At 36.9% G+C, this 72,089-nt stretch overlaps 3 protein-coding genes across 4 annotated transcripts; 1 reads left to right on the top strand and 2 right to left on the bottom strand.

Annotated features, from left to right (window-relative positions):
• Positions 1 to 328: 328 nt before the first annotated feature.
• On the bottom strand, positions 329 to 856 carry LOC127103012 (secreted RxLR effector protein 161-like). Its single transcript, XM_051040315.1, has one exon. It carries the CDS (start codon positions 854 to 856, stop codon positions 329 to 331), a length of 528 nt encoding a protein of 175 aa, XP_050896272.1.
• Positions 857 to 24,004: 23,148 nt separating this feature from the next.
• Positions 24,005 to 33,231, top strand: LOC127130375 (sorbitol dehydrogenase). 2 transcript variants are annotated; one of them, XM_051059404.1, is made up of 6 exons: positions 24,005 to 24,397; positions 25,598 to 25,665; positions 31,387 to 31,623; positions 31,960 to 32,250; positions 32,342 to 32,529; positions 32,874 to 33,231. In XM_051059404.1, exons 1-6 carry the CDS (start codon positions 24,286 to 24,288, stop codon positions 33,064 to 33,066), a joined length of 1,089 nt encoding a protein of 362 aa, XP_050915361.1. In that variant the 5' UTR covers positions 24,005 to 24,285; the 3' UTR covers positions 33,067 to 33,231. The 2 variants fall into 2 exon arrangements, with proteins under 2 accessions (XP_050915361.1, XP_050915355.1); XM_051059398.1 differs by lacking the exons at positions 31,387 to 31,623; positions 31,960 to 32,250; positions 32,342 to 32,529; positions 32,874 to 33,231 and adding an exon at positions 26,004 to 31,380 and having other exon boundaries at positions 24,319 to 24,397.
• A 4,182-nt stretch (positions 33,232 to 37,413) lies between these two features.
• Positions 37,414 to 43,018, bottom strand: LOC127130367 (zinc finger CCCH domain-containing protein 48). The gene is made up of 9 exons (XM_051059391.1): positions 42,201 to 43,018; positions 41,439 to 41,534; positions 40,814 to 40,903; positions 40,563 to 40,664; positions 39,477 to 39,623; positions 39,227 to 39,346; positions 39,093 to 39,152; positions 38,168 to 38,265; positions 37,414 to 37,927 (listed from the first exon to the last, which is right to left on the bottom strand). The coding sequence occupies exons 1-9, from the start codon at positions 42,639 to 42,641 to the stop codon at positions 37,771 to 37,773; spliced, it is 1,311 nt and encodes a 436-aa protein (XP_050915348.1). The 5' UTR covers positions 42,642 to 43,018; the 3' UTR covers positions 37,414 to 37,770.
• Positions 43,019 to 72,089: the final 29,071 nt, after the last annotated feature.

Genomic DNA, 72,089 nt, shown 5'->3' with positions numbered 1-72,089 from the left:
TCTTGCATCTGTCGAAGATTTCTTTTGATAGTGGTTTTGTGAAAATGTCTGCTGCTTGGTCCTTACTTGCTACATGCTTCAATTCGACATTTCCTTCCTTCACGTGTTCTCGAATAAAGTGGAAGCGAACGTCAATGTGTTTGCTCCTTTCATGGTTTACTGGATTCTTTGCTAACTCAATTACTGACCTGTTGTCACTTTGTATTATTGTTGCACCTTTCTGTTCTAGCTCCATTTTACTCATCAATCTTCTGAGCCATATTGCATGACAAACGCACCAGGATGCTGCTACATATTCTGCTTCACATGTTGAAAGTGTTACTATCGGCTACTTTTTAGAAAGCCAAGTAAATGCAGTATTTCCCATGAAAAACACATATCCAGAAGTGCTTTTTCGATCGTCCATGTCTCCGCACCAATCACTGTCAGAGTAACCAACCAACTTGTATTTGTCTGAATTCGAGTAAAACATCCCAAGTGACACTGTTCCTTGGATGTACCTCAGAATTCGCTTCAATGCTTTCCAATGTGTGTAAACTGGCTCCTCCATGAATCGACTTACAATGCCTACACTTAATGAGATATCTGGTCTTGTACATGTGAGATAGCGAAGACTTCCTACCAAACATCGATATTTTCCTGCTTCGACACGTTCTCCTCCATCAAATTTCGACAATTTTGTTCCTGGTTCCATTGGCGTCGAAGCCGGATTACAGCTTTCCATCTTATATCTTTTCAAGATTTCTTTTGCATATTTTTCTTGTGAGATGAAGATTCCTGTTTCTTCTTGTCGAACCTCCAGACCAAGAAAGAATCTCATCAGGCCTAAGTCTGTCATCTCGAATTCACGTGTCATTGTGCTTTTGAATTCTTCTATCATCTGATCATTACTGCCCAAAAAAATAAGATCATCGACATGGAGAGCAACAAGTAATACATTCCTTCCATTTTTCTTCACATAGAGGGCATGTTCATACGGACATTGCTCGAACCCGTTCTCCTTGAAATATGTGTCGATACGTGGGTTTCATGCCCGCGGTGCTTGCTTCAGCCCATATAACGCTTTCTTCAATTTCAGTACCTTCTTCTCTTCTCCAGCTTTCATGTACCCGAGTGGTTGTTCAACATAGACTTCTTCTTCTAGTACACCATTCAGAAAAGCTGTTTTGACATCCATTTGAAATATTGGCCATTTGAATTGAGCAGCTTGAGATATGAGTAATCGAATTGTCTCCATTCTTGCAACAGGTGCAAATACTTCGTCATAATAAACTCCTGCTTTCTGTTTGTATCCCTTCGCAACAAGTCTCGCTTTGTATCGTTCTATTTCTCCTTGAGCGTTCATCTTTTTCTTGAATACCCACTTTACACCAATGGGTTGACTAGCTTTTGGCAATTCAACTAGCTCCCAAGTCTTGTTGTGGATAATCGCCCTCATCTCTTCGTCCATGGCACTTTTCCACTTCTTGTCTCATACTGCTTCTTCAAAACTGATGTTTTCAGCATCTGCCAAGAGACATACAAGGTGCACTTCACTTGTCAAATCATACAGATCTTGCAAACTTCGCATTTTGGGTTGTGTAGGTTCATCTTTATTGTCAGAATCTTCAAGTTTTGTTGAAATGTTTGGTGGTACAACGACAAATGATTCTTCAACTTCGATGATAGCTTCTGTCGAACTGTTCCAGTCCCACTTACTTGCTTCGTTTATTCGAACGTCTCTACTCACTATCACCTTCTTTCTTATGGGATCAAATAACTTGTACCCTTTTGTTTTCTCATCATACCCAATGAGTATGTCTTTCTGACTTTTGTCTTCAAGTTTCGTTCTTCGTTGATCTGGTACGTGTGCATAAGCCACACTTCCAAATACTTTGAGATGAGAAAATGTTGGCTTCTGTCCGCTCCACGCTTCTTGTGGTGTTTTATCTTCTAACTTCGAATGTGGATATCGATTCTGAACATAAATGGCACATTTTACAGCTTCTGCCCAAAATTCCTTTGGCATGTTCTTGCTTTTAAGCATTGCACGAACCATGTCAAGGACTGTTCGATTCTTCCTTTCAGCCACCCCATTTTGTTGAGGTGAGTATGTTGCAGTTAGAAATCTCCTTATACCCTGCTCTTCACAATACTTCATAAAGGCTGTCGAAGTATACTCACCACCTCTATCAGATCGAACTGCTTTAATGTGTCTGTCGGTTTCCTTCTCCACCATTACTTTGAACCTTTTGAACACCTTGAATGCTTCAGACTTTTCTTTCAAGAAATAAATCCATGTCTTCCGTGAGTAATCGTCGATAAAGGAAATAAAATACCTTTTGCTACTGAAAGATTCTGGCGTGATTGGCCCACATATGTCGGTGTGAATCAAATCAAGGATATGCTTAACTTGATATTCTGCCTTCTTTTGAAATGAAGTTCTTGTTTGTTTGCTAAGCACACATTCTTCACAGAACTTTCCTTCATAATCCATATCTGGTAGTCCATGCACCATGTTCCTTTTCGCCAACCTTTTTAAACCAGCGTGATGTAGATGACCAAAACGTAGATGCCATAGTGACGCTTTGTCTTCGACATTTACTTGTAAACATTTTTCTCGAACGTTTATCAGATTCAGTTTGTACATTCGATTTCTCTCCATTTCGACACGAGCAATCAGATGTCCCAGCTTGTCCTTCAAATGCAGTATTCGTTCTTTCATAAGTATCGAATAACCTTTTTCTGTAAGTTGTCCCAAACTCAAGATGTTGGTTTTAAGATTTGGTACATAATAAACATCTTGAATTGATCCAATCAACCCATCCTTCTGCAAGTAACGGATCGTTCCCTTGCCTTCGACCTTCACTTTCGATGCATCTCCGAAAGACACATTGCCATCTTCAATCTTTCTCATTTCTTTAAACAAGTGTTTGTGACCACACATATGGTTACTTGCTCCTAAGTCAAGATACCAAACATTGTCATTTGTGTTGATCTCATTTTGAGCCATCAAGAGAAAACCTTCATTTGCTTCAGCTTCCAAAGTTAGATTGGTTGTTTCTTCTACCTTCTTTTCGATTCGACAATCTTTTGCAAGATGTCCCACTTTATCACAGTTATAGCATTTGAATGAGTTACAATCCTTCGCATAATGACCATACTTGCCACACTTGTAGCATTCAAAGTTGGAATGGTTCGACCTACCACCTCTTTGACCACGTCCTCTGCCACGCCAATTTTGCTGACTCGACTGTCCTCTCTCGAAGTTGTTGCCTCTACCACTTCGACCACTGTCACGTCCTCCACGACCACGTCCTCTTCCTCGAAAATTTTGAGAAAAGAGTACCTTTTCGTCTTTGATTTGCTCCTTGGTTTGATTTGCGTCCTCTACTCCTTCTTCCTTCTTTTTCATCTTACGTTGTTCGTGTGCTTCGAGGGAACCAGCGAGCTCTTCGACTGAGAGAGTCGAAAGGTCCTTTGACTCTTCTATTGCACACACAATATTCTCAAATTTATCTGTTAAAGATCTCAAAATATTTTCAACAACTCGTGCATCAGTTACTGTTTCGCCATTTTTGGTGAGTTGGTTCACCACCTTTTGTACACGCGTGATGTAGTCAAATACATTTTCTGACTCCTTCATCTGCATCATCTCCAATTCTCCACGAAGAGTTTGGAGTCGAACTTGCTTTACTTGATCTGCTCCTTTGAACACTTTCTCTAGCGTGTCCCACGCTTCTTTCGACGTAGTCGAACCGGCAATCTTTTCGAAGCCTGATTCATCAACAGCCCTAAACAGCATGTATAGTGCCGTTTTATCCTTCGATCGCGTCTCTTTCAATGCCTTGTTTTGAGCTGTCGTATATCCCTCAGTATCTGTTGGTTCTTCAAACCCATCTTTGGTCACCTCCCACGCGTCTAGAGATCCGAGAAGAGCTTTCATTTGGATACTCCAGTTTTCGTAATTTAACTTCGTTAGCCGTGGCAACGGCATTTGATTCATCATGTTTGCCATTAGCTCTGATGCCAATTTGTGATAAGATGACAAATCTATTGTAACTTCTGTATTTCATTAGAGTACGTTCTTGGTCTTTATACAGACTCAGAAACTTAGGAAACCTAATAATAAGTAAATACTATTAATTTGGCCACTGTCTCTTGACCTTCCAAATCTCTCCATTTAACTTATTAATAAAACCCATTAACTATAACATTAAAGTTTATTCAACAGTTATATAGGCTAATTCTTCAGGGTTTTATGCTTTGGATATACCTCTCCATTTTACTTCTAAACAATGGCATATGCCTGAAGGTGAAGGTCCTAGATATGATATATAGTCTGACCTTTCCATTAAGATTCTTTCTTTATTTTCATGTTCAGATTTTGGAACAAGAATTCTTTCTTTCAAAGTAATAGATTCATTCTCTCTTTAGATATGATAAAAAAAATACACTGATTTTGTTCACAGCTTTTGTTTTCCACTTCTTTAAAGGACAAAAGAATCTGAAATGAGAGGATGGACAAACATAATGCTTTCTGACTTTTGGCTATTTTGAATAGACCAATTAATGAGTATATATCAAAAGTGGGCTAAAGAAAAACAACTGTTTTGGATATCCATGGCATAACCCTCAAGCATATGCCAATGTTTCATAATTTGTTTATTCTATCAACTTTGCTATAAAGTTTTCGAAAGTTTAACACAAACCAATGGGAATTCAACGCATAAACGAACACTTATTCAATTTTAGAAGTCCATGATAACCAAAGCAACAACAGGGCACCTCACTCTTGGCAGGCAAAGAGTTTGTATATAACTTGCTAATTAAAGAGAGTTTCTTTGGGTCCACTTTAGCTTCATCTCTATTTAGACTTGAAAATAAACTAAATATTTAGTGAATAAATTTACATGTTTACTTTTTTTTAATCAATTTTTATATGTTTATTTATAAATATATGACATATATATTAAAAAGTACATGTTAGAATTTTTGACCGAGAAATTGGCTTTATTTTTGAAATGACATTTTTATAAGGATAGATATATTATTAGATATTTTAATTTTATGAGAATATATAAGTAGTTATTAGGTTAACATGTTTTTGTATTTTTTAATTTTATAATTAAAAAATAACTGCAAGAAAAATAGAAATATTGCTTTATAAGTTTTATGTAAATATTTAAGTAATAACTATGTGATTTTGACTTTGAAAAAGTGGAATTAAATTTTAGAAGATGTCGTATAGGAATAATATGAGTGACGTGCCAAAAATGATTGAATGTGACAAATATATTGAGAGTTTGTTTTAATATATACAATAGATAATATATTATGTGTCAATCGAAATTACTAAAGTAGAAGATTAATAGAAATGCAAAGTCTCATCAAAAATAAGGTTGATAAGTATGAAACAATTAAATATGACGTAGTTGAATTTTTTCAAGTTTTTCCGGTGTTTATCATGGTCGACAAGACTTTAGTCTTTTTCAAAATGCATTAAAATTTGATAATTAGGAATTATTGTAATGTTTCATGTCGATAATGTCACTAACTAAATAGGACAGACACTACATACCAAAATTTAAAAAAAGATGTGTGTGCGTGTAGGAATATGATAAATAAAACATGTTGCAATCGGGGTGCTATGACCACCTACAAAGGGGATTCAAGTAATACATGCCTAAATATTCGAGCATTCCTAAATTGTAGCTAATATAACTAGTTTTATTTATAAACATTTGACTGTGAACTAATTTCAAAATACACAATAAATAAATTTGACAAACCAAGTCAGACAGTACGATTAGAACCACTGAAAAACTCCATTAATAAAATCAAGACTATGATTGGCGTAATGGGAGCATCTGATGGTAAATGATACAAATAATCTTGATAATCTTCAATATGGACATGTACATATGATACCCAGAGCAGCACTTTCCTGGTTTTTCTTCAGCAGTTGCAGCCTTTTTCTTGACAGTTTTCATCAGTTCCTGCATGATATGTAGTGATTCCAACTGCTAGCCTCCAGACTTATAAAAACGAATGGGGTATCAGTTGAAAGGAGGGAAATCTTTATTTGCACTAAATTTACGTTAAAATTATGCACTTAAAATTCTATGCAAGTTCAATTTTCTTCATTTCATGCTGCTGATTTTTCCTGTTGCTACTATATCTCTACTAATGTATTTTGATCAAAGTCTCGGAGCATAATTAATTTCAATTTTGTTTACTATCATTTCCAAGTTTTATTTATCTACCTTTTTATCATGAATTACATGAATGTTTATGTTACTTTATTAAATATATCTAAGTAGTTTTCTAGTCGAGTCTAAGACATGAGGATCGTCATACCAAAGGATCTCGTGCGAATCATGTAAGTGTCAATTAAAACGAGAACGATACATGTATTTTGTAATTTATGTTTTCAAAAGAAAAGATATTTGCTACGAAAATAGAAACATTGAGATACCATTTATGCACCGAAAGGGAGAAAATGGTAACCGACTGGTAACCGACGTAGGAGTTCAAAAGATAGGTTATGATATTTGCGAAAGCAATTCAAAATTTATCGAGAGAATACATAAGCTTATTTTTTCTATTTTTTATTTTTAAAAAGAAGAAAAGAAGACTCGCTAGGAAAGTAGGAGTGCCGAGATACTATTTATGCACCGAAATAGTGTAAATGATATTCAACTTAGGAATTCAAATTTTTGAGATTGTGAAAGCGCCTCTAATTTAATCAAGATACTTCTAATTTGTAAAATATTTTTAAATTTAAATTTTATACTGCAAAAGTCGATACTTGGTGGGTTTAAAGTCCCGTAACACGTTGACGAAGTGGGTGTTACCACTAATTTAGTATTTTCTACAAAAATGCAATCCTAGTTATGATTAATGCAACATTTTGTATAAGTAAAGTCGATAGTTAAATCATTGTTTCAACCTCTTGTTTTAATATTGAGTAATATCCGGTTTTTTTTTCTTTTTTCGCGCAAGAAGCTAATTTTTGCGTAGCCTTAGATACACATAGAAGCAATAGAGAATGATACTTGTTATTTGGTCTCGATGGATACGATAACTCTTTATACTACTCGATACAATCGTATACTTGCAGCATATCACATGTTAATCTATCTCTTTATGTAAACACTATGCAAGCTAACAACATGCCATACGATGGACGACAAGCCATCGACTTAGTAGCAGGAATTCAAATACAAGTTGTTGATTATTCGATTTATAAGCCTTGATGAAATAATCCACCTACATCGGGTAATGCCATAATAAACTTGTTATGAATTAATGTATCAGTTCAATCTATGGAGTGTTTGATCAGATCAAGATCAGTCGTCGGTTATATTGGTGAACAACCGTAGAATACAAATACAATTTACCAATGTAATAAATCACTGGCATTTGATACTCCCGCAAATTTTTTAACAAGATGAATAAATAGAAGAAATGAAGGTATCCCCCTCCCCAAGTTTAGTTTCAACAATGTTTTCAAAATTATAGATAATTTGACAAGTGTACCAAATTGTCGTCGAGTAATAATTGTTAGAATTAATTCATATTTTGATAAATTTGTAGACAAAGTTTGTTAAAGGGTATTTTAGTATTTCCCTAAAGTTCCACTTGTATTTAAGTAAGTGAGTGGTGAGAACAAATTGTCCTTTTATTCCTTTTTGCAGTGTGTGTGTGTGTGCGCATTTTTGTGTGCAACCATTTTTATAACCATTTCAAGAATAGTGGAAGTTTATTATTATTCTCTTTTCTCTCTCTTGTTAATTGTTCATCTTTATCACCTTGTGCACCAACGATTGGTATTTAGAGCTCCGGTTCAGATCCACAGGGAAACACCACGGGGAACACGAGTGAAACGGTGAGGCGTTGTATGATTGATTTCTGTTTGGAGAATTCGTGTTGAATTTTTGTTCAGAATCACATATCTTGATTTTGCGGGATTGAGAAACACTGTGTTTAGGTGAGATCTAAGTGTATTGCACAAGGTTAAAAATGAACAGAAACGGTAATCTGAGTACCAAGCTTCCAGTGTTCGATGGCAAGAACTGGAATCGTTGGATGATTCAGATGCGTGTGTTGTTTGGAGCTCAAGATTTTCTTGATCTCATCAACGATGGTTACGTTGAGGTTGTACTTCTAGAAAATGCAAAATATGCACAGAGAAATACACGGCGTAATCTGAGGAAGAAGGATCAAAAGGAGTTGTTCTACATCCATTAGTGTGTGGCTGTGAACGTGTTTGAGAAAATCGTTGACTCGACGACAGTGAAAGTTGCGTGGGACACACTAGTACGGTGCTACGGTGGTGATGCATTAGTGAAGAAGGTGAAGCTTCGGTCTCTACGTAAGAAGTATGAGAAACTCAACATGAAGAACAATGAGAAGGTACATGACTACATCTCCAGAGTAATTCTGATCACAAATGAGATGAAGTCTTATGGAGAAACTCTTTATGAGGAAAGTATCATTAAGAAGGTACTTAGATCTCTTACTCCTCAATTTGATTACATCATTGTAGCAATTGAACATTCTAAGGATCTGAGCACCATAAGAATAGAATAGCTACAAAACAGTCTAGAGGCACAAGAGTTGCGTCTGATTGAAAGAACCTCTGAGAGTGAGGTAGAGCAGGATCTGAAAGATTCTTTTGTCAAGAAAGACCAGAAGCAGTCTTGGTCAGAAGCCAAGAAAAGACATGGTAGGTCTCAAAAGTCAAAAACTTCAACTTTTGGAAGTTAGAAGGGAAAGGAGAAGTATGACAAGAGAAAAGTTCAATGTTACAGTTGTAAGAAGTTTGGTCACTTCGCTGCAGATTGTTGGTCAAATAAGGAGAGAAAATTAGAAGAAGAAAATATAGCTAGAAGTTATGATGATGAACATGTGTTATTAATGGATTTTGATTCTGATAGTGTGTCTCTAGAAGACTGGTGGTATATGGACATGAAGGAGAATTGCGGTCCAAAACGCAGCGGAAATTAAAATTTTCTCCTTTAGAGATCCTTACGAATGGTCATGATCAGTGATAGAATATTTACCTCTTATGACGATTGAAACCTTTGGTGCAGATCTCTTGTGACGATCAAAACCTTTGATGCAGATCCACGAAGCGATCACGAACGTTGAACGATGACAACGTCTCTACTCAGTCCACACGAACGGGTTCCTTCAATCTCAGTGCTAGCTGGTACGAATGAAGGCTTTGAGTGAGAGAGAGAGAGAGTGAGAGAAAACGAAAATAATGCAACCGCAATGAATGCTTCTGCACAAGGGTTCTATTTATAGAACCACTTGTGTGGGCTTCAAGCTAAAAAGGCCACTTAAGTGTATTTTGGCCCATATCTTATAATATGCCCAAAATCACTTAAGCCCATGGTACCTTACCATATTTCGTATTCTACTCAAGTACACCGTACCTTACGATGTTCTATAATTCACTTAAGGGCACCGTACCTTACGGTATTCCTTAGTTACTCTATCTCTCATCAATCCGTCCTTTGTGTGTGACCCTGTAGGTTTTCGTGACGTTGGCAATTATATTAAATCACGCATTTAACATAATAAACAGTGAGCGGTATCTAGCAACACATCACTGCTACCCAAGACACGAAAATGTCATGTGATCTGACAATTCCTTCTGTGATAATACTTATGTGTATAATTACCCTTTTGCCTTTATGTCTATATTGAACACAAGGCATAGACCGTGTCATCCTTGTCCTGTTCAATATTGGGCCCATAGACATTTATCCTGTTATGCAGGATGGGCAAATTCCATCTAGGTCACTCATGTCCCTCAGCATGCTTCGTGGAGTACCCATCAACAGTCTTTATGGTTATCCAGTTACGGAGAACGTTGGATCAGCAATAAAGCACTCGACTCTACATCTAGGGTCCATAGTGGTTTCAGGTCGAAGAGTGGTATATACCATTATCACCATGAGAATAACTTATGACACTTTTCATAACTTTCTATATAGTATTCTCATAGCGGGTCAATCCGGTATAAATATTACTCTTAATATTCATACCTATGTTTAAGACTTGATAACTCCTTATCCATGATCCATGAGATGTGATCATCAGTCTATATACATAATAGTCTTAATGCTTTAATGTCATCCCACTTCACAATAAAGCTCGACTACGGATACTTTAAGAATAGTGTCCTTATGTTTAATGTGTTCTCATGATTAAGTCACACTTAATACATTAAACGGACTAGCTATTCTAGGGACTTTATTAAACAAACGTAATAAAGAAAAAGCCTTTTATTATTAATAAATAATTCGATACAAGTATCCAAAGTATTGGCCTCTAGGGCTTACACCAACAGGACACTGGTTGTTCAAACCATCTTACTAGAAATAAGAAATGGCTAGTTGATTTTGACTCTGGGAAGAGGACCAAGATCAGATGTGTTGATGATAAGTATTTGAATGCTGAAGGAATGAGGAATGTTAGAGTGATTCTGAATAATGGCAAATCTGCGTTAATTCAAAACATTTGGTATATTCCTGGCATGAAGAGTAATTTGGTAAGTGTAGGTCAATTAATTGAAAAAGGTTTTTCAGTTACCATGAAGAGCAATCTTTTGAAGTTGTATGACTATAATCAGAAGTTGACTATGGAGTCAGAATAGGGATGGAATAGAACATTCAAGGTGAATGTTGAAATGCGGACTCTGAATGTCTTAGTGCAACAAGTGTTGTGAAAGAAAGTGAGTTGTGGCACAAAAGATTTGGTCATTTGAACTTCATAAGCTTAGGGCATATGAATTCAAAGAAACTGGTACGTGGAATTCCTGCAATTAAGAAACCAGAAAAGTCATGCAATGTGTGCATGATAGGGAAGCAACCAAGACTGCCATTTACATCAGAAGTAGCTCCAAGAGCAAAGCATGCTTTGGGAGTAGTGTATTCTTATGTGTGTGGACCATTTCCAGAACCTTCACTAGAAGGGAATAAATACTTTGTGTCATTTGTGGATGAATTCACAAGGATGACATGGGTATCCCTTATAAAGTTCAAACACGATGTGTTTGCTGAATTTAAGAAATTCATAATCAAGGCTGAGAAACAGAATGGTCAGTCTCTAAAGATTCTCAGAACTGATGATGGAGGTGAGCATAACTCTGCAGAGTTCAAGAAGTTCTATGAGGAGAATGGAATTGAGCATGAAGTGGCTGCTTCATATACTCCTCAATACAATGGTCTTGTTGAAAGGAGAAACTGAACTTTGCTTGATATGACAAGGAGTGTGCTGAAGGAAAAGAAGCTTCATAACACTTTGTGGGGAGAAGTTATTGCCACTGCAGCATATGTGCTCAACAGGTGTCCAACCAAGAAGCTGAAGGAAATTGTTCCTTTTGAGAGGTGGACTAGAGATAAGCAAAGTGTGAGTCATTTCAGAGTATTTGGTTTTGTCTGTTATAAACACATTTCAGATACTACTAAAAAGAAGTTGGATAATATAAGCAAGGTGATGTTACTGGTGGGATATCACAGTACAGATGCTTATAAGCTTTATTGTCCATTCACTAATAAGGTTGAAGTCAGCAAAGATGTTATTGTGAAAGAGTCGGAAGTATGGGATTGGAGAAAGTCTCAATCCAACTCCAATGTATAGTTAACTTCTGAAGATATTGATTCTGATTCTGGAGATGAGTCAGAGCCTAAAAATGATTCTGAGAGTAAGTCAAAATTAGAAGGCGAGATTGATTCTAAGGAAGAATCTGATTCTAATCTAGATTCTGATGGTGATTCAGATTCTGGTGGTAGTCCAGGTTCTGGGAATATTCCAGATTCTGAAGGTGGTCATGCTTCTGAAGTCAGTATTCTGGAGTTCTAGCATCTGATATTGTTCCAGAATCAAAAGGTTCTGAACAAGTTCAGAGGCCACAAAGAATCAGAAACATTCCGAGAAAGTTTGTAGAGTTTGACATGCTGCAAGATACTGAAATAGATTCTGAAGGGGAAATTATTTAGTGTACCATGTTAGTAGATTCTGAACATGTGAGTACGGAAGAAGCTCACAAGAAGAAAGTATGGCTGAAGACCATGAAAGAAGAACTTGATGCCATAGAGAGAAACAAAACTTGGAAGCTGACAAAACTTCCAAAGAATAAGAAAGTTATCAGCGTGAGATGGGTTTATAAGGTGAAGCTAAAGCCAGATGGATCAATTGACAAACACAAAGCAAGGTTAGTTGTGAGAGGTTTTCTGCAGAAACCTGGGTTAGATTACTTTGAAGTGTTTGCGCTTGTAGCAAGACATGAAACAATCAGGTTGGTGATTGCGATAGCTGCTAACAGGAATTGGCCTCTGATGCATTTAGATGTAAAATATGCATTTCTGAATGGTTCATTAGAAGAAGAGGTTTATGTGTCACAACCTCTTGGATTTGAGAAAAAGAATCAAGAAGGGATGGTGTACAGATTACACAAAGCCTTGTATGGACTGAAACAAGCACCTGGAGCTTGGAATTTGAAAATTGATTCATTTTTCAAGAAATAGGGATTTCAGAAATGTGAGAAGGAGTGTGATGTCTAGGTTCATCATACTGCTGAAGGTAATATGATTCTGGTGTGTTTGTATGTTGATGACATATTGCTAACAGGAAGTTATGAACATGAGATAGCTAAGCTCAAGAAGGAGCTGATGAATGAGTTTGAGATGCCTGATCTAGGAAACATGGTTTATTTTCTAGGGATGAAAATTATATACTTTGAGAAAGACATAATTTTACATCAGCTGAAATATGAACTTGAGCTTCTGAAGAGGTTTAAGCTGCTCAATTGTGAAGTTGTTATCACACCTGTTGATACAAATCATAAATTGGATTCTGATTCTGATGGTGATGATGTAGATGCGACAACATTCAAGCAGTTGGTAGGGTCTCTGAGGTATTTGTGTAATACCATACCTGATATTTGATATGCAGTTGGAATGATGAGTAGGTTTATGAGTAAACCGAAGTGGTCTCATTACCAAGCTGTTGTCAGAATTCTGAGGTATATAAAGGGAACTCTGAAGTATGGAGTTTTGTTCCCTTCTGGTGCTAAAACTGGCTTAGAACTTTTGAGTTACTCAGATTCTGATTAGTGTGGAGACAAAGTTGATAGAAGAAGTACTTATGGATACTTGTTTAAGTTTCTGAGAAGTCATATATCTCTTGTGTTCCAAGAAGAAACCAATGATTGCTTTGTCAACCTGTGAAGCAGAATATATTGCAGGTGTTGTAACTGCATGTAAAGTTGTGTGGCTTCTGAACTTACTGCAGGATCTGTAGATCAAGGTAAACAAGCCTCTGAAGCTGATGATTGATAATAAGTCTGCAATCAATCTTGCCAAGAACCCAGTGATGCATGGGAGAAGAAAACATATTGAGACTAAGTATCACTTTCTGAGAAATCAGGTTCATAATGAAGTGCTAGAAGTTGTGCACTATAGCGCCCATAAGCAGTTGACAGATGTTCTGACAAAGACGATCAACTTCTTTGCTTGAGGGATGTAATTTGTGTTGTTAGTTTTGGTTAAGCTGAATATGAATTAAGGGATGATATTAGAATTAATTCATATTTTGAGAAATTTGTAGACAAAGTTTGTTAGATGATATTTTAGTATTTCCCTAAAGTCCCACTTATATTTAAGCAAGTGAGTGGTGAGAATAAATTGTACCTTTATTCCTTTTTGCAATGTGTGTGCATTTTTGTGTGTAACCATTTTTGTAACCATTTCAAGAATAGTGGAAGTTTGTTATTATTTTCTCTTCTCTCTCTTGTTCATTATTCATGTTTATCACCTTATGCACCAACAATAATCTATAAGCTCTCATCCATAATAATTATTTTCGTTTATAAACTCTATAATTAAGAATTACTTAAGTATTATAAATGGAGATAGTGTGTTTAGCATATATTGTTAGTTATGGAAGGAAAATAATTTTTTTTGAATAAAATCAATAATAAAATAGAATTATATCATTTGAATCCCCTCATATATATATATATATATATATATATATATATATATATATATATATATATATATATATATATATATATATATATATATCATTTGAATCCTCTCATATAGAATTATATCATTGATAATCGTGGTCTAATCTTTATAATTACTCATCTAGAAATACAACAATCTAGAAAAATAGGTTAAGACTAATGTCTTGTCTCAAAACCCTATTCTATAACACAAGTCTCTAATGGCTTAGGCGGATTAATCTTATCGAAAGATTTAATGAATGCTTAATTTTATATATTACAATAGATGATTCAATATATCTAAATCGCATTCATATGGGATGTTCTAATTTATGAACTAGACAATTAAAAAATTATATAGGTAAACATATATTGTTTTTTTTAGAATGAAAAATTGAATAAAATAAATAATAAAAATATTATTAGATCATTTGAGTCCCCCCTTATATCACTACTTGGTAATCCCGATATAATTTCTATAATTATTCATCTAAAATCACGATATATTGGCAAATTATTCTAAGAACAATGTCATTCGGACTTTACATAGACAATACACTCAACATGTATTGTCTTGGAATTGACCATCGATGCAAAGGTCATTCGGACTTTTATGAATCTATGTAAGTATCTTTTATTGGGCTCCAAGATAAACATTTTATTTTTGTATAAACTTGCAGGATGGATTACCACAACATGTGATATGAGCTTTGTGGCACTAGCTGTATCGTTGCAATCTTCTCTCCTACTTCTATCGCCATTACTTCTTTGAGTGTATGAGACACCTACAAAAGATACTCAGATATCTGAGTTAGCCTGTATGCTAGTAGGTAACAAATGAATAAACCAATGAGTGCACACTTGGGGAGAGTATATATATATATATATATATATATATATATATATATATATATATATATATTAAGTGAGACGACTTTGAAGATCATTAATAGATAAGTGCAAACTCGTTAACGTATTTAATTCAAAGGTTGGTGGTGAAATATATCTAATTTGAATATAATTTATGTAGTTTAAAACTGTGTGGGCACCTTAATATTTCTAAATAGCGAGTTAAAATTAATCAATGTGTTGGTATGCAAGGATAATCTCAAGAATTTTTTTTGTAAATATCCAGAATTTTAAAAAAAATTTCAAAATTAACCCATTTTTCAAAAAAATTACAGAAATGGCCAATTTTTGCCATTTTTTACCCTTAGGCGCCACCCTAGTTGGCGCCTACCCTTAAAGGGTAGGGCAAGTCGCCACTAGGAGTGGCGCCTATGCCCAAACCCTTTTTTTTTTTTTTTTTAAATGTTTTATTAATTTTATTTTTTAATTTTTTTTTTTAAATATTAGATATTTGATAAATATATTTTTTTTTATAAATTATATTAATTTATATTAATACTTATATATAAATAAAATTATTACAAGATATATATATATATTAATTTATATATATATTAATTTATATATATATATATATATATATATATATATATATATATATATATATATATATATATATATATATATATATATATATATATATATATATATATATATTAATTTAATTTATAAACAATTAATATTATACACATTTATCCTAATATATATAAATATTTATTTACAAGATATATATATATATATATATATATATATATATATATTAATTTATATATATATTAAATTATATATATATTAATTTAATTTATAAGTAAATAATATTATTTATAAATTAATTTATATATGTATAAAGATATGATAGACAATATTTTTAAAGATAAAGATAAAGATATAAAGATAATAAACAGAAAATATTTTTATTTAAATAATAGATAAGACAAATATTACAAAGATATGATTAATTACATATGATGCGGTCCCTTGTACGATCCGCACGGGGGAGGTCTAGTTACTCGCCTAGACGGTTCACGTGGTGGTGGTGCTTCCCTATTACCACCCCTTGCCCTAACGCGCCCCCTTGCCGCTTGCTGTTGTGGTTGGGTCGAAGTCCCTTCAGTGCTGTAGGAAAGACGGGTCCCCTCTGCGCCCTCGAAGCTTTGTCTCGGTGGGACAAACTGACTACTGTTGGGTGCGCCCTCGAAATGTGGTCTTTGGTAGTTTAGGGTTGAATCGGGTTGGCCAAAGTGCAATGTTTGTTGGGGTGTGTAGTAGTCATGTTGGTAGTCCTCTTGTAGACCCGTGTCGGGGCTAGGTGGAGGACTGGAAGAGCTTGGGAAATTGTCGTGTTGGAAGTGTTGGGATTGGTGGAAGTAGGGGGATTGATATTGTGGTAGGTGTTGGGACTGTTGATGGTGGTGGGAATGTTGAGTTTGTTGTTGGTAGTCTTCATGGTATTGGGATTGAGTTTGTGGTATGTATTGTTGATTTTGTTGGGGGGTGGACATGTGTTGTGGTTGTTGTTGTTGGTAATATGGTGGTGGTGGTTGTTGTTGGTAATAAGGTGGTGGTGGTTGTTGTTGGTAAAATGGTTGTGGTGGTTGTTGTTGGTAATAAGGTGGTGGTTGTTGTTGTTGGGAATACTGTGGTGGTTGTTGTTGTTGGAAATATGGCTGTTGCATACGGGGATCGTCCAAATAGAACGGGTCAGACACAATCATTTCTGGATTGGTATTTGCTCTATACCATTCCACATATTCGCGTGTCGGCTTCATTTCGTTGGGCGCCACCGGAAATTGTAGAACATAGTGGGCACGGTCTTTCCACATTTTTCGAAACTCCTTAGCAAATTCCTTCCAATTTTGGGCATACCACTGGTGGCTGACTTTTTTTAGATGCCAAGGTTCCATAGACATTGGGGGGCCTGGGATTTCTTGATGCATTCCGAATTGAAGCTTGACACGGTCACTTTGGTGCATCTCCACAGTGGTGAACCGCATTATGGCCGTTTTTGCTGTCCAAACAGCTGCATCTTCGGGGTTGGGTTGATGTTCCAATCCCAAATATGGCCTCCAAATAAACTGCAAAGAAAAAAGTAAATATGTTATTTATCGAGAATGCATGACATTAATAAATCAGTTAGAAGTTGAGTGATTTAGTGGTAATACATCCTGTGCTCGGAGACGATCCAACAGTTGACGATAAAATATAATTTTATTTTTGGGGGTAAGACTGTAATCCAGTCCGGTTGTAATGAACCTAAAAAAAAAGATAAATAATATTAGTTACAAATATGTATAGAATAAATATATACAAAATGAAATAAGATCATAAATTTACCTAGTTGCGTAGGGGTAGGAGTAGTCATTAGGATTTTCTGGGGCTAGCCTCGGCAATCTCCACCACCCCCATGTTTGAAGCAAAAAAGCACATCCGGAAAATGTACAGTGCTCATTTTGTGCATTTTTACACAAAGAGCTATATAGGAATGCTAATACTGCAGAACCCCAACTATATGTGCTTATTCTATCAATGTCCCCGAGCAAACTCAAGTACATAAAATTTATGCTATTTCCCGTCCCTTCGGGAAATAGCAAGTTCCCAAACAATAGCATAATGTAAACCCAGGTTTTTATGACTTTTTCTTGTTCGGAGGATTCCTCAGTCAAAGTTATGGAGTTGTGGTACAATTGTAGGCTAGATAATTTAATACCCTGACCCCTTGCTTTGGCAGACCCCTCACCCTCGACCAGATCTACCCCCAACATCTGAACACATATTTGGTTAGGCTGTTGAACATTTCCGGTGACAGGCTTACCATCTATTCTAAGACCTAAAAGCATGTACACGTCCTCTAATGTGACGGTACATTCACCTGTTGGTAGGTGAAAGGTGTGTGTCTCAGGTCTCCAACGTTCACACAGAGCCAAAATGAATTTGGCATCAATGGTGGCATTTACGACATGCATTACATGACCGAAACCCGCACGCTCTATGTAAGGTACGCACCATGGGTCTGGATAAGGCATTGGGTGTGAACGTTGACGAAATTTCTTGGGATCCTTTAAAAACAAACAATATAAAAAATTATTATATTGGACTTTTAAAAAACTAACTACAAACATACGAAAGAGGCAATGTTCAAGAAAAACTTACGAATGAGGCAATGTTTGCCCTAGTTCCTCTGTGTTCTTGGCCCATGGTAAGAAGCGACATGACTGCAATGTAGGAAGAAGCTTGGTGGATGAGAAGTTTCGCCTGAGTTCTCTGAATAAAAGTGTTAGTGGTAGATGAAAACTTGCAAGAATGACCCTCTATTTATAGTCTTTTTCAAGTAAACTGAATATGCAAAAATGTGACAAGTGTAAGGGATGCGTGGTAGTGTTGGCATGCATTGGTGGAATCTGATGATGCAGAAACGTGACAAGTGTGAGGCATGCGTGGGAATCTTGCAGAATAGGTGCAGACTACGTGGCAGTGTTGGCATGCATAGGTGCAGACTAGGTGGGAGTTGTCTTGTCTTGGGGAAGACTTGGTGGAATCTGATGACGCAGAAACGTGACAAGTGTGAGGCATGCATGGGAATCTTGCAGAATAGGTGCAGACTACGTGGCAGTGTTGGCATGCATAGGTGCAGACTAGGTGGGAGTTGTCTTGTCTTGGGGAAGACTTGGTGGAATCTGATGACGCAGAAACGTGACAAGTGTGAGGCATGCGTGGGAATCTTGCAGAATAGGTGTCACACTGTACAGGTCAGATGAGAAGTTAAGTGTCACAGAGATAGTAGAATCCAATTTTAGCTTTGATATCCCCCAATAATTTATTTAACGGTTGAAATTTGACTTTCAAATATTTATTATTGTCGTGTACGCGTGCACTTTCAAATATTTATCAAAAAGAAAAACAAATAATTATATTGTAATTAAATTATTTTATGTTTTATTACAACTTTAAATTGAATACTTCATTTAGTTACGCCATACTAATTGGCGTATATGTGTTATAAAAGTAGAAAAAGTCCAAAACACCTGCATGGGATAGGTTGGAATGCATTAGTACAGACTAGGTGGGAGTGTTGCATTCAAGGGTGTGACACGTGTAAGGCATGCGTGGGAATCTCTGAGACTTGGTGGTGAAAAGTTCAGGCTAGGTGGGAGTTGTCTTGTCTTGGGGAAGACTTGGTGGAATCTGATGATGCAAAGGTGTGACAAGTGTAAGGCATGCGTGGGAATCTTGCAGAATAGGTGCAGACTAGTTGGTAGTGTTGGCATGCATTGGTGCAGACTAGGTGGGAGTTGTCTTGTCTTGGGGAAGACTTGGTGGAATCTGATGATGCAAAGGTGTGACACGTGGAAGGCATGCATGGGAATCTTGCAGAATAGGTGCAGACTAGGTGGTAGTGTTGGCATGCATTGGTGCAGACTAGGTGGTTATGGGTAATCGATCTTAAAATTCACCAAAAGTTTATTTGATTGGAATGAAAAAAATAAAATAAAACAATAACTGATATCAATATTTTGGTGTCTAAATATATTTCTCGAACACATTTACATTAGCATAATTTGTTACTATGATGCATAATAGAACAAAGCCACAAGCAGAAGCTGTCCATACGAATTGGTGTCTAAATATATTTCCCGAAAGTTCCATCAGCATGGAAGGATTCACATGACCCTGTGCTGGAAATGGTACGAATTGGTGGTGAAGACTTGATGGGGAACAGGCATGCATGGGAATCTCTGAGACTAGGTTCAGGCTATAGGTGGATAGGTTGGCATGCATTAGTACAGACTAGGTGGGAGTGTTGCATTCAAGGGTCTGACACGTGTAAGGCATGCGTGGGAATCTCTGAGACTTGGTGGTGAAGACTTGATGGGGAACAGGCATGCGTGGGAATCTCTGAGACTTGGTGGTGAAGACTTGATGGGGAACAGGCATGCATGGGAATCTCTGAGACTAGGTTCAGGCTATAGGTGGATAGGTTGGCATGCATTAGTACAGACTAGGTGGGAGTGTTGCATTCAAGGGTGTGACACGTGTAAGGCATGCGTGGGAATCTCTGAGGTATTCACAATATCTTCACAGCAATCTTCACACACATATCTTCACAGCAATCTTCAGTAAGATTCTTGCAGTATAAATATTCACACACATTTTCAAAGGGATTCACAATATCTTCACAGCAATCTTCACAACACCTTGACAATATCTTCACAAAACCTTCACAAAACCTTCACAAAACCTTCACAAAACCTTCACAAAACCTTCACAATGTCTTCACAAAACATGTCATCTTCTTCACAATACAAAGTCAAAGCTCACGTCAACGGTGAGACTTATGAATGTGATATGTCTGGCTTCCTATTTAGAAACACCGAATGCACTCGGTTTTGTCTAAATAGAGGAGCTGACTTCTCTTATCTGAAAAGGAAGATTGAGTCCAAACTAAGACAACCCGTGTCCCAAATTTTTTATCAACAACCTTTTTTTTCAGAAAACAACTCTGTCAAGTTTTATAAGTCATTGATTCAAAATGACATGGAGACACAATACATGCTTCGTAACCATGAGTACTCTGGTTACGACTACATAGTGTTGTACATTGTGTTGGAACAACCTCAACCAACTCAGAATATTCAATCACAGGTTATTGATCCTGTGATTGATGACGAACAAGATGCTGAGCACCACGTTGAAGACGATGTGGTTGATGATGCTGAAGACGTGGTTGATGACTTGGTGAACCGTCATTCTGAAGACGAAGACCAACCTCAAATACCTATAGCGCAACGCTACTCTCCTCCTGCGCACTTCACAACACTTAACTTGGGCGAGGATGAGCCCTCATCAGATATGTTCTACAACCCATATATGAGGTCTGATGAGGACTTAAAGAAGGGTGACCAATTTCGGACCAAGGAAGAGTGTCTGTTAGCAATAAAGAACTGGCACTTGAAAAATTGTGTTGACTTCGATGTTATCAAATCAAATCCGGAAAGATACGTTATTGTATGCAAAAATCCGGAGTGTGGATATAGGTTGATGGCATCGTACAAGAAGAAGCATAACGCGTGGGTGATAGGGTCAATATCTCAAGCTCACATTTGCGTCAACACCAACATGGCACAGGATCATCGCAAACTTAGCCATGACATGATCTGCCATTCCATATTACCTCTAGTTGAGGCTGACCCGTCACTGAAGGTCAAAACAATTATCTCCCATTGTGTGGCTGTTTTCAAATATACACCGTCATACAGAAAGGCTTGGTTAGCAAAAACCAAGGCAATTGAACTGGTGTACGGTAACTGGGAGGAATCATACAAACAACTACCACGCTACCTGGCTGCACTACGATTGTATTCACCTGGGACGGTTACTATAATGGAGACCTTGCCTGCACAATCCCCTGACGGAACTCGTCTAGAAGGTAATGGAATTTTCCATAGACTTTTCTGGGCATTCCGTCCATGCATCATCGGGTTCACATTCTGCAAACCACTTGTTCAAGTCGATGGAACTTGGCTGTATGGGAAATACAAAGGATCGTTACTGATGGCGGTCGCACAAGATGGCAATTCAAATATTTTCCCAATAGCCTTTGCATTGGTGGAAGGAGAAACGGCAGCTGGTTGGAGTTTCTTCCTTAAGAATCTTCGAACGCACGTGACTCCACAAGCTGGCATCTGCATTATTTCTGACAGGCACGCCTCAATAGACAGTGCATACAATAATCCAGCAAATGGCTGGCATGACCCCCCGTCTACCCATGTCTACTGCATCAGGCATATTGCACAAAATTTTATGCGGGAGTTCAAGGATAACTTTTTGAAGCAACATTTGATAAACGCGGGGTACGCATTAAACCAGCCTGGATTCCAATATTATCGCCGGGAAATAGTGTTGGCAAATTCTGATGCAGGGAGGTGGATTGATAATATCGACAGAGCGAAGTGGACTAGATCGTACGACGATGGGGTGAGGTGGGGCCACATGACAACAAATCTTGTGGAATCAATGAACGGCGTGTTTAAGGGCATACGTAACCTCCCGGTAACCGCATTGGTGAGTGCGACCTATTTTCGGATGGCAACGTTGTTCGTAACAAGGGGCAGGCGCTGGAATGAAGTGTTGCAGACGAGTCAAGTTTATAGTGAAGCCTGCATGAAGTTTATGAGGCAGGAATCTGCCAAAGCCAGCAGCCATCGGGTTACGGAGTTCGACCGCCATGGCCACACTTTCAGTGTCAAGGAAACAATTGACCACAACCAAGGGCTGCCCAGACAAGAGTATAGGGTCCTAATACCAGACCGTTGGTGCGACTGTGGTCAATTTCAGGCGTATCGTATGCCTTGTTCCCATGTCATTGCAGCGTGTTCACACAGCCACTTCGATGCATTATCGCTAGTGTCTCCAATCTACAAAGTTGCAACATTGCTCAATGTATACGACAATCCCTTTCCGGTGGTAGCATTGGAGGCGTATTGGCCAGAGTATGACGGGGAAATTGTTTGGCACAACGAATCGATGCGGCGGAATAAAAGTGGTCGCCCAAATAGCAGGCGCATTAGAACTGAAATGGACGTCGCAGAGAAAATGCAGAGGAAGTGTAGCATATGTAGACAACTAGGGCATAATAAGAACAAATGTCCATATCGTGGATCTAGTTCCACAACTTAGTTTTCACTTTCATAAATCTGTGTACCAAAATCATTTTAAATTAAAGTTTACTTTTTATTCCAAATAGAAGATGACACTTGAACAACAAACACAAACATCTAACATTACAACACCAATTACTAAAACAAAAACAAATACTGGAACAAAAACAAGTACTAAAACAAGAACAAGTACTAGAACAATAACAAATACAACAACAACATGACAAACAACCATTAAAATCTAAGAAATTACAACAGTTAACACTATGTCGTCTGATCCATGCATCATTTGGATGCAATCAATGTCGCTTTCAACTTCAACCCACCAGCGTATCGTTTCTCCAGTTTCAAATGAGAACCTTGTTCTAAGCCTCTGAATCCTTCTGATGACTTCACCAGGTTGGTAATCTCCCTCTAACCAAGACATCAAGGACCTTTTTAGTTGGTCCAACGAACGGATGTTCCAAAATTTCATCTCCATTGGGGGTTTCAAAGGCGAGAAAATAACATGCCCATCCCTTTTTAAGATTACTGGTTCAGGATCCGGGCGCCTTGATGATGTTCGCTGCCATGACGACGGTCTTGGGGATGCCATGAACTCAACTTGATACAGAAGGTGGTAGGAAACAGTGTTGAAGAAAATGCAAGGAAATAACACTTTATTTATAGGAAAAGATCTGGGTTGTACACCAGTCTACCTAACCCTAATTCTCCCAAAAATTTATAAATAATATTATTTACTTATAAATTAAATTAATATATATATAATATTATATATATATATATATATATATATATATATATATATATATATAATATATATATATATATATATATTGTAAATAAATATTTATATATATTAATTAAATGTGTATAATATTAATTGTTTATAAATTAAATTAATATATATATATATATATATATATATATATATATATATAAATTAATATATATATATAAATTATATATATATCTTGTAATAATTTTATTTATATATAAGTGTTAATATAAATTAATATAATTTATAAAAAAAATATATTTATCAAATATCTAATATTTAAAAAAAAAAATAAAAAAAAAATTAATAAAACATTTAAAAAAAAAAAAAAAAAAAAAAAGGGATTGGGCATAGGCGCCACCCCTAGTGGCGACTTGCCCTACCCATTAAGGGTAGGCGCCAACTAGGGTGGCGCCTATGTACACAATTAGGGCAAATTTTGCCCATTTGTGTAATTTTTTTGAAAAAATGGTTAATTTTGAAAATTTTTTTAAAATTTTGGATATTTAAAAAAAAAAATCCTAATCTCAAAGATGAAATAACGCGTTGTGTCTATGTAATACATAGGTCCACATCTCAAAAAGTGGCTCTAAGTTTTGCTATAAATCTTGCTATTAAACTTGTTTTTGATTTTTTAATAAATTAAATTGAAGATGGTGATTAAAAACAAATATCAACATTAATGATATATTGGGAAAAATGAAAATATATCAACCTGTGTCTAAAAACCCATTAGCAACACTAGCCGAAAGTGATGGAAAAGATAAGTACAAATAAATATTATGGATGAGAAATCAACCAAATAAAGAAAAAGGATTATGGATGACAAGTGAGAACAACCCAATATTTTATATCACACACAAAACCTCGTGTATTTGATATTTACGTTAAAAATTAGATTTTGAATTTGAGTTTTCAGAGAGTGATTAAGAAAAATGGGTAAAGGGGGAATGTCAATTGATGATCATGTTGAACAACAGAATATGGCTGCCTGGCTTGTTGGTATAAACTCTCTCAAGATTCAACCTTTCAACCTTCCAACTCTTGGTACTCATCTAAATTTCATTTTTACTATTATTATTTTTCTTGTTGTTTATACTACTGATTAAGATCATTTTTAAAGTTAGGGATTTGGGTATTTTGTAGATGAAAAATTTGAAAGCAAATCAGAACTTTGGATGGATGTGTAAATTGGATTCAAAATTCAAACTTGAAACTTGGCATGCTATGGATTTAGTTTATAGTTTAAGATTAGGGATTTGGATTATTCTGTAGTTGAAAAATGATGATTTTTACAGGAAAAGCAAATCAGAGAGAGCTATGGATTGATTAATAAATTAGATTCAAAATTCAATCTTGAAATGTGGGCATGGTTCATATTAAGTTCATTGTTAAAGTTTTGGGATTAGGATTCTATGTAGTTGGAAAATGACAAAAATTACACAGTTAAGCAACTTGGAACTTTGGATCGATTATAAAATTGGATTCGAAGTTCAAATTTGCAATGCAAGCATGGTTTAGTTTTAGTTAATTGTTAGAGATTTGGAATTTGGTTTTTTTTTAGTCGAAAGGTGGCAATGTTTGCACAGTCAAGCAATACCAGACTTTGTCTCATTAATAAATTGGATTCAAAATTGAAATATGGCGTGTTTTTGATTACTTGATTGTGGCAACATTGTTGTTAATCCAAGGTTGTCAAGATCGGGATCTTGCATAAGATCAGGAGGGGATAGTAAGATCATGAAACATAAGATAGTTACTAAGATCGGAAGATCCTACCCAGTTATTTTTATAAGATCGAGAAGGGGGTAGCAAGATCGTAAAACATAGATCGTAACAAAAAATAGTAAGATATTACTAAAACAAAAAATAATACTATATATTTTAAGTTTTCTTTTACATGATATTTTGGTAGCCAGGTGTGTTCTAGGAAAAATAACCTCTGTCGAACTATAATCGTTGTGTCTCGGCATCTTTACATCCTTCTGGGCTTGTAATGATGGTGGCCGAAAAACGGTAGATCGTGACCAGTTAAGATCGCACGTAATCAATGGTTTTACGATTTTTTCACAATTTGGCTACAACACATGATTCTACTTAAGATCGGGATCGTTGAGGGTCGGTGAGATTGCAAAATCGTAAGATTTTAAGATCTAGATCGAGATCTTGACGACCTTGTGTTAATCGATTTCATAGAGTTCAAGTCTCATTGCTAAATTTGGCTTACTTCATTTTGCATGTTTGAAGGACCTCATGATGTCAGAATTAGAATGAAAGCTGTTGGAATCTGTGGGAGTGATGTTCACTACCTCAAGGTAGGTAATACTATTATTGTTACATGTGATTACAATATTAAATACGTTTGAAAAAGATACACTTAGGGTGTGTTTGGTAAACCATTTGGAGGCAATTTCTCGCGTACCTATGCAAAGAAAACGTGAACAAGTAAGAAGCTCCAATTTGGAGCATTGGCCAGATGCGTGTATTTTTGCCTCTTGGATGCGGAAACAAACAGAGGCTAAGTTCCAATTTGGAGCTTTGATGAGTTTGAAAATCTTTATTTGCAAGTGATTTCCTACATAATTTTCCGCACTTATCTTTGTTTTTTCTAGTAAAAAGTTCCAATTTTTATTGATTATTTTACTACTCTCAGACTGATAGAAACAGGGTGCAGAATGTGGGCTTTGATTATGGGCCTAAGCCAAGGGTGTGGAAGGTTTATAAGAGGAAAAAGACAAAAGGAAAGGGGAATGATGACGTGGTTAAGAATGTATGAGTGGCATGAGAAAAAGGTTATATAAGGAGTGAGTGGAGGCAGAGATGGGTAGCCAAGAATTCTGTTATGATTTTGTGGGGTCACCTCTAGGTGATTTGGGCAGAGGCATACGTGCTTCTTAGGACTGGTATTCCACTACCAGTTTGTTGCATCTTTTCTCTTTCCCTAATACATGTAATTGTGAATCCTTCATTGAATACAATTGCATTGCTGTTATCCTTTCTCTTCTTTTTCTTTCTCAAAATCATATTAACTGTTATATTATCCTATCAATTGGTCTGACCTACCGGATCAAATCACACTGCCAACGAAGGTTGTAGATGCCAAGGAAACCTAAGATGGGCGATCGGATTGACGCTTTGGAGGCACAGGTAGGGAATGTAACGACGACGCTGCAAGAGCTTGCGCTACAAATGCAGAACCACGCTCAACAAATGCAACAACAGAGCCTGATTCTGACGGAGCTGAGTAAGCAGTTGGGAAAAAAGGTAGTGACTCAGGAGGAGAACTCTGAGGGTAACTCATCACAGAGTGAGTCTCGCCTTGCAGGGAAGAAGGTGAAGCTTCCGCTGTTTGAAGGTGACGACCCGGTGGCGTGGATCACACGTGCTGAGATCTATTTCGATGTGCAAAACACATCTGATGATATGCGTGTGAAATTAGCGCGTTTAAGCATGGAAGGGGCAACCATCCATTGGTTCAACCTTTTGAAGGAAACAGAAGATGAGTTATCATGGGAGAAGTTGAAACGGGCGCTTATCGCACGATACGGAGGAAGAAGGTTGGAGAATCCGTTTGAAGAATTGTCTACTCTTAGACAGAAGGGAAGTGTGGAAGAGTTCGTGGAAGCATTCGAGTTGTTGTCGTCGCAGGTGGGAAGACTCCCGGAAGAACAATACCTGGGATATTTCATGAGTGGTCTGAAACCGCAGATTAGGAGGAGAGTTCGAACCTTGAATCCTCAAAATCGTATGCAGATGATGAGGATTGCGAAAGACGTGGAAGACGAATTGAAGGAGGAAGATGACGATGACGAGCGTCGTAGTGGAAAGAAAGGGGGGTATGAACGTTTGGGCCGAAATGATTGGGTTGGGTCATTAAAAAATAAAAAAGGGCCCAATTACCTAAACCACTCCTTAACAGCGGGTGGGTCAAACCCGGGGCAGAAAACGGGTTCCAGCGGATCTAATGCAAATCACACTTCGTCATTCGCATCAACAGCTCGCAAGAGTGAGAACGACCACCGTTCTGGGTCGTCGGAGAGATGGAAGGGTGTACGAAGCTTGCACAACGATGAGATGGCGGAAAGAAGGGCAAAGGGGTTATGCTTCAAGTGTGGAGGTAAGTATCATCCTACCCAACACAAGTGCCCTGAGCGAACCTTGCGGGTTCTGATCTTGGGTGAGGGAGAAGAGATGAACGAGGAAGGGGAAATCGTGACGATGGAAGAGGTGGCAAAGGAAAGTGAAGAGGAAATCGAAGTTGAATGTAAGTTGATGGGAGTTCTGGGGAGTATGGGGGAGCACCATACTATGAAGGTTGAAGGTAAAATTGAGAACGTAGATTTGTTGGTGTTGATTGATAGTGGGGCAAGTCATAATTTCATTTCACCTAAAGTAACTACTGCTTTAGGGCTTAATGTCACTCCTGTAACTGCAAAAAATATTAAGTTGGGTGATGGTCACATGGTCATAACAAAAGGGGTGTGCAAAGGGGTTAGTATGAAGATGGGAGAGATAGAGATTATTATTGATGCTTTGGTGTTGGAGTTAGGGGGGTTGGACATGGTGTTAGGTGTTTCTTGGCTGAGTACTTTAGGGAAAGTGGTAATGGATTGGAAAACATTGACGATGCAATTTTTCCATGGAAATCAGTTGGTAAAGCTTCAAGGGCAGGGAAATAGGAATATGAGGCAGTGGTATCTGAACACTTTCCTAGAAGACATTCACAACAGGGCAGGAACAGATTGGTGGTGGTCACAGTTTCAGGCGATAGAAGCAGAGGATTCTGCAGTCTCACATGGAGTGAATGATGTATTGAAGGAGTTTCCTGAGGTGTTTACAGATCAGATTCGACTACCTCCTGAGAGGACACAGGTGCATCGGATTCAATTGTATCCGGAGCATGGTCCTATCAATGTTAGGCCATATAAATATCCTCATCATCAGAAAGAAGAGATTGAGAAGCAAGTGGGTGAATTGTTGGAGGCAGGAATCATCAGACCAAGCATGAGCGCTTATTCTAGCCCCGTGATATTGGTCAAAAAGAAAGACAAGAGCTGGAGGATGTGTGTGGATTATAGGGCTCTCAACAAAGCTACAGTACCAGATAAGTATCCCATTCCCATAGTAGACGAGTTGTTAGATGAGCTGTACGGGGCTACTATGTTTTCCAAGATCGATTTAAAATCGGGGTATCACCAAATTAGGGTACTTGAGAGTGACGTTCCGAAAACAGCTTTTAGAACTCACAATGGTCACTATGAGTACTTAGTCATGCCCTTTGGACTGATGAATGCCCCGGCTACCTTCCAAGCCACCATGAATGATCTTTTTAGACCATATTTGAGAAAATTTGTTTTGGTTTTCTTCGATGACATCCTAATATATAGCAAGGACATTAAAGAACACCAACAACATTTGAAGCTGGTATTATCGAGCCTAGCAGCCCATTGCTTTGTGGCAAATCAATCAAAGTGCAAGTTTGGCTGTACTCATATTGACTACCTTGGACATATAATTTCAGGAGAAGGAGTTGCCGTAGATCCGGAGAAGGTGAGGTGTATCCTTGATTGGCCTGAACCAAAAAATGTGAAGGGAGTGCGCGGATTTTTAGGTCTCACGGGATACTACCGAAAATTCGTCAAGGACTATGGCAAGATAGCAAAACCCCTCACGGAATTGACTAAGAAGGACAATTTTAATTGGGGAATGGAGGCCACTAAGGCTTTCAATGACCTGAAGAGAATTATGACATCTCCTCCTGTCTTGATGCTTCCTAATTTTGAGTTACCTTTTGAAGTGGAGTGTGATGCTGCGGGCAGAGGTATAGGGGCTGTTTTAATGCAGCAGAGACAACCTGTAGCTTTCTTCAGCAAGGCATTATCTGAGGGCAATTTGGTAAAATCGGTATATGAAAAGGAATTGATGGCCTTAGTCTTATGCATTCAACATTGGAGACATTACTTGTTGGGCAGGGAGTTTGTAGTTTATACAGATCACAAGAGCCTGAAGCATTTTCTACAGCAGAGAATCTCCTCTCCTGATCAACAATGTTGGCTTGCCAAATTGTTGGGCTATCAATTTGAAGTTAGATACAAACCAGGGACGGAAAATAGGGCAGCAGATGCCTTATCCAGATGCTATGATGAGGGAGAATTTAACACCATCATTTCTTATCCTATGTGGGCCGAAAGGCAGAAATTGTTGGAGGAGATAGCCAATGATCCATATATTCAAAGATTGATAACCGAAGTACGAGAGAAACCAGATGGCAGACCTGGGTTTTATGAGAAACAGGGAGTTTTATTGTATCATGGGAGGTTGGTGATTTCACCAACATCACCTTCAATACCTTGGTTGCTGGAAGAATTCCACAATACCCCAGTTGGAGGACATTCAGGTTTTCTGAGAACATACAGGAGGCTGGCTGATACTTTATATTGGGTAGGGATGCAGAAAAGTGTAAGAGATTATGTGAGGTCATGTGATGTGTGTCAGAGACAGAAGTACAGTGCTACTACTCCTGGAGGACTGTTACAACCACTGCCCGTACCTAATGCAGTTTGGGAGGATCTTTCTTTAGACTTCATCACTGGTTTGCCTAAGTCTAAAGGATATGAAGCTGTGTTGGTGGTGGTGGACAGATTGTCCAAATACAGCCATTTTATTTTGCTAAAACACCCTTACACTGCAAAATCCATAGCTGAGTTATTCGTCAAAGAGGTGGTGAGATTACATGGAATTCCGAATTCCCTAATCAGTGACAGAGACCCTATTTTTATTAGCCATTTTTGGATGGAACTATTTAAAATGCAAGGAACCAAACTTAAGATGAGTTCATCGTACCATCCCGAAACCGACGGTCAGACGGAAGTAGTCAATAGGTGTTTGGAGAGTTACTTGAGGTGTTTTGCTTCTGACCATCCCAAGACGTGGTCGTATTGGATACCGTGGGCTGAATTTTGGTACAACACAACTTATCATATCTCTATTGGGAAGTCCCCTTTTGAGGTGGTGTATGGGAGGCAGCCACCTACTCTACTGAAGTTCTTAACTAATGAAACGAAAGTAGCTGCTGTGGCACTTGAGTTAAGAGAGAGAGATGAAGCCTTGAAGCAACTCAAGCTGCATCTGTTGAAAGCTCAGGAGCAGATGGCAAGGTATGCCAACAAAAGAAGAAGAGATTTATGTTTTGACGTTGGAGAGTGGGTTTTCTTAAAACTCAGGCCTCATAGGCAGCAATCGGTAGTGAAAAGAATTAATCAGAAATTGGCTGCTAGATTCTATGGCCCTTTTCAGGTGGAAGAGAAAATTGGAGAAGTCGCATACAAGTTGAAACTTCCAGCCGAGTCAAAAATCCATCCTGTGTTCCATGTATCTTTAATCAAAAGAGCAGTAGGAAACTATGAGGTACAAGGAGAACTGCCTAGAGAATTGGAGATAAATGAGGCTGCTGATGCGTATCCAGATAAGATTGTGGGTTCTAGAACTGTTTTGCAAGGCGATACTGAAGTGCAGCAGAGCTTGGTCCAATGGAAGAACCGGTCCATTGATGATGTGACATGGGAAGACAATGAACTTCTAATTGGGCAATTTCCTGAATTCTACCTTGAGGACAAGGCTGTTTCTAAGGAGGTGGGAGTTGATAGAAACAGGGTGCAGAATGTGGGCTTTGATTATGGGCCTAAGCCAAGGGTGTGGAAGGTTTATAAGAGGAAAAAGACAAAAGGAAAGGGGAATGATGACGTGGTTAAGAATGTATGAGTGGCATGAGAAAAAGGTTATATAAGGAGTGAGTGGAGGCAGAGATGGGTAGCCAAGAATTCTGTTATGATTTTGTGGGGTCACCTCTAGGTGATTTGGGCAGAGGCATACGTGCTTCTTAGGGCTGGTATTCCACTACCAGTTTGTTGCATCTTTTCTCTTTCCCTAATACATGTAATTGTGAATCCTTCATTGAATACAATTGCATTGCTGTTATCCTTTCTCTTCTTTTTCTTTCTCAAAATCATATTAACTGTTATATTATCCTATCACAGACAATGAGATGTGCAGATTTTATTGTTAAAGAACCAATGGTTATTGGTCATGAGTGTGCTGGGATCATAGAAGAAGTTGGTAGTGAGGTCAAGACTTTGGTGTCTGGTGACCGTGTCGCGATTGAGCCTGGGATCAGTTGTTGGCGTTGCAACCATTGTAAACTTGGTCGATATAATCTATGCCCTGATATGAAGTTTTTTGCTACTCCACCGGTTCATGGTTCCCTTGCTAATCAGGTTTGTTGAAAGAATTCATAATTTCCCAAAGTACAGTTCTTTGTCTTGTCCAATTAGAACTGCAAATATTCTAAAAATAAGAATTTTAGTTGTCGAATAGTGGCTATAGCGTAACGGAATTTGAACAAATTGCTATTGTTCTTCGATACACTATTTAGTACAATATTTTGTCAAATAGCAGGTGTAGTCGTGCTATTGGACTCTAGGACAGTAGAATTTGAACAATGACAATATGTAGACAAAACCGTATTGCCCCCATGAACTTGTTGTGATACATGCACTAGATCGATCATCTCAAATGAAACCCGTGTTTGAGTTACAATTTTCTCTTTTCAGATAGTTCATCCAGCAGACCTATGTTTTAAACTACCAGACAATGTGAGCTTGGAGGAAGGGGCAATGTGTGAACCCTTAAGTGTCGGCGTTCATGCTTGTAGGCGAGCTAATATCGGACCGGAAACAAATGTGTTGATTATGGGAGCAGGACCTATCGGACTTGTTACAATGCTTTCGGCTCGTGCTTTCGGGGCACCTAGGATTATCGTCGTGGATGTGGATGACCATCGTTTATCTGTTGCAAAAAGTCTTGGCGCAGACGATATTGTTAAAGTTTCAACAAACATTCAGGTATATTGAATCAGAAGTTTCAACAAACAGGTTTAAATTTCTATTTTAATAAACACTTTTATAACTAAGTTTTGAATGCACTGCTTTACAGGATGTAGGTGAAGAAGTTAAGCAAATACATAATGTTATGGGAGCTGGTATAGATGTTACCTTTGATTGTGCTGGTTTTAACAAAACCATGACTACCGCATTGACTGCTACTCAACCAGGAGGCAAAGTTTGTCTCGTCGGAATGGGTCATTCTGAAATGACCGTGCCACTCACACCAGCTGCTGCAAGGTACTCACACCTAACTCCCAAGTGGGACCTAAAAGATACGCTTAAATATACTTTTGATCTCGTTGTTTTTAACTAATTCATGATTTTTGTTAGCATTGCTTCATTATATGCTTAACCGTGAGATTTGGGAACAAAAAAATGCATAAGGTGTGTTTCAAAGAAAGCAACAATTTTTTTTGAAACACTTGTCTGAGTTTTTTGAGGCGTGTTGTGTTGTATGAGTAGTGTTATACGGGTGTCGGAAACCGATTAAAAGTGTCGATGCAAAGAAATAAAATCATTTTTTTGGGACACATGACTTTTTTCGACACTTATCTGACTTTTTCTTTGTTCTTGCAATACAGGGAAGTTGATGTTGTTGGCATTTTCCGCTATAAGAATACATGGCCTCTTTGCCTCGAATTTCTAAGGAGTGGCAAAATTGATGTAAAACCACTTATAACTCATAGGTTTGGATTCTCGCAAAAGGAAGTGGAAGAAGCCTTTGAAACAAGTGCTCGTGGCGGTAATGCTATTAAGGTCATGTTCAATCTTTAGATACTATTTAGAAATAGAATTTGCAAACTCTCTTACTTTGAACAAAAGTTTGTTTATACTTTCTTGTTCATGCCATTGTTCAATGTGTATGTATAATCTGGATTGTGAATAAATTGGCTTCAATAAGTAAGGACAGAAAAGCCTTGAAGAAACTTAAATTTCTTATCCTCTCTCTGATTTAGAGTTGTCATGTATGTGTTATGTGCTTAAACTTTTCATCCTCTTTGTTGAGAGAGAGATATCTTTGATTGAAAAATCTTTTCAAACTTGTATCTAGTCCAGAAGTGAAAAACTGAGAATTCCTCAAAGGCTAAACATAGTATAGTAAAGTTTGACTAAAATATACTATGATATACTTTTTCTTAAAGTAAAAAAAGTTAAAATGTAGCATTGAAAAATAAAAAGCTTGTAGGTCAAAACCCAAGAAAATAATGATAATACAAACTAAAACTAAAATGGTTAGTCTCCTGTTAAGGCCACTCAATTGATAGTGGACATCAGATGCAGATGCGCAGAGGTTAAGGCAGTTTAATTGATAGTTGTACAAGAACATCAGATAGGGATGCGGTTTGAATCCGTAGCTTCTCATTTATTCTCTTTTAAAAGGATAAAATTTCAATCAGGACTATTTGACTCATAAAACTAAAATGATTGATCAATTGTCTCATTAAAAAGTTTATCATGGAAAATTTAGGGGAATAAAAATTTAATGAAGGGAAAAGTCGTGCATTTTAACTATAAGAAATAGTCATTTCTTAAATCTAAACATAAGAAGATGAAACCTATTAAGATTGTAAACTTTAAAACCTTCATTAGATACTTGCTTTTACCAAGTGAAATTAGAACCATTTATACCAAAGGAGAGTCGAGGGGGTTCAAAATAAAATCAATCTAATAGAAAATTGGAAATCAAATTAAACTAAATTGAATATTGAAAAAAAATTATATTTGGTTCGGATGTGTGAGTTATATTTTTAAAAGAATATGTGGTTTGTATTTTGTAAACCGAATCAAACTAAATCAAATTATATTATATTACGATTCAAATTTCACTTAACTAACATCCAACTCAAACATAAACCTATTAATTATGCCTTAGCCTTATGAATACAAACAATTTTCTCTCCCTTATATTTAGGATTTCAATCTTAGTTTTCTAAAATTTATTTTAGTAGGATCGGTCCTTCTTCTTTAGATACTTTTTACCTACTCTTCTCTAATCTCTATTCTCTTATATTCTTTCTTTTTTATCTTTTCATTTTTCTGCTAATGTCATCTCTTCTAATTTCGTTTTTATCGCACCTCTTATTCTCTAATGACTCTATTTTTTTTTCATTTTAATGTTTTTGATATTGTTTTATGTTTATTATTTCACTTTTGTTTAATATGATTTATATATATTAAATTAAAAGTTATTGTTCAAATATGATAAATTTTATTGTTATTTAGTAATGTAAGAATGATTAGATACAAAGTTATGTTATCATCTATGTCTATATGTGTATATATGACTCAATAATTATTATTTTTTTGTAAGAAATCGAACCAACCGAACCGAACCGTATTAGTTGGTTTGATTTGGTTCGGTTTAATTTTTTAAAATCAATCGAACTAAATCAAACTGTACATTTTTTTCTACTGCGGTTCAAATAACTTTTAGCGTCAAAACTGCTGAAACCGCGCCGAAAAAATCGTTAAAAGTGTTTACCTTTCTTATACCTATGAGAAATTTCAAAATAAGCTCTAAACACTTTAGTAATGAGAATTAGATTCTAACTAAAGTAACTTTCAACCTTTCTCATAAGGCAGTTTAATGGCTAGCATAGCACCAACCAACTTTGTATGAAGTGTTCAAATATTGCCTAAAGCCTCCACATTAGTAGTATTCCTGAAAATTCCACCACATAACTCATGTCTCTGACTCCCTCTTTCAATGACATCGCTGTTACATTTAACCCCCCAAAAAAAATTGGGAAGATGTCAATTAACTTAAATGATTTGAATAGCTCTAGTTGAATGAGATTTTTGGAATGATTATGTTCATATTCAATTATAATTTTTTTAATTTCTTTAAGTCATATATTATCCTTATAAATTTAAAAAGAAATTTATTAAACAAATTATAAACATAATGTTTAAAATTTTCAATAAATTTATATCGCATTTGCGCAACAAATGGATCATATTCTAGTTTTTACTATTGTTGCGTGGATTAAAATTTAGTTATTTATATGGATTTCTTAATACATCTTCTATATTTCTCAGCCACACGCGAAAATTCTAAAATGTTCTCAGATTTCGGAGATGTTTCTTCGGACGTACCTAATTCTGATCGAACGTTAAAATATTTTGGAGATACATCTACGAAATAATATCGGAGATACATCTCCATAACGGCGGCAATGCAGACATGGAAACCAAAAAAGATATTGCATTAATCATTATTTTCAGTCAACTATCATGTTTTACACTATATCTAAACTATCAATCATCCAATTTCTACTCATTTACTAACTTGTACATCAATTTCTACTCATTTACACAAAAACTCAAAAACTATTCAAAACAACTATTTTTCATTTTACTTTAGTGTTGGATGATATTTCTGATGTTGATTGAAGTTCATTTGACCTTGGTTGCTTGATTTTAGACTTGTTGATGAGAATAAATTTGAGAGTCTTTGAAGTGTTTTTTTGAGAAATGTGAGAATAAATTGCATGATTTAAGCTCCAAATCATTTGATGCATCTCCAAAATATTTTAACGTTATCTTAGACTTGGGTGCGTCTGAAGATGTATCTCCGAAATCTATAAACATTATAATATTTTTGTATAGTGACTAAGAGATATATAAAATACATTAAGAAATTCCATTTATATTATACAACAACTTATTCACCAGATGTATGAGCTTTTTTAATCTAGCTCAAAGTTGTGATATCTTTATTTTTAGCATACAAAATTTTGTATGTTTTGGTATTGAACAAAATATTTGAAAATAATAATAATAAAAAAGAGGAACTGAAACCCACAAAAGTTGAAAACTTTTTAAAGAATGAAATTAAGATTGAATAAAAGGAGAATCAAAACCTTTTGTATCGCGTGAGAAAATTAGAATGTTAGATTAACAAAAAGAGTAATGATATTCTTTCATTAATATTCTACACCAATACTTACACCAAACACTGATCACCATATTTATACGGTAAATAGTGTTTTTTAATAAAATAATATTAAAATTTATTTTAAATAAAAAATATTTATAAAAAATATTTGTTTAAAATTAATTTTGTTACAAAAATATAATATTTTTTAATAAAACTAATTTTATTATTGTATTAACCACACAAAAATATGTTATTAAACCATATATTTTTCTAATAATTTATTAACCAACTTGACTATTTCATTAACCAATAAAATACATAATGTTGATCAAATTCTGACATTAATTTATAATATTGACCTATTTCATTTTATTATTTATAGTTTTTTAATTTTTAAAATTCATTAATCAAACTATAAATTAATTTCATAACTTGGTTAATATTATATATTTTATTGATTAATGAAATTATGAAGTTGATTAATAAATTATCAGGAAAATAGATGATTAATAATATATATTTTTGTGGTTAATATAATAATAAAATTGGCTAATAAAAATATTATATTTTTGTTACAAAAATAATTTTTTTTAACAATATTTTTTATTTTTTATTTTATTTAAAATAAATTTTAATATTATTTTATTAAAAAAACACTAATACGGTGAACAGTGGTGTTTGGTGTAAGAATAGCTTTACTCTTCATATATACCAAAAAGAAATTATAGAGATATTATTAGATAGTCAAGATTACAAAAGAGTTTTAAAAAATTATTTGATATATCAACTACTAAAATTTATGAATATTTAAATTGTTTGAAATTTTATATATAATAATATTAGGTAATTTAATGGTCAAATTAATTTAATTCTTCATTACAAGGAGTTATTGAAGATATAAATATGCTAAATTTGACGATTGGTGTCAATTGAAACTCATTGTGTGTGTATCTCTTGTTTTATAGCAACTGAAAACATGAAGGCTTCAGATGTGGAAGTTTAATAAAAAAATACACTTTTTTAATGAAACCAGTTTTAAGAAAATCAACTTATGCAGAAATACTTGTTGGCATAAACCAACTCCCATACAATAAATGCTAATTGAATAGTGCTTAAACACTAGATCCAAACATAGGTAAGTACACTCGATCAAAGAAAAACAATACACATCTTGGTTACTTGTAAATAACAAGTAACTTGAAGTTATTCAGTTATATATATACTCATTAAAAGATCTGCAATGAATGCTAAATAATGTTGTGATTTTTGCAAAATGTTTCAATCCTCAAGCAAGGCTTTGTGCCAAGGATACCCACGTAACATCAAAACCACAGCTCACATTCTAAAATAAGGACTAATCCCGCAAACATAGATTACATATATCCTTTTCCTTTTCGTTCTAGCCCGGATACTCTGCAGCACTACAGTCTGTTCAACCATACCTCGGCCGGTTGCAGAGAATCCAGGTTTGATCCAGCACTTATTTTTTACTCTGCAATCCCAACCTCACCCCTTCTTGCAGCTAAAAAATTACAAAAAGGAAGATCAAAAATACTACTCAAACAATTAACTGGAATACATTATAAGAGCCTTCCACTTTATTGGATGTTACTGGCCGTGGCTGTGGCCGGTTCCACTATCCAATTCCACACTCTCACTAGGCCGGTTCCATCGCCGGTGAAGAATATGCTACCAGGACCAGTTTGAATTGCTCGCACCTCTTGTTTGTTGTATATCTTGCCTCTCTCTGCAAATCTGCACAAGAAATGGAAGGGAAAGTTCAGAACAAGTTCCAAACTCTCAAGAAACCAGAGAATACAAAAGAAGATGGCATAACAAAGAAACATTTCTCTAACAATTTTGCACAATAAACCAAGCTTGTTTTGAATACCATGCAAATGGATGAACCACATCCGGATTTTCTGACATTAATTTGAGATCTTAAGAATAACACACATATCTAACAAGAGCAAGAATATGAAGTTATCCACTTACGATGGCAGATCATAGAGGCGGACAGTGTTATCATTGCAAGAGCACAGCAATATGGGTTTTCCTTGTGAATCATGCATCCCACAGAGAGTAACTATACCCTGCAGGAAGATCATATCATCATCAGAAACATAATTAAAGCCACCTCAAAAACTAGCCACATTTTATGTACAAGTTATTACTGCTAAGAATATCATAAAATATGAACCAATATGAAAATAAAAACTCTTCTGATTTTTCTAAAATTGAGTGAAAAGAACTACCACATGGGAGCAATAGTAGTATGATACTCCTTGAAAATGATAATGCAGGGTACACATCGTAAATAGAAAACTTTCAAACATCTCGGGAAAGAATAAAAAGCATTGGTGAAAAGAAAGGAAAAATGCACAAAATTGTATGAATGTTTTCAACTCTTCTTTCCATTTTAAATTTATATAATCAAAATGATTTGACCCGGTGTTATGAAATATCCACAATTGCGGCGCTGTGGCAGATATACGTGGCGGTTTTTGGGCCCGCCGCAATGGTAAATATCAGGCCGATATGACAGGTTTTTCCGACATAATCCTCGCTATAACAGCGCCACAAAGTATCCGGTATGGAGGATTTTGACTCTCCCATCAAGCAGCTCACGAGCCAAGTTATTTTTGTCCTGTACTAGGCCCTGCGCTTCGGTGTTTAGGAGAACATCTGTAAGCATTGTTATCAGGAAGTCTAGAGTAAGGTTTTCATATTTTCTAAGCCGTGTCCGTCTTTTGATGATGACTTTAGTTCATAAGGGTAATTGCTAGATTGTTTAACAGAAAGGTTATAAATGGAATTGAATCCCAACAATCATGAAATATCAACATTTCAAATGGAACAAGAAAATTCATACATAAGGTCAACAAAATTCAGGGGGGAAAGTAAATAAATCCATACATACATGTTCTTCGGTGTGAGTATATGTCACTTCCAAATTTCCACTTTCTGTAGCAAACCAGACCTGTATAATAAATCATAACAGTCAAGCCAAAAACAAAAATACAAACAAATATCAGCAAATAGTGAGAAACCTACCTTCACTGTTTTGTCTAATGAACAAGATATAAGGAACTGATCCCAGCAAAGGACAGACATCACAACAGATGTGTGCCCTGTTAGTGTCTGTAAACACTGCAAGGTTTCAAGGTTCCAGACCTGAAAAGAAGCAACCAGTTGGAACAAATAAATGAAAATTCGAATAAATAAAAAAACCAAAACCAAATTCCACATTGCTTAAGAGGAATGTAAAGAAAATGATTATCAAAGAGAGCTTAAGTATACTTACTCTAATTGTATTGTCCATTGAACCAGAATAAAGTCTATTAGCTCCAACAACTAATGAAACAACACCACGGGAATGACCTTTAAGAGATGCAGCTGGCTCGAAACAGTTGGCAGCTACATTAAACTTCCATACCAATATAGCTCCATCCTGCAAGAGTAGCATTTCCCTTGAAATTAAAATTTAAGCTGGTCTTCCAAACTCGTGTAGACAGATGTTGTGAATTAAATTTTCAATTTCAATAATAAATTTTAAAAATCCTAAAAAACATATTTGTTTGACTATAAGTAAAAATATTTCTTAAGATTCTAGGAGCATAAACCATAGCTTCCGATCCAAGACAGGGGCACGCAGTGCAGCTAACCACGAAGCTAGGACACCAAAATAGTGTTCGGCTGGATGGCCGCTATGAACATTTTTTTGACGAATAACTCACAAGTCTTAAGCACATATGTATCAACAAAAGTCACATTTAAATCTCTAAGACTTACAGTAACTAAATATTCTAACTCCCAAGGTGTGCAAGACAGGTCAGCGGTGCCTAGGTTTGTGCCATTTGGCTCGACAACGATTGCTTATGGGTGCTATGTATCAGTGGCGTCTGAGTCATTTTTTTAGCAGAGAATAGAGACAGCAGAAGAATGAGAATAACAATCCCCGGCGCATCTGGTCTACTAGTGCCGACAAGCTCCTATTCTGGGCCACACCAGTGCCATCCCAGTGCAAAATGGCACTATTTACAACGTAGGCATAAAATTGCAAGAGTTGCACATTTATGGGTTAAAGGCTTATGTCTCAGATTCCCTAGTTAGTTCTTACTTTTTAGTGCTTATGTAAGCATTATCCAATCATTCACATTTCTAAATTTAGCAAGGCTGTTGTATTCAAGAGTACATAAACTCATGGAACTTACATAAACTCAAATTGTAGTTGTAAGTTTAACTAATTTCAACTAACAACATCCCAATTATTCCCTAGGCACCAACATATACATCAGAAGTCAGGATTACTGCCTCAAGAAATAGACTATGACTTGAAAAGAAAAGGAAAGAAAAAAAAATACGTTGCCAATGGAAGAAAATATATTACCTGCGTACCAGCAAAGAGCATATCATTAATCACAACAAGTGCATAAACTTGACCGACAGGGCCATCTAGACTTAGTTCCATTGAATTTTGTGTGTTCCAAGCCTGACAACCAACGAGACCAACCAAATAGGATATCAGTCAAGATGCTACAAGTGGCAGAAAAATAGTATCTTAACAAAAGCATTACACTAAATAGAGTTGAGGTACTTGATAAAAAAATATATATAGAATGCTTATTTGCTCTTTCTAACCTTAACAAAATTGGGTATGCCAACAAAAAGCCAGGGACCTTCACTCATCATACAACCAACTTCACCACCAAGATTGATCACAGCTATACACTGCATGGGATCATAAACAAAAACATAAGTTCAGTTCTAAACCTACTTTACTTCTTTGGCATTAGCTCAAAATTATGAAATTCAAAACAAAAAATGCAAGTTCCTGCTGAATTTGAAATTGAAAACAAAAGAAAAAGTGATGTCGAATAAAATAGTTTTTTTTAATGCTTCATACTTTAAGAAATCTTCTTCATAGTATATACATTACCATAAACACGAGGTGTGAGCAACAAGAACTGGAATCTCAAACTTCAAGGTAAAAAAATATAAGGTTGTAATGCTGCCTCTTTCAACAAAGACAGCATTACTTTAAGAGAACAATATACATTAGCTTTCAACTATAAAATCCAATCTCTATGATAATAAATACAATACTTGACCTAGCTAAAATCTCAAACTTCAAGGTATAAAAAATCACTCACTTTTCACCTATACAAAAGCAACTCTTCATATTCCAAACAGAGTTATCTATGTATTTAAAACTAAAACAAAATCGCAAATAAAACAAACAGAAAAACAAAGAAATAGTAGCAACCTGTCCAGACTGGCAGTCCCAAACCCTTACAGTCTCATCAGTACTTCCAGTATAAAGCTTATCCGAACCAGAGGGCATAGCAATTCCACTCACAACCTATTCATTCAACAAAACCAAAACTCATCCCATCAACACATTACCCAAAACTGCCTTAATTAACATAATTAATTTCGGTGTATTACTTATGAGACACAGTTCAACAAATCAATAAATATTAAGCATTTAGTACATAAATAACTTTTTTTTAAATACTTCCATCCCAAAAAAATACATTAAATTTTCAAACTTAATCAATGCCATCATTTATTAATATTTGCTTTTTTAACACATCACAATGAACCGATATGCATAGTAACATTTCACGTTATATACCATTTAAAACATAATCAAAATTATCAACATGAAATTCAAAACATAAATTCTTGTATTTTGGCCTGTGTGTATCCTGAAATTCAATGATAAACATGAACAAGGTTTTAAATAACGGTCGCGGGGTCACGTAAAGGCTTCTGCAATTTCAGACGGGTGTTGAGATACTGATTGCAATCCTCGCTATGTAAATTAACCACAGTTTCTTTTTCATCATAAAAAAGTAAATAACCATATGGGCACCTTCCTATACAGTTATTGTAATTTGGTCTGTGTGTAACATGAAATTCAATGATAAACATGTTGACATCCCTAGGTTTCACTGTCAAGATATTTCTAAACTACAATAACACATCTCTATAAAATTAATGAACTAAAACTTTTTTCCTTTACCTTTTTATGTCCTTCAAGCTGAGTCAATAAAGAAAAGCCATCCCCTACACTCCAAGAGTGAAGGAACTTACACCGGTCTCCAAAACCACAAGTTCCTTGAATCCAATAAGTGCAAACTCTCTCAACGTTCACAACAACTCCCCTCCCACCTCCTCCTACACTACCGCGGCCACCACCGCGGCCACGCCCAGGCCCCCACGTATTAAAACTCGATCCACCACCACGCCGGTTACCCGAGAAACCAGAATTTTCGGCATAAGGCCGCTTCGAGGGAGCACCATTCCCATTAGAAGTAGGCAGCTCACTATGCAGAAACGGACATGGATAACGATTGCACTTCCCCGCTTGCCATTTATAACACACTTTCTGATTCTTTGTGTCACCGCCGGTGGACCCACCGAGACGATTATAAACGCGCTTGTTACCACCGTCAAAATCCATAGATATAAAAGACCGATTTCACCAAAAATTTCGATTTTCTTTTCGAATTTGAATGGGAAACAGAGAATTACTGTCTACAAGACTCTATCGTTTCATTCGATTAGAAAAAACAACAATTCGAGAAATTGAATTGGGATATTGAATCGACCATGTGCAAGGGATTAAGACAGTGTGATAAAGAGAAGGAGGGAAGAATGGTGCGATCATGAAGAGTGGAGATGAATTGGAATGCGTGGAAAACCCTAATTGTTGAGATTAGGGTTCGAAGGAAGAAGAAAATTGAACCCTAATATGAGATGTAGCTTTCGATTCTGTAGTGAGAAATTTGGGTTAGTGTTTTTGCAGGTTAGTGAAAGCGTGAGATTAACGACAATAGGAAAGTACGAAACTATCCTAATTGTTATTTATACTGTCGCTTTGAGCTAAAAAGAAACCTTTACTTGTGTTGGATTTTGTACCGTTGGTTGTGCAAGTTTTTTATTGGTAAACAAATTTACTTTTCCTTTTGAAACTTTTTTTTTCTACAATAGAAAAAATTAATAATAAAAAATATTTGATTTTTTTTTACAATTATTCAACATTTTAGTTAATAAAAATATAAATAAATAAATAAATATCATGTAGTATTGTCGAATATTGAAAGTTTAGTTGAATTTAAATGATATCTTTAATAGTGATTTTTTTTCATCAAACAATTGTGTTAAAGAGAAATACTTGGTGTTTCACTTGTGGAATTTTTAACTGTTCTAAATATGTTAAACATGGATGTGAAAATTTGAAATACTAGGTTAAGAAATGGATAAAAATAAAATAAAGATAATGATGGTAAAGTGTGTAAATACAAAGAAAATTACAATATCAATCATAGTATTATGGTATCAACTTACATGGAGAGCGACAGTGTGGAAAATTAGTTTATATAAATTAAAAAATTAAAAAATTAAATATTCACACCTTATATAGAGAGAAATTTAAAAATTATGGATTTTATATTATTATTGTTATGGAAAATTAATTTATATAAATTAGACATTTTTTAAAAATATTTTTGCCCATCTATTTCTAATGTAACCGATCAATCCAACTCAAACTAAATCGTTGTTTCTCGGTTTGATTTGATTTGGGTTTTATCTTTCAAATATGCAAATTCAATTCAAATCAATCCATATATGTTATATTGAAGTTTATTCTCACCCTTTTGCTTTATGTTGTCCACCATGGACATCTTGTAGATAATCAGGAGTGGAGTTTCGTTCCTGTGAGTGGAAGATAGCTTATTGAAGCTTACCTTCGTTTATTTATCGCTCTATCGTATTTTAGTGGTTTAGTGCTTTGATCTTGTAACATTGGGGACGAGATGTTTTTGTTATGTTTTGAGTTGGTATCGGATTGTGATGTTAGAGTTTAATACTTTATTTGTGAAGTTCAATTTGAAGTTGGTATTATGTTAATTTTTGTTGCATTGTTGTTAATTATTTTTGAAAGTTTGTTGGTTGGTTGCCTTAGTGACACCTTAAATTGTCGAGTAATTATTTTTATATAAGTTTCGAGGTTTATGGTGTTATATTAGTGGTATCAGAGCATGTCGGTACATCCGACCAAGTTTTTGTCATGTTGATATTCCCTAGTATGTGACATGTGTATGAACATTGTCGATGCTTGTTTCTTCTAATAATTGTTTACTAGTGTTCAAAAATATGGTTGGAGGAAGAAACGACAAAGTTATTGTTGATGCTTTTGAGGTGATGACTCAGGGGCTGCATGGTCAACAGAATCAGGTTGGCGATGAATTGTGTGGATTGGGGAAGTTTCAAAGGAAAAATCGGCCTACCTTCTGTCATATATCAAAAAAACACGACACTCGTGGACGTGTTGTATGCTCGCGGAATGACTACAAAGTCGCCACCGAACTTTATTTTTTCTCAAAAAGGGAAAGGGAAAACATCGATAAAACCCCTTAAAGAAAGACAATGATATGGTCGTCGTAATCAAATCATTATCATGTTCAAGAGTCAACTATGCAAGGGGAAAATATTAGCATCCCTCGCGTCTATTGTACTCAACGTGAAATATTTAGTTAGTTTGTGCATAAGTGTTAGCTTAGAAAATGTTTGTTTTTCTCGAGTTATTAAAAGGGAAAAAGAATAGGACTAAAAGGTGATTTTTTTATTAGGGTGTCTGACGAGACTTTGAATCTCGCTCCTACGTATCTCCGGGTGTGATGGAGAACTCAAGGCTATGTAGTTCTGGATAGAAAATATTTGTTTATGGGTCGGTTTTAGCAAAAGTTATTGTTGTCGCAATCGAACGAAAAATATTGCTTACCCAAAACAGTTAGAGGAGTGGATGTTTACATCACACTAAATGGATTTTTAAATATCAACATTCGCGGGAAAACATCACTTATCTCACTCACACATATGTGGACGAGGCATTGTTTTTCATCGTCTCGAGACGAAACATCTTTCGTTTTAAAAAAAGTTTGGAGTTATGCCAAGAGGCAAAATGATTTGGATGTGTTGGATTATTTTTGGGTGATGGCGAGATCTCGGATGATCGAGATATTCATCCTGTATCCTAACCTCAGGAGCTCATGATATACAACACGTTCCTTTTTCATCTTATTTGAGAAAGGGTTTGATCTTCTTAGGTATTTTTGGTTGGATGACGAGCGTTCGAATGGTCGATATATCCATCTCGTATCCTAACTCTCAGGAGCTCGTGATATACACCATGTTCCTTTTTCATCCAAATTTATTGAGAAAATGATCTGCATCAAACGCGTTGAAAGTTTTTTATGGGATGACAAGAGCTCGGATGGTAGAGATATTCATCTTGTATCCTAACCTCGGGAGCTCGTGATATACATCACGTTTCTTTTTCATCCTTGTTTGCGAAAGATGTTTAATAATGATTATGTGTTTTTAGTTTTAATTGGAAAAATGGCTTGATGTTGGGTCAAGTGTTTTATTTGTGTTGCGAGACGAATTATGAAATGGTTGATGGGGAAATGTTTGGGAAGTTGGAATGATAGAAACTTGGTGTTGACCAAGTGTTTTTGAAAATGAAGTTTGGTGTTGATCAATTGTTTTTATTTTATTCTTGAAAAAGGTTGATTTTATTTTTGGTCCATTTTTTTAATTAGTTCATTTAATTAGCTACCTAAAGGCAAAAATAAAAGCAAATAAATACAAATTACAATCAAAAGGATGAGGATACATTTGTCATTTGGAAAATAGTATAAATAAAGATGAAGCAAATAATATACAACTATATACAACTACTCAATCAAAATAAGTAAAAATAAAAATAAAAATAAACAAAATAAACAAAAACAAAAGAAAATGAATGTTAATTACAAAGTAAATAGATAAAATATTTTCTTGAATAAATTTTCTTTGATTTTTTTATAAAAAAAGAAGAAAGTTTTATATATTTATTTATTTTGTTTTAATAAAAAAAATTACAAAAATAAAAGTGAGATTATCTTTTTTTATTTTTATATATTAGGGTAATTTTTTATTTTTTTTAGATTTAACAAAAATAATGTGGGATTTTTTTCTTTTTTTTTGGTATGATTAAAATAAAGTCATAAAAAAAGAAGAAGAAAAATGAGAATTTTTTATCCAAATAACCAATTTTTTCAAATAAATACGCAAGCTAAACCCACATTCCCATTTATTTCTCAAACTAACCCACTTTCTAAAAAAATCAACTTAAAGGTGACGTCAATTCAATTGGCGACAATGTGCAAAAATTAAAATGAGTCGTAAATCCAATTGGTGACACTGTACAAACACAGAGGAGAGATAGTGTATTCTCTCTCATTTGGGTTTGTAAATTGCCGCCAATTGGATTGACGACTCCTCTTAATTTTTGTACATTGTCGCCAATTGAATTGGCGCCACCTATAAGTTGAAAAAAAATTAAGTGGGTTAGTTTGGGAAATATGTGGGAATATGGGTTAGTTTGGGTATTTATTTGAAAAAGTTGGTTATTTGGATAAAACTTTCGAAAAATGGGCCACAAAGAAATAAACCAAAAAACCAAACCCAAAACAAAACAACAAGGAGGTGTTCCACGTACGGCAGCTATTTGTTGTTCTTTGGCATGTTTCAATGACTTTGTCCACGGGTGCACAACTTCTTAAGTTCATGGTTTCCCAGTTATCTTCTTTTTTTATTAATGATGCTACAAATATAGAATGTGATCATAAAGCCAAATTATCTTGTCCTACTATATTTTCACCAAGTCTAGAGTTTTAGTGGTTATGATTAACTCTAGTAGACATGAGAAAATTTTGGTCGCCTTAAGCTCGATTGTGTTTCTACTCGTCTAACCTTGCCTCGGTTTGGGACCACTAACTAACCTTAAAATTGACTATTTGGTTAACACTTTAATTATTTTTAGGTGTAAACAAATGTCACATGTGTTACATTATTGACTATCCTTGAGACGTGAGATGATGCAACGTAACTAGTAATTGATGTGTGTGATCGATATCATCATTACGCAGAAAAATAGAAAACTAACTTTTATAAACCATGTATCGACCTTTGTAATTCCAAAGAATAAATACACTTGATTTTTCTATCTTTAGGTTTTCTATTTTTCTAATTTTTTTCTATTTGTCATCTAAGATCATTTCACCTTGGGCTTTTCAATCTTATCTATTAGTTATGGTGAAATGTTTTTATGATCATGTGTATGTTGCTTTGAATATTTTAACATATTGATTGTCGAGGATTGGTTTTTTAGTGAATGGAAGTTGTAGTGATATATTTGTAAGGACCCCCAAATAGAGCAACATATGTCTTTCTTTGGGTGCCCACCCTATGAGACGTCGCTCAGGGTGTATCCTTATAAGGCATTAGGGGACCACTCTACGGGGAAATATGGATAATACTATTTACCTAGTCTCTGACTGCATATGCAAAGTCATGTCCATGACTCCCTGGGAAATAGGCAGTCTACGGGCCCTTAGTCAAGAAGGGGGGAGGGGTGTTGGTGTAAGCCCTAGAGGCCAATACTTTTTGTACTTGTATCGAATTATTTATTAATAATAAAAGGCATTTTCTTTATTATGGTTGATTAATAAAGTCCCTAGAATAGATAGTCCGTTTAATGTATTAAGTGTGACTTAATCATGAGAACACATTAAACATAAGGACACTATTCTTAAAGTATCCGTAGTCGAGCTTTAATGTGAAGTGGGATAACATTAAAGCATTAAGACTATTATGTTTGTAGACTGATGATCACATCTCATGGATCATGGATAAAGAGTTATCAAGTCTTAAACATAGGTATGAATATTAGGAGTAATATTTATACCGGATTGACCCGTTATGAGAATACTATATAGAAAGTTATGCAAAGTGTCATAAGTTATTCTCATGGTGATAATAGTGTATACCACTCTTCGACCTGAAACCACTATGGATCCTAGATGTAGAGTCGAGTGCTTTATTGTTGATCCAACGTTGTCCGTAACTGGATAACCATAAAGACAGTTGATGGGTACTCCACAAAGCATGCTGAGGGACATGAGTGTCCTAGATGGAATTTGCCCATCCTGCGTAACAGGATAAATGTCTATGGGCCCAATATTGAACTGGACAAGGATGACACGGTCTATACCTTGTGTTTAATATAGACATAAGGGCAAAGGGGTAATTATACACATAATTATTATCACAGGAGGTTTTGTCAGATCACATGACATTTTCGTGACTTGGGTAGAAGTGATGTGTTGCTAGATACCGCTCACTGTTTATTATGTTAAATGCGTGATTTAATATAATTGCCAACGCCGCGAAAACCTATAGGGTCACACACAAAGGACGGATTGATGAGAGATAGAGTAACTAAGGAACACCGTAAGGTACGGTGCACTTAAGTGGGAGACGAAATATGGTAAGGTACCAAATACTTAAGTGATTTTGGGCATATTATAAGATATGGGCCAAAATACACTTAAGTGGGCTTTTTAGCTTGAAGCCCACACAAGTGGTTCTATAAATAGAACCCCTTGGGTAGAAGCATTGTCACTCCAATCCACTCAGACAAAAATTCAAGTAGAGACTTGGAATTTTGTCTCCCTCTTTCTCTCACTCAAAGCCTTCATTCATAACAGCTAGCACTGCGATTGAAGGAATCCGTTCGTGTGGACTGAGTAGAGACGTTGTCATCGTTCAACGTTCGTGATCGCCCCGTGGATCTGTATCAAAGGTTTTGATCATTATCAGAGATCTGCACCAAAGGTTTGAATCGCCACAAGAGGTAACGATTCTATCACTGATCATGCCCATTCGTAAGGATCACTAAATGGAGAAATTTTTAAATTCCGCTGCACCTTGGATGGCAATTCTCCTACAGTGGTATCAGATCACTTACGAAACCATGAATATGATATTTGTTTTTGTTCTGTAATAATATGATTAAAGACAGAATAAATCAAAGGTTAAATTGAGATCGATCAAGTTACATATATGTGATATATGTAATCCTGATGCAAAATACATTATATATGATATAGTGTTCTCGTTTCGTTCATTCAAACCCTCAATGATTGTTTTCCTTTGAGCAATCAATGGTCGTTTGCTTCTTGATCCGACATTAGTATGGTGAAGCAATGACTTGTTGATCAATCATACTGAATTAACAATCGAGATGTGTTTGACGGTCTGAAATTGGTGCATCAGGGTTAGTGACGACACAAGGGTTGTGTTGTCAGAGAGTTATGCGATTGGGGTTTGACTGCACAAGAGTTGTGCGTTCTAAACACTTTTCCGAACAGTGTTAACCGGTTAACGCGTATGGTTAACCGGTTAACGCAATACGAAATAATTTTTTTTTTAATTTTCAAACAGTGTTAACCGGTTAACGTATTTGGTTAACCGGTTAACGCAAGGCGGAAAACAGTTTTCCAAGACATTTTCAAACAGTGTTAACCGGTTAACGCATATGGTTAACCGGTTAACGCAAGGCAGAAAAGAGTTTTCTAAAAGTTTTCAAACAGTGTTAATCGGTTAACGCATATGGTTAACCGGTTAACGCAAGGAAAAATTCACCCGTTCGGCTAGAAAAAGTGCTTTGAAGTATCAAGTGTTGATACGAAAAACGACGTCAATTTTAAATGAATCACCGTCCGCTGACCGGGCAGCGAAACACCCGTTCCCGCTGTCCGGGCAGCGGACCCTCGGCTAACTCTGCGTAGTGTGATCGGTCGTCGAAATTTAATTTGATTTTAATTAATTAAAGGAATTAATAATAATAATAATAAAATGTTTATTATTGTCTTGTGGTGATCGGTTATGGCCTTAGTTTTCCTTTATTTTGCTTTGGGTTTTTAAAATACGACCTGCGTGTCGTGCCTCTCTCTTAATCTCCCAAATGTAACTTCTTTTCTCATCTCACTCCCTCGTATGTAAAACGAGTTTCTTTTATGTAATGTAATGATATGAAGAAAGCAAAGAAGTCAGTGCCAAAGGAGGACAACCTTGAAGATCTTGCTTGGAGAAGCTTAGATCGTTGTTAGGTTAGCTTAGGTTCTCTCATTGGCTTGGGAGAACAATTGCGCTAGGGGTCATAACTGTTTCATTATGTTTGTATGTATGTTGATGCATGTGAATGTATGTTGATGCATGTGAGAGACGGTTTATATGATAAACAAGCCGGTGAGATCAGAAAAATTGTAATTCCCTCAAATTAAATATTAAGTTTATGCTTTCCAAGTTTTAACACACATCAAGACTAGTAATGGATAATGTAGGTTTCGCCTACGCGAGGTGCATGATCTATATATTAGTAAGGTGCGATGGGATAATTGTAATATCCAACTGTTAAAACAATGGGTCAAACTTAACTAAACAAATTATAATAAGATTATATATATGTTTAGAAGCAAGAGTTGGGAATGATCCATATGATGGATTGGAATAAGGAGTTATTCACCCAACTGAAATTTTCGAGAGTTGTATGAGATACAATTGGAAGGAGTTCCTACCTAAATAACCTAGTTTTGTGTAATCCGCCTACGCGGACTTAGAACGAAGTGAAATATGGATCTCGACCCACTAGAAAATCTTCCAACGGGAATTTCCGAATCAAATGATGAGGGCCATTTGTTTTGAGTAAAATAGTGGGAGCATATTTAATTAAAGGCCTAATTGAATATGTCAATGATACTTATATTTTCATTAATCCTTATGTAGATTACCATGACAGCAAACACCTCTAACAACATCCTGCGATCAATCCTTGATAAGGAAAAATTGTCTGGGACAAATTTCCTGGATTGGCACCGAAACCCGAGGATTGTCCTCAAACATGATAAAAAGCTGTATGTCTTGGAGACACCTGTTCCTGAAGAGGAACCTCCTAGTTCTGCACCTAAGGCAGAAAGAGATGCTTATAAGAAGCATATCGATGATGCCAATGAAACTGCTTGTCTCATGCTGACTACCATGAACTCAGAATTGCAAAAGCAACATGAGAACATGTCAGCGTTCGATATGATCGAACACCTGAAGTTGCTCTATCAAGAGCAAGCAAGGCATGAGAGGTTTGAAGTTTCAAAAGCCCTTTTTCAAAGCAAGTTAGCTGAGGGAGCCCCTGTAGGTCCCCATGTACTCAAGATGATTGGGTATGTGGAAAACCTTGAGAGATTGGGTTTTCCCCTCGAAAAGGAACTTGCAACTGATTTGATCTTGCAATCGTTGTCAGATAGTTTCAGTCAATTTGTCCTAAATTTCAATATGATTGATATGGACAAATCTCTTCCTGAACTGCTCGCCATGTTAAGAACTGCCGAGCTGAATCTGAAGTCAAAAGGGAAGTCCATTCTGATGATCGGAAATGGAAAGAGACAGAACAAAAGGCCCACTAAGCAGAGTGATAAGGGGAAGGGCAAGGAAGTTGCCAATCCCAGATCCACTGCTGCTTTGAAGCCTAGTGGAGGCATAGCAAAAGAAGGCACCTGCTTCCATTGCGGTAAGACCGGACACTGGAAGAGGAACTGCCCAAAGTACCTGGAAGATAAGAAGAATGGAGTAGAGACTTCAACTTCAGGTATTTTTGTTATTAACTTATCTACTTCTGCATCATGGGTATTAGATACTAGATGCGGTTCTCACATTTGTACAAATGTGCAGGAACTAAAAAGGAGTAGAGATTTGGCAAAAGGTGAAGTCGACCTACGAGTTGGCTATGGAGCAAAGGTTGCTGCTTTAGCCGTAGGAACTTTTGTATTGACTTTACCTAGTGGTTTAATAATTTAGTTAGAGAACTGTTATTATGTACCTGCAATTAGCAGGAATATTATTTCCATTGCTTGTTTGGACAAGTTTGGTTTTTCATTTATAATAAAGAACAATTGTTGCTCAATTTATTTGAATGATATATTCTATGCTACTGCACAAATGAACAATGGAGTATATGTCCTTGATCTTGAAATGCCTATTAATAACATTAATACAAAAGGGTGAAACCTAACGAGTTAAAACCAACTAGGTAAGAATATTAAAACTCTTCAATCAGATCGAAGTGATGAGTATTTAATCCTAGAGTTTGATGACCATCTGAAATAGTGTGGGATCCTATCCCAACTTACTCCTCTTGGAACATCCCAATGGAAGGGTGTATCTGAGAGAAGAAATCGAACCCTGTTGGACATGGTCCGATCCATGATGAGTCACACCAATCTCCCAAACTCCTTTTGAGGACATACACCATTGACATCAGCTTACACACTTAACTGTGTTCCATCCAAAAGGTTGAAAAGACACCATATGAGATATGGAGTGGTAAGAGACCACATATGTCTTACATGAAGATTTGGGGTTGCGAAGTTTATGTGAAACGACAAATTTCAACTAAGCTTAAGCCCAAATCTGACCAATGCTTATTTGTGGGGGTATCCTAAAGAAACAAGAGGATATTACTTCTACAATCCTTCGGAGGGCAAAGTGTTTGTCGCTCGAACTGGAGTTTTCCTAGAAAAGGATTTTAATTCCAAAGGAACCAGTGGGAGGAAAGTAGAGCTTGAAGAAATTCAAGAATCACAAAGCATTGATACACCTATGGAGGAATTAGAGCAGGAAACACAAGTAGTTGTGTAAGAGCAACCTGCTCAAGTAGAACAAGACCAACGTAGGTCAGGCATGATACGTCACCTACCTGAGATATATGGATATCTGATCAAGATGATGTATTACTCATGGATCAAGATGAGCATGTGACCTACTCATGGAATCTTCGCCTTGATGAAACAGTAAAACTGTATGGATTCATCAAGAACGAAGATGAGCCTCGTGTCTACAAGAAGGTTAGTGGGAGCATGATCGTATTCCTGGTATTATATGTAGATGACATATTACTCATTGGAATCGATATCCCTACCCTGCAACAAGTAAAGTCTTGGTTGGGGAAATGCTTTTCTATGAAGGACCTGGGTGAAGCAGCCTATCAGAATCTATAGAGATAGATCATGAAATGCTTGGCCTAAGTCAGAGTACATAGACAAAGTGCTAAGACGCTTTAATATGAATGATTCCAATCTGGTTATGTGTTTTGCTTAAATGGTGGCACTGTGAGCTTGAAAAGTTCAACGCAAGATGCAGTTGCTGATTCTACAATTGAGGCCGAGTATATTGTTGCCTCAAGTGCAGCAAAGGAAGCTGTTTGGATCAATAAACTTGGCATAGTCCCTAGCATTATGGATCCCATTGGTCTCTATTATGATAACAATGGTGTTATCGCACAAGCTAAGGAACCTAGATCTCACCAACGATCCAAACACATACTTACACGTTGTGTGAAAATATGTAAAGTACCTACACTTGACAATGTTGCTAACCCACTGACAAAGCCTCTTGTGCAGCAGAAGCATGATGGCCATACTAGATCAATGGGCATACGGGGTATGCCTGATTGGCTCTAGTGCTAGTGGGAGATTGTTGGTGTAAGCCCTAGAGGCCAATACTTTTTGTACTTGTATTGAATTATTTATTAATAATAAAAGGCATTTTCTTTATTATGGTTGATTAATACAGTCCCTAGAATAGATAGTCCGTTTAATGTATTAAGTGCGACTTAATCATGAGAACACATTAAACATAAGGACACTATTCTTAAAGTATCCGTAGTCGAGCTTTAATGTGAAGTGGGATAACATTAAAGCATTAAGACTATTATGTTTGTAGACTGCTGATCACATCTCATGGACCATGGATAAAGAGTTATCAAGTCTTAAACATAGGTATGAATATTAGGAGTAATATTTATACCGGATTGACCCGCTATGAGTATACTATATAGAAAGTTATGCAAAGTGTCATAAGTTATTCTCATGGTGATAATAGTGTATACCACTCTTCGACCTGAAACCACTATGGATCTTAGATGTAGAGTCGAGTGCTTTATTGTTGATCCAACGTTGTCCGTAACTGGATAACCATAAAGACAGTTGATGGGTACTCCACAAAGCATGCTGAGGGACATGAGTGTCCTAGATGGAATTTGCCCATCCCGCGTAACAGGATAAATGTATATGGGCCCAATATTGAACTGGACAAGGATGACACGGTCTATACCTTGTGTTCAATATAGACATAAGGGCAAAGGGGTAATTATACACATAATTATTATCACAGGAGGTTTTGTCAGATCACATGACATTTTCGTGACTTGGGTAGAAGTGATGTGTTGCTAGATACCGCTCACTGTTTATTATGTTAAATGCGTGATTTAATATAATTGCCAACGCCGCGAAAACCTATAGGGTCACACACAAAGGACGGATTGATGAGAGATAGAGTAACTAAGGAACACCGTAAGGTACGGTGCACTTAAGTGGGAGACGAAATATGGTAAGGTACCAAATACTTAAGTGATTTTGGGCATATTATAAGATATGGGCCAAAATACACTTAAGTGGGCTTTTTAGCTTGAAGCCCACACAAGTGGTTCTATAAATAGAACCCCTTGGGTAGAAGCATTGTCACTCCAATCCACTCAGACAAAAATTCAAGTAGAGACTTGGAACTTTGTCTCCCTCTTTCTCTCACTCAAAGCCTTCATGTAGGTGTTTAATTGGCTGCATTATATGGTAAAACACTAGCTGGTTACAAATGTCTTGACTGATGTCATGAAATGGTATGTATGTGTGACTACTTGTAGGTTAGAATATCTAACTGTACTCTGATGTCTTGACTGATGTCATGACACACTTGAGTAGTTACTGCAGGATTAGCTAACACAGGATTTATTGAATGTCAAACTGGAGACTGTGACATTCATCCCTGTCAGCAGCTACTGAGGAATAGAACAATTGGTGTTCTGTTAGAGCTCAGTATTCTTTTGCAGTCTGGTTATCAAGGAAGAACCAGACCTGGCATAAGGCCTACTGTATGAATGTCAAACTGGATGTTATGACATTCATCATGGACAGTATATACTGAATAATAGACAGAGTGGGGTTCTGCTACACTTCAGTATGTTTCTTAGTTTGTTCTCCAAGAGGATAACAGAACTGACTTAAGGCTAAATGTGTAAATGTCAAATTGGATGCGTTGACATGTATTAATGTAAGCTGTTACTATAGAATGGACAGTTTGGTCCTGTACAGTTCAGCAAACTTGTACAGTCTGTTTTCAGGAAAAACAGACTTAGCATATGGTCCTTGATGTCAAGCTGAATGTTGTAACATTCATTCCTGACAGCATATGCTAGATTGTAGGTTGTTTAGTTTTTCTGTTTCAGCTAAAATCCAGGAAACCAACAACCAAGCTACAATTAAGGAACCTAACAAATAGCCTATTTGTTAGCACACTAATATGTGGAAATTAGTTAGAATCCTATGTGGCATTATTTGTGGAGGTCTTGAGATATTTTAGGAACTAAATATGGAGATATTTTAGGAACTAAATATGGAGATATTTTAGGAACTAAAAGATTGAAGACCTTGTTTGTAGCAGAAAGTTTCTGCTGATGTTGTAACAGCAAAGGAGAAGTTTGCTGCGATTTCTGAAGGCCCAAATCCACTTGGGTGATTAGGTTATAAATAGCTGATTATAACTTAGTTTTTGTAAGCCTCCTAGAATGAATTTTTAGGGGTGTGTGTAAGGTAAACCTCCCAATCTGTGGGAAGGTTACCATGTGTATCTCAGTGGTAAATCCTGAGAGTATTTGTAACTCAAAGCCTGTAGGCAAGAGTGATTATGTTCTTGAACGAAGCTGTGAAGCAAGTTCAAGTTGTTCTCTTAGTGTTCAAAGCTGAGAGTATTTGTAGCTCAAAGCCTGTAGGCAAGAGTGATTATGTTCTTGAACGAAGCTGTGAAGCAAGTTCAAGTTGTTTAGCATTACATTGTAATTGTGGTGATAGGAATGGAAACTGGAGGTTTCTATCTAGGAGTTCCTAGGTATAGATTGCATTGGGTAGGGATTAAGTGATAAGTTGTAAACGGGTGAGTTTAGCTTTGAATTGATACTACTAATAGTGGATCTTCTTCCTGGCTTGGTATGCCCCTAGACGTAGGTGATGTTGCACCGAACTGGGTTAATAATTACTTGTGTTTTTACCTTTTGCATGTTATAATTTTGTCTGTTATAAAATAAGGTAAACCTGTAATGCTGTAACAGATGATGTTCAAACCAATGTTGAGACATCATGCTGATAACTGTGCAGGCTCAACAGAAGCAAGTGCTATGTTTGATCTCTGCTGTGCCTGTGTACCAGATGGACAGAACTGGGTGTTCTTCCATTATATGGTGATATAGTAGCAGATGTCGTGACATCTGTGAATGTGTGCATATCAGTACTAGGTTGTAATTTGTATAACTGTCTTGCTGTATTAGTTACAATGTTAGATCAGATGTCATTACTTGGAGTAGAACATCTGAATTCTGACTACACCAGAATTTCAATTGGTATCAGAGCAGGCATCCTGTTCTGCTTCTGGATGAGATCCATGGGTGATACTTTCTGGTATCTTGCAAGGAGTTATGTCAGTACTGATGCTGGAACCTGTGAAAGGTTCTGTAATTTCCCTGAATGGTCCCTTGAAGTAGGTGGATGGACTGTTCATGACAGGAATGGTGTGTACCTGTCTCTGGAGGGTGGCAATTGGCTGTGTGTGGGACAGCTGTGCCAGTATTGAATCACATTCAAACTTGGTATGGTCTTGGAGGCTAATCTGGTGAAGTGTGTGTTCATAGGTTGAGTTGTATTATGATTTCCGTTGCATAATACCTGGCAAAACTCAAACTCTGATGTTGTTTCCCCTCATGTGGATGAAAGGCTGCTGTATTCAAGATCTCATCATAATCTACTGAAGATGTCAAAGATACTTGAGTCTCCTCAAGTCCACTCATCATGACGTTCTCACTTCAGGATGGTAAGAATCACTTAATCACTGATTCTTTTACTCACTTGAGTAGGGTGTATGAAGACCTTGAAGACCTTCAAGGAAGGTTTGTTCCAAGAAGGTGGAACTGATGTTCTATGCGATGTTAGAACATGTTGTTCAACAAGTATGCAACTACTGGTTGAAGAGCAGATGTTTTTAGGTATCAAACAAAGGGATACTTCTGTTTGGAACCTACTCCTGACCTGGAAGAGGAGACATCTGTGTGTGCTAAGTTGACAAGGGAAGGGTCAACTGTATGTGTGCTCAAGAAGGTCACCTTTAGAAGTCTGATCTCTAGAAGTTGAGCTGGTTGAGATGTGACATTGTGCAATCTCCTGCTGTATGGCATATTCCTGTTGATTGATCAGGGTTGGATAGTTGACAAGTCCCCTGGATGTTAGTAGTCAATAATGGGATAACCTGATTGCTATACCATTTAAGAGGATTGGAACCATGAATCTTGTTATTCAAACACCACGTTTCAGAAGTGGCAGTTCTTTCGAGGAGTGAGAATATGAAGATTCAGAGGTTAGTTGAGGTAGTATGCTCTAGCAATGCATATTTACCATTGACTGGTGCTGTTTTGTATCACTAGTACTTATGGTCAGCTGAAGTCTGATTGGAGGAGTTAGTTGCCACTGGCAGGGATAATGTATGTCATGTTGAGACATATGTGTACAATGCATGGATATTGGTGTGGAGTATCCATGATTGTTAATTTGAGGGGGAGTTTTGGTTAACCTCCTCAAGTCTGGTCAGCCTAGGGACTGGTTGGCCGTTGACCTGTGTCACATGGGTTCTGGTGGTTGTGTGACACATTTGCAAGGAAGAATTCATCTCTCTCATTCCTAAGGGTGAATTTAATCTGGGAAGACTTTCAAAATTGTCTAGGTGCTTGCAAGCAGAAGATGTTGACACAAGAAGAGTACTTTCAAAGTATTCTTATGGTGGAAGTATCTGAAAGGAAAATTGGGAAAGGATTTAAGATCAATGTCTACTTGTGCCAAGTACAAGTGTGTAATTGATTATCCTTGGAGCTCAAGATAACGGATGTTCTTAAAGATGTTGGAACATCACTTCTTCAAGACCCTGTGCAGAATCACAGGAAGGATAGTACATTGGCTTATGATCTATCTCTTTGGTGGCAGCAAAAGCATATGATCTCTGAAAAGGTTTCCTGGCAAGAAACATGATTCAACCTTGGTATGTACAAGAAGAAGAAGACATCATAGTCTTGATGGTGGTTACTTGGATCAGTTTATTTCTGATCTAGGTAAGGAAGTGCATTAGCTTATGCACACTATGGAGTCAAGAACAAGTGGCAGCAGTCTTGACATCATGGAAACAGCCTTGCCTTAGGATGTGGAATCCTTGGTAGAGTTGAAGGGTTAGTTTCTCACTGGTCCTTCTGAAGACTCATACATCAGAGTGTCTGATGTCTTTGGAGAAGAAGCAGGGATTCATCAAGGTGTGAGCTTGGATGACTTAACTGCAAACCTGCAGGATGGAGGTTGTTTACTCAAACTTGGTTCCACAATCAAGTCTATGAGAACATTGAACTCTTGTTCTGTGAAGGGAGGAAGTTCTTTCAAGTGGCAGAAGAAGGAGCTGAATTCAACAGTTAGATGTCAAAACACAATGTTGTGACATTTGGTTCAACATCAGATTCTTAGTTGGTGAAGTGGCACATCAACTTGAGATAGAAAGGTCTACAGGGTTGTAGATTGGATACTTCAAAAAGCTTGAAGTTCTAGTCTCACTTGGAAGGTCAGAATATCTTTGGGAGAAGTCTGATAAACTTGGGGAGGTCAAAAGGCAGCATTTGACCTTTTCATATGAGGATTCATGAAGGAGGTAATCAACCAGTGACAATTGGTTTACCTCAGAAGTGAGTTCGAAGAATCAAGATAATCAACATATGGCAGCTGATTATTCTTGAGGAAAGTCTGAGACAAATTACTCTTGAGTAGAAAAGTAGTAAGTTGAAGACTAAAGGAGGTGCTTTCTATTCATCCCTTGGAGCTTGTGGTAGGAGTTCTGAGCTATCTATGGAAGATTATCTCTTGTAATGGGACGAAAATGTATATGTCCCAATGTATGTCTGGGTTCTTCTTGATCAAGCCGGTGACTCAGTGATATCTGAAGACTATCAGATGGTGTGCCTTGTCCTGTTATGAAGGATGTCCCAGCTGATGTTAGAACATCTTGTGAAGTGGTCTTCTGTTCTGGTTAGAAGAGAGATTGACACAGAGTGTGAATGTGTTCAGCTAAGAGAGTTGAACAGAGGGTGTGCTCTTGAAGACATGAAGATGCGTCTTATGTTTTCCATTCATCAAGTGGTTTGGATTCTCTTTGAATCAGGAAGTATGTGAAGGTCCAACCTTGGGATGTTGGATATGATCATGTGTGATCTCCCAGTTTTAAGAGGAGAGTGGGTTGTTCATGACAGGGGGAGAAGAAGTACCCTTGTGCATTGTACAGTTGTGTGTCTTACTAGTTGCATCCATAACTAGTAATTCTGATTGTTGCAAAGATTTAGGGGGAGGAGAAGTACCCTTGTGCACGTGTGTATTACTAGTAGCCATAACTAGTAATCGTTTTTGCTTCTGTTGCTGATTAAACTACTATTATGTGGTTTAAACTGCTGATAGAACAAAAAGGACAGAGTATTCACAAGATGTCATATGTGATGTCTTAACATAAGATATCTTATGTGCCTGCTGGAGTTCAAGAAAGTGTTCATACAGGAGTGGATCAAGATGTCAGACTCAAAGTCATGGAATCTGATATGGGAGTACCTACAGTAAAACAAAAGTGGGTGATTACTTGATCAAAGCTGTGAAGCAAGATCAAGGGGGTGCTAACTTGGTTGAAATTGTGAAGTAAAACCAAGTCTGTAAGTCTGTCAGTTATTTTCTGTTGTTGTCTTTGGCAACATTTTTGACAAAAAGGGGGAGTAACAGGTGATACCCCAGACAACAGATTGGTCTGTTAAAACTGTTAAAACAGACGTTCATGACAGATTCGAAGATTCCCTCCCCTGCAGCTGCTGTGTGTTGAAGTTTAGATTTAACTTCTGTGTGTGTGCTGCTGTGCTGCTGTGTGAAGTTTTTATTTAACTTCCATATGTGTGAGTGTGCTGTCACTCTGAGTGTATTAGCTATTATTTCCTACTAGGTGTGTGATTCCGCTGCTATGAACTCTGTTATGGGGATCAAAGTGTTTTAGCCAAAAATTTGCCAAAGGGGGAGTTTGTAGGTGTTTAATTGGCTGCATTATATGGTAAAACACTAGCTGGTTACAAATGTCTTGACTGATGTCATGACATGGTATGTATGTGTGACTACTTGTAGGTTAGAATATCTAACTGTACTCTGATGTCTTGACTGATGTCATGACACACTTGAGTAGTTACTGCAGGATTAGCTAACACAGGATTTATTGAATGTCAAACTGGAGACTGTGACATTCATCCCTGTCAGCAGCTACTGAGGAATAGAACAGTTGGTGTTCTGTTAGAGCTCAGTATTCTTTTGCAGTCTGGTTATCAAGGAAGAACCAGACCTGGCATAAGGCCTACTGTATGAATGTCAAACTGGATGTTATGACATTCATCATGGACAGTATATACTGAATAATAGACAGAGTGGGGTTCTGCTACACTTCAGTATGTTTCTTAGTTTGTTCTCCAAGAGGATAACAGAACTGACTTAAGGCTAAATGTGTAAATGTCAAATTGGATGCGTTGACATGTATTAATGTAAGCTGTTACTATAGAATGGACAGTTTGGTCCTGTACAGTTCAGCAAACTTGTACAGTCTGTTTTCAGGAAAAACAGACTTAGCATATGGTCCTTGATGTCAAGCTGAATGTTGTAACATTCATTCCTGACAGCATATGCTAGATTGTAGGTTGTTTAGTTTTTCTGTTTCAGCTAAAATCCAGGAAACCAACAACCAAGCTACAATTAAGGAACCTAACAAATAGCCTATTTGTTAGCACACTAATATGTGGAAATTAGTTAGAATCCTATGTGGCATTATTTGTGGAGGTCTTGAGATATTTTAGGAACTAAATATGGAGATATTTTAGGAACTAAATATGGAGATATTTTAGGAACTAAAAGATTGAAGACCTTGTTTGTAGCAGAAAGTTTCTGCTGATGTTGTAACAGCAAAGGAGAAGTTTGCTGCGATTTCTGAAGGCCCAAATCCACTTGGGTGATTAGGTTATAAATAGCTGATTGTAACCTAGTTTTTGTAAGCCTCCTAGAATGAATTTTTAGGGGTGTGTGTAAGGTAAACCTCCCAATCTGTGGGAAGGTTACCATGTATATCTCAGTGGTAAATCCTGAGAGTATTTGTAACTCAAAGCCTGTAGGCAAGAGTGATTATGTTCTTGAACGAAGCTGTGAAGCAAGTTCAAGTTGTTCTCTCAGTGTTCAAAGCTGAGAGTATTTGTAGCTCAAAGCCTGTAGGCAAGAGTGATTATGTTCTTGAACGAAGCTGTGAAGCAAGTTCAAGTTGTTTAGCATTACATTGTAATTGTGGTGATAGGAATGGAAACTGGAGGTTTCTATCTAGGAGTTCCTAGGTATAAATTGCATTGGGTAGGGATTAAGTGATAAGTTGTAAACGGGTGAGTTTAGCTTTGAATTGATACTACTAATAGTGGATCTTCTTCCTGGCTTGGTATGCCCCCAGACGTAGGTGATGTTGCACCGAACTGGGTTAACAATTACTTGTGTTTTTACCTTTTGCATGTTATAATTTTGTCTGTTATAAAATAAGGTAAACCTGTAATGCTGTAACAGATGATGTTCAAACCAATGTTGAGACATCATGCTGATAACTGTGCAGGCTCAACAGAAGCAAGTGCTATGTTTGATCTCTGCTGTGCCTGTGTACCAGATGGACAGAACTGGGTGTTCTTCCATTATATGGTGATATAGTAGCAGATGTCGTGACATCTGTGAATGTGTGCATATCAGTACTAGGTTGTAATTTGTATAACTGTCTTGCTGTATTAGTTACAATGTTAGATCAGATGTCATTACTTGGAGTAGAACATCTGGTGTTGTTTCTCTTGAATTATTATCATTTTTTGCTATGTCTTTTTGATTCTGACAAAAAGGGGGAGAAGTCATTAATAGCTCTGATGAAAATACTGTCTAAATACCTTAAGCACTCTGCAACATATTTTTCTTAAAAATAAATTTATCTAACTCTAGACTCTAGACTTAAGAAATTGCAGAAGGTATCAAGAAACCTCATTGCTTGGAAGCTCTGGTAAGAACTTCTGAACTCCCTAGCCTATCTCAGGGGGAGCTCTTGTCTATCTGATCTGATATTGTTTATGTTTCATCTGCTAATTAAGTTTGTTTTGTCATCATCAAAAAGGGGGAGATTGTAAGAACAAAAATTGTTCTACAACAGATTCCATGATTTTGATGATAACAAAGGATGAAACCAAAAATGGCACCCTAACGAAAAGTTTCTAAGTGTGCAGGGTTCTAAGGAAAGAAGGAAGAAATCATCAGATACAGAATCATATCAGATACAAATTATCAGAAGACCAGAAGCATCTGAAGTAGAAACACGTTCAAGAAAGTCTAACTCTGAGCAAAACAGCAAAATATCAGAAGCATCTGAACAAGAAGTACGCTCTAGAAGTTCTGATTCTGAACAACGGTATGTCAAACTCCAGAAGTTCTTGGCGCTATCTGAAGAAACCATCAGAACTCAAAAGAGATCAACATCAGAAGTTAGATAGCAAGATTCCAAGATCTCCAGAAACACGAAGACCTTGATTATGGAATTGCTAAATAAGGAAGAGTAACGTTAACTTCAAGTAAAGTTATGGAAATGGACTTCCTAATACAAAAAGAGACGTTAACTCCAAATTCAAATGAATAGGAACTATTTTTGGAAAGTAATCATTCAAGGAGAGAAAGTTGCTTTGGCAACAAGCAACATAAGTTATGGCACTAATTATTATTCAAGAGTTATTATCTGCTATGATTTTTCAACGGATCCTTCTCTTCTATATAAAGGACTGTAAATCAACATTGAGAAAAAGAAGTACAACATCACAAGATTTTACTGAAACATCAACTTTGAGAGGTTAGAGAAAGCAAGCATACAAAAACAATCTTCATCTCTCTCAATATTTCACAAAGCTTTTGCTTGAAACGTAAAACACTTTGTTCTTACTGTTGTAATATTTGCTTATCTTAGAAGGACTCTAGATTACATAAGCTTTATCTTTGTTGTATTTCCTCAAGTGACTCTGTGTAGTCTGTATACTTGAGAGGACTAAGAGATCTTTCTCTTAGACGTTGGTTGTAATCAATCTTTCAAGATTAGTGGATTAAGTCCTTGTTGAAGGCGAAATCACCTTGGTCGGGTGGACTGGAGTAACTTTGTGTTATAAGCGAACCAGTATAAAAATCCTTGTGTGATTTTCATTTTGAAAAAGCGCTTATTTTCCAAACAATTCAAACCCCCCCTTTCTTGTTTTTCTCACCTTCAATTGGTATCAGAGCTCCGGCTCTGTTATTGATTTTCTAATCAAACACTTAACAGTGTAGAGAGATCCAGAACGAGAAAAACTATGGCCCACACAAATGAAAAGGATAGTTACAATGCTAAGCCTCCTGTCTTTGATGGAGAGAAATTCGATTACTGGAAAGATAGAATCGAAAGTTTCTTTCTAGGCTATGATGCTGATCTCTGGGACATTGTCACAGATGGATACAAACCTCCTGTCACAGAGGATGGAGCTGAAGTTCCTAGAAGTAAGATGTCAGATGATCAGAAGCGAGTTTTCAAGAATCATCACAAGGCCAGAACCATACTCCTCAATGCTATATCTTACAACGAGTATGAAAAGATCACCAACAGAGAAACAGCCAAAGACATACTTGACTCTCTGAGGATGACTCATGAAGGAAACTCTCAGGTCAAAGAGACAAAGGCTCTGGCGCTTATCCAGAAATATGAAGCTTTCAAAATGGAAGATGATGAAGCCATAGAGGCAATGTTCTCTAGATTCCAAACTCTGATTGCAGGTCTCAAAGTTCTAGACAAAGGATACACAACTGCAGACCACGTCAAAAAGATAGTCAGAAGTCTGCCAAAGAAATGGAGACCCATGGTTACTGCTCTGAAGCTGTCAAAGGATCTGAACAATATCAGTCTTGAAGAACTTGTCAGCTCCCTCAGAAGCCATGAGATAGAACTAGAGGAAGATGAGCCTCAGAAAAGGAACAAGTCCGTAGCATTAAAGTCCAGATATGAAAGACGCAAACCTGACAGAACCAAAGCTCTCCAGGCAGAAACTGAAGATACTGATGACTCTGAACTAGAAGATTCTGATGATGAAGAAGAATTGTCCCTCCTGACCAGAAGAGTTAAACAACTCTGGAAAAAGAGGAACAACAACTTCAGAAGACCAAGATCCAGATGGGATCGATCAGAATCAACCTCAAAAGGTAAAACTAACAGAGATATTACTTGTTATGAATGTAAAGAAACAGGTCACTACAGGAATGAATGCCCCAAGCTAAAGAAAGACAATTCTAGAAAAGAAAGCTTCAAGAAAAATACCTTCAGAACAAAGAAAGGATTGATGGCTACCTGGGATGATAGTGAATCTGAGTCATCAGAATCTGACTCTGATGAAAAGGCCAACGTGGCACTTATGGCTACCACATCCAGGAGCAGCTCAGATGAAGAATCTGAAGAGGTATTTTCTGAACTCTCTCGATCTGATCTAGAATCATTCTTGTCAGAAACTCTTAGCTCATATCAGAAATTAAAACAAAAGCTTAAAAACATAAAAGGCTGTTTTAAAGCAAAATTTGAAGAATGTGGCAAGCTTGAGATGACAATTCTAGAGCGGGAAGATACAATCAGATCTTTAACATTAGAAAGAGATGGAGCCAAAAGAAAAAGCTTAGAATTAGAAGAAGCGTTGTCTCAAGCACCACAAACTTCAAATAAATTAATTTATGAATACGAAGAAGCCTTTCAAGAATTTCTAAAAAATGGAATAGGTAGGAGTATTATGGCATCCATGATTTATGGAGTCAGTCAGAACAATAAAAAGGGAATTGGGTATGATCCTAAGGAAGTTAAAACTTCTTCTAGTGACCAACTTAAATCTCCATTTTCATATCACTATACACACACACAAGAACAAAAATTTGAAAATGCTAGAAAACCCAAAGTTATAAGAAACTCTGGGAAGACTAATCAGAAAGGACCCAAGAGATTCTGGGTACCGAAAGATAAGATTGTTTATGTTGCAGATATCCTATGCAGCAAAGTTCAGACACCAGTTATGGTACCTGGACTCTGGATGCTCGCGACACATGACGGGAAGAAAGTCTATGTTCCAAAGTCTGGAACTTAAAGACGCTGGATTTGTAGGTTTCGGAGGAGATCAGAAAGGAAGGATCAGAGGCTCCGGAACTATTGGTAATGGTACTCTTCCCTCTATATCTGATGTCCTTTATGTAGAAGGATTAATGCATAACTTATTATCCATAAGTCAATTAAGTGATAATGGTTATGATGTAATCTTTAATCAAAAAACATGTAAAGCCATAAATCAAAACAATGGTTCAGTCCTATTCACAGGCAAGAGGAAAAACAACATTTATAAAATCAATCTTTCTGATTTAAAAGAACAAAATGTCAAATGTCTGATGACTGTTCACGAAGAGCAATGGGTGTGGCATAGACGCTTGGGCCACATTAGCATGAGGAAACTTTCTCAGCTAAATAAACTCGAGTTAGTCAGAGGCCTACCTAAACTGAAGTTTTCTTCAGATGCTCTGTGTGAAGCATGTCAGAAAGGAAAATTTTCAAAAACATCCTTTAAAAAGAAAAATGTTGTTTCTGCCTCTAAGCCTCTGGAACTTCTCCACATTGACTTATTTGGTCCTGTGAAAACAGCATCAGTCAATGGAAAGAAGTATGGACTAGTCATTGTTGATGATTACAGTCGCTGGACATGGGTGAAATTCCTAAAGCACAAGAGTGAGTCTCACTCTGTATTCACTAGTTTCTGCTCCAAAGTGAAAAAAGAATTTGACTCTAAAATTATTAGAGTCAGAAGTGATCATGGTGGAGAATTTGAAAACAAAGATTTTGAGGAATTATTTGACTCTAATGGAATATCCCATGATTTCTCCTGCCCTAGAACTCCACAACAAAATGGAGTTGTAGAAATGAAGAATAGGACACTCCAAGAGATGGCCAGAACCATGATCAATGAATCTAATGTGGCAAAGCACTTTTGGGCAGAAGCTGTAAATACAGCATGTTACATTCAGAATAGAATCTCTATAAGACCTATTCTGGAAAAGACTCCCTATGAACTGTGTAAAGGAAGAAAACCAAACATTTCATATTTTCATCCTTTTGGATGTTCTTGCTTTATCTTAAATACTAAAGAACATCTGAACAAGTTCGATTCCAAAGCACAGAAAGGTATTATGTTAGGATACTCAGAACGCTCTAAAGGTTATAGAGTATACAACACAGAAACCAAAATTGTGGAAGAATCAATTCATGTCAGATTTGATGATAAGCTTGACCCTGAAAAGTCAAAGCTAGTTGAAAGTTTTGCAGATTTAGAAATCACTCTTGCAGGATCTGATAAAACTCCAGAAGCAACTGTCACTCAGAACTCTGAAGAAATTAAATCCCCAGAAATCCCAAAGAAAGTTAAAAGTCGTATCAATGTATCTGAAGATTTGATTCTGGGAAACAAAGACGAACCTGTTAGAACCAGATCTACCTTCAGGACCTCTGAAGATACTCCTCTGGGACTAGTGTCTCTGATTGAGCCTACGTCCTGTGATGAAGCACTTCAAGATAACGACTGGGTTTCAGCCATGCAAGAAGAATTAGATCAATTCACAAAGAATGATGTCTGGGATCTTGTTCCAAAGCCCAGAGGCACTCACGTTATTGGAACCAGATGGGTATTCAGAAACAAGCTGAATGAGAAAGGAGAAGTCGTCAGAAACAAAGCTCGACTGGTAGCTCAAGGTTATAGTCAACAAGAAGGTATTGATTATAATGAAACTTTTGCTCCAGCCGCAAGGTTAGAATCTATTCGTCTTCTTGTATCTTTTGCTATTAACCATTCTATTAAATTATATCAAATGGATGTCAAGAGTGCATTCCTTAATGGTTATATATCAGAAGAAGTGTATGTCAACCAACCTCCAGGTTTTGAAAATCCAAATTTTCCAGAACATGTTTTTAAACTTAAAAAATCTTTATATGGACTTAAACAAGCTCCCAGAGCTTGGTATGAACGTTTAAGCAATTTTCTTCTGGAACACAATTTTATCAGAGGGAAAGTTGACTCCACACTCTTCTGTAAGAACCTTAACAATGATCTCATGATATGCCAGATATACGTTGATGATATTATTTTTGGTTCAGTTAACGCCTCTGTTTGTCAAGAATTCTCTAAGTTAATGCAGGCAGAATTTGAAATGAGCTTAATGCAAGAACTAAAGTTCTTTCTGGGAATTCAAATTAACCAAACTTCAGAAGTTACATATGTTCATCAAAGCAAATATATTAAAGATGTTCTGAAGAAATTTGACATGGCTGACTGCAACTCTGCAAAAACTCCAATGCATCCAACATGCATTCTTGAAAAGGAAGAAGTAAGCGCAAAGGTTTGTCAGAAGCTCTATCGAGGTATGATAGGCTCTCTTCTCTATCTGACTGCTACTCGTCCTGATATTCTCTTTAGTGTCTGTCTCTGTGCCAGATTCCAATCAGATCCTAGAGAATCTCATTTAACAGCAGTTAAGAGAATTCTTAAGTATCTGAAAGGAACTCCTAACCTGGGCCTGATGTATAAGAAAACATCAGAGTATAGAATTTCGGGTTACTGTGATGCAGATTATGCAGGAGATAGACTAGAACAGAAAAGCACATCTGGAAATTGCCAGCTTCTGGGAAACAATCTAATATCCTGGGCTAGCAAAAGACAGTCAACTATCGCTCTATCAACTGCAGAAGCGGAATATATCTCAGCATCACTGTGCACAACTCAGATGCTCTGGATGAAGCATCAGTTAGAAGATCTGCAAATCTTTGAGAGTAACATTCCTATCTTCTATGATAATACTGCTGCCATTTGTCTAAGTAAGAATCCCATTCTACATTCCAGAGCTAAACACATTGAAATAAAACATCATTTTATCAGAGACTATGTTCAGAAAGGGATAGTAACATTGAAGTTCATTGATACAGATCATCAATGGGCAGATATCTTTACTAAGCCTCTAGCTGAAGATAGATTTCTTTTTATCTTAGAAAATCTGAACATTCAAAATTGCCCTGAATGAAGTGTGGCTCTGAAGATGTAAAATGAGACTCTGACATAAACAAATGTGTTTCTGCCTCTGACTCTGATACTTCTACCAGTTAAGAAGATATCTGAGTTAGAAATCTCCAGGAACCAACCCTTTGGTATTCCTAAAGATCAGATACATCAACACGTGGAGCACTTAGCGTCTAACCCTAGAACTTCTAGACAGCTGTCCAGAAGAAAATCAAAGGGGAAACATTTGAGATCTCCTCGAGCAATGTGCATACTGTTGGGATTAGACATTCATTAATGAGCCTTAATCATTTTTCCCCCAAGCGTGCTAACTTGTGCTTTGTGCTAACGCTGAATAGTGTGTCGTTTTGCATGCGTTTTCGTTTAGGGTATTTAAACACTTTTCTCACATTTCACACACTTATCACTCTCACTCACTCTCAAACCCTCTCTGAAGCATTTCTACAAACTCTTCATCTTCACCTTCTTCTTCATCAACTATGGATGCTCAACAACAACAAGTTTTCAACTTTTCTCAGCAAATGGAATCCAACACCACTGCCCAAAGCTCAAGCATTCCAACTCCAACTGTTACAGGAGTTTCCATTACTCCAGTATACAAGGAACCCCATATTCTTGATCGTCAACCTCATATTAACCTAGCAACTCCCTTTGAGGGACTGAATGTGTTATGTGAAACACTGGTGGATTTCGACAACATGAGGAGAAATGGAGTAGATCTTACTGAAGAACTCCGTATACAAGGGTGGGAAAACTACTTCCAAAGGCTTTATGGCCCTATTTACCCAAATCTCATTAAAGAATTCTGGAGATTTGCTGATGCTGATGACCATTTCATCGTCTCCTTCGTTTTGGGGGTAAAGATAGTGATTACTGAAAAGTCAATTGCTTCTTTACTAAACATGGAGAAAACTGGAGGAAAAAGAATTTACAACATCAACCCTAGGTCCAAGCGCATTGCTGAAGAAATCAATCCAACCATCTTCAAACTCAACACTGAAGGAAATCCTTCAAAGAACAAAGAACTTCATCAGAACCTCAGAGTTTGGCTCAAGATCATTCTGGGAACCATTCATCATCGCCCAGCATCAAACTCCTCTGACTACATCAATGCAGATCAGAAGTGCATTCTGTATTGCATTCACAAGGGTGTGAAGCTCTGCCTTCCTGCACTTCTCTTCAGATATCTCAGAGACTCTATAAGGGAGACGAGAAACAACATGAAACCCAGATCCTACATTCCTCTGGGAAGGCTTATATTTGATGTCTTCATTAAGAATGGGCTGGTAGATCATCTGGAGAAGAACAGACTGATGGAAGATCTGGCGATAGATACTGGAAAGCCTCTGAACGCCAGAAATCTGAAAAGCATGGGAATTCTGAAGAAGATTCAAGTCAGACCCACTATGGACACCTCCTGGGATGCCTTGAAAGATCATAGGAAGCTGCCCCATGGTCTTGCAAGGTTCTTCAAGAATGAACCTGTAGATGCAATTCTCCACTACATGCAACGTCTGAAGGATGAAGGAGTCGACATATCTGATTTCAGATTGGACGATTGTCTAGATTCAGAAGAAGACTTTGTTAGATTCAAAAGAGGCCCCCCTAAGAATAAGTCTTCAAAGGCAAAGAGAGCAAGGATAGGAGAAACTTCTGGAACCAGATCTCCAGCGCCTTTGCAAGAAACTACTGGTACGTCTGCTCCCTCTATTCCCTCTGAACAACTTATGGCTTCTTCTAATCCTCTCCCAACACCACCCATATACACAACCTCTGAAACCCCACCTTCTACAACCAGAACCTCACTACCTCCACCTCAAATTAATCTTGCCCAAACATCTTTACCACGTTCTGAAGAAATGAACCAAACCACTTCCTCTTCATCATCTTCAGCCCCAGAATCACCTCCATACCTTGAACTCTCCTCTGACCAAGAATACTCTGACCCTAACTCTCCAACCTTAGCCCAAATTCAGGCTCAAAACCTTGCTTCACAACAACCAACACAATCTGAAGCAACTTCACCTCCCCCAGAACAAACAACCAACATCCCTTCTGAAGATCAACCTTCTGAAACTCAACCCTCTGACCTCCACACCTCTGATATCACCCCTCCAAACACCTCAGCTGAACCTGAACCTGAACCTGAACCTGAAGCTGAACCTGAAGCTGAACCTGAACCTCTAACATTAAATCTCAGCCCTCCAACCTCTTCACCTCAAACCTCTGAACCTAACCTTTCCGTACCTACCCTTGAGGAAGCCATAATGCTGGTCGCAGGGGCTTTAGTACAAAAGGTCAAGTCTCTGACCATTAACTCTGAAGTCAGTGATGATCCTGACTCTGTAAGGACACACTGGAACAGAGTCATTGGCTGGATGACCTCTGAGGCTTTTAGACTGAAGAACATCTCTGAACAAGTCAGAAATGGCTTCATCAGAGATGCTGAGGCAAGACTCCAGAAAAGACTTGCAAGAGAAGCTGAAGCTAGAAGGCTTGAGGAAGAGAGACTAGCAAGAGAGGATGAAGAAGAAGCCAGAAGGCTAGAGGAAGAAAGAGCAAGGGAAGCTGAAATCCTAAGGGTAAAGGAAGCTGAAGTTAAAGCTCTGGCCGATGCTGCTGCTGCTGCCGAAGCTGAAGCACAAGCTGCTGCTGAAGCTGAAGCAAAGGCTGCTGCTGAAGCACAGCAGGCTCTGACTCAGGGGGAGTCCTCATCAGTTGTTCCTATGGTTCTCCAGACGCTGGAAGAACTGAAGAAAGATCAGAAGGAACTCCGTGCCAGAATGGATAAACAAGACTCTGTCAATGACAACATTCAGAACATGCTGGCTCTATTGCTTCAGAGAATGCCTCCGCCTCCCAACCCTTAGGCACTTAGGATTTTGTTGCTTTGCTTTCTATGTTTCTGATGTTTACTTGTTCCTTTTGCCTTTGTTGCTTTTTATCTGAATACAATGTTTTTCTCTTGAATTATTATCATTTTTTGCTATGTCTTTTTGATTCTGACAAAAAGGGGGAGAAGTCATTAATAGCTCTGATGAAAATACTGTCTAAATACCTTAAGCACTCTGCAACATATTTTTCTTAAAAATAAATTTATCTAACTCTAGACTCTAGACTTAAGAAATTGCAGAAGGTATCAAGAAACCTCATTGCTTGGAAGCTCTGGTAAGAACTTCTGAACTCCCTAGCCTATCTCAGGGGGAGCTCTTGTCTATCTGATCTGATATTGTTTATGTTTCATCTGCTAATTAAGTTTGTTTTGTCATCATCAAAAAGGGGGAGATTGTAAGAACAAAAATTGTTCTACAACAGATTCCATGATTTTGATGATAACAAAGGATGAAACCAAAAATGGCACCCTAACGAAAAGTTTCTAAGTGTGCAGGGTTCTAAGGAAAGAAGGAAGAAATCATCAGATACAGAATCATATCAGATACAAATTATCAGAAGACCAGAAGCATCTGAAGTAGAAACACGTTCAAGAAAGTCTAACTCTGAGCAAAACAGCAAAATATCAGAAGCATCTGAACAAGAAGTACGCTCTAGAAGTTCTGATTCTGAACAACGGTATGTCAAACTCCAGAAGTTCTTGGCGCTATCTGAAGAAACCATCAGAACTCAAAAGAGATCAACATCAGAAGTTAGATAGCAAGATTC

The sequence above is a fragment of the Lathyrus oleraceus genome, chromosome 1, assembly GCF_024323335.1.
Source record: "Lathyrus oleraceus cultivar Zhongwan6 chromosome 1, CAAS_Psat_ZW6_1.0, whole genome shotgun sequence".
Classification (NCBI taxonomy): domain Eukaryota; kingdom Viridiplantae; phylum Streptophyta; class Magnoliopsida; order Fabales; family Fabaceae; genus Lathyrus; species Lathyrus oleraceus.
This window is presented reverse-complemented; position numbering and strand designations above follow the sequence as displayed.

Excerpts from the sequence above, each read along its gene's own strand:
- LOC127103012 (XM_051040315.1), bottom strand. The coding sequence starts at position 856 with ATGACACGTGAATTCGAGATGACAGACTTAGGCCTGATGAGATTCTTT.
- LOC127130375 (XM_051059398.1), top strand. The coding sequence starts at position 26,447 with ATGCCAAGGAAACCTAAGATGGGCGATCGGATTGACGCTTTGGAGGCA.
- LOC127130367 (XM_051059391.1), bottom strand. The coding sequence starts at position 42,641 with ATGGATTTTGACGGTGGTAACAAGCGCGTTTATAATCGTCTCGGTGGG. Across the intron at positions 39,153-39,226 it reads CATTAGACAAAACAGTGAAG|GTCTGGTTTGCTACAGAAAG; the intron begins GTAGGTTTCTCA and ends TTTATTATACAG. Across the intron at positions 38,266-39,092 it reads ATACTCACACCGAAGAACAT|GGTATAGTTACTCTCTGTGG; the intron begins GTATGTATGGAT and ends ATCTTCCTGCAG.